At 38.2% G+C, this 72,089-nt stretch overlaps 4 protein-coding genes across 6 annotated transcripts in view; all 4 read right to left on the reverse strand.

Moving 5' to 3' along the window:
• Positions 1–1,007: 1,007 nt before the first annotated feature.
• On the reverse strand, positions 1,008–35,723 carry prkar2aa (protein kinase, cAMP-dependent, regulatory, type II, alpha A). 2 transcript variants are annotated; one of them, XM_079828121.1, is made up of 11 exons: positions 35,036–35,702; positions 34,250–34,510; positions 14,337–14,372; positions 12,283–12,419; positions 10,661–10,767; positions 7,596–7,749; positions 7,052–7,153; positions 6,805–6,879; positions 3,403–3,468; positions 2,604–2,742; positions 1,008–2,512 (listed from the first exon to the last, which is right to left on the reverse strand). In XM_079828121.1, exons 2-11 carry the CDS (start codon positions 34,506–34,508, stop codon positions 2,388–2,390), a joined length of 1,200 nt encoding a protein of 399 aa, XP_079684247.1. In that variant the 5' UTR covers positions 34,509–34,510; positions 35,036–35,702; the 3' UTR covers positions 1,008–2,387. The 2 variants fall into 2 exon arrangements, with proteins under 2 accessions (XP_079684247.1, XP_079684246.1); XM_079828120.1 differs by having other exon boundaries at positions 34,250–35,723.
• Positions 35,724–39,192: 3,469 nt separating this feature from the next.
• Positions 39,193–56,422, reverse strand: mgll (monoglyceride lipase). Of its 2 annotated transcripts, XM_079828123.1 has the most exons (8): positions 56,185–56,422; positions 54,685–54,829; positions 47,880–47,986; positions 46,875–47,011; positions 43,335–43,445; positions 42,382–42,471; positions 41,747–41,962; positions 39,193–39,370 (listed from the first exon to the last, which is right to left on the reverse strand). In XM_079828123.1, the coding sequence occupies exons 2-8, from the start codon at positions 54,807–54,809 to the stop codon at positions 39,254–39,256; spliced, it is 903 nt and encodes a 300-aa protein (XP_079684249.1). In that variant the 5' UTR covers positions 54,810–54,829; positions 56,185–56,422; the 3' UTR covers positions 39,193–39,253. The 2 variants fall into 2 exon arrangements, with proteins under 2 accessions (XP_079684249.1, XP_079684248.1); XM_079828122.1 differs by lacking the exon at positions 56,185–56,422 and having other exon boundaries at positions 54,685–55,351.
• Positions 56,423–56,895: 473 nt separating this feature from the next.
• Positions 56,896–67,828, reverse strand: slc26a6.2 (solute carrier family 26 member 6, tandem duplicate 2). Its single transcript, XM_079828091.1, has 19 exons — positions 67,471–67,828; positions 67,083–67,222; positions 66,860–66,970; positions 66,045–66,220; positions 65,799–65,963; positions 65,423–65,575; positions 63,721–63,803; positions 63,433–63,580; positions 62,492–62,605; positions 61,858–61,935; positions 61,614–61,709; positions 61,331–61,437; positions 60,928–60,997; positions 59,500–59,592; positions 59,125–59,265; positions 58,795–59,025; positions 58,656–58,710; positions 58,016–58,134; positions 56,896–57,871 (listed from the first exon to the last, which is right to left on the reverse strand). Exons 1-19 carry the CDS (start codon positions 67,611–67,613, stop codon positions 57,848–57,850), a joined length of 2,247 nt encoding a protein of 748 aa, XP_079684217.1. The 5' UTR covers positions 67,614–67,828; the 3' UTR covers positions 56,896–57,847.
• Positions 67,829–69,133: 1,305 nt separating this feature from the next.
• Positions 69,134–72,089, reverse strand: part of slc26a6.1 (solute carrier family 26 member 6, tandem duplicate 1) — a gene marked incomplete at its 3' end in the record, with an annotated part of 7,779 nt that continues 4,823 nt past the window's right edge. Inside the window, exons 8-17 of the mRNA XM_079826332.1 lie at positions 72,037–72,089; positions 71,651–71,728; positions 71,466–71,561; positions 71,229–71,335; positions 71,031–71,100; positions 70,252–70,341; positions 70,032–70,172; positions 69,759–69,813; positions 69,482–69,591; positions 69,134–69,163 (exon numbers count right to left, since the gene is read on the reverse strand). The exon at positions 72,037–72,089 is cut by the window's right edge and continues 61 nt beyond it. Coding sequence (XP_079682458.1) covers positions 69,134–69,163; positions 69,482–69,591; positions 69,759–69,813; positions 70,032–70,172; positions 70,252–70,341; positions 71,031–71,100; positions 71,229–71,335; positions 71,466–71,561; positions 71,651–71,728; positions 72,037–72,089 — 830 coding nt within the window. The remainder of the gene's footprint in view (positions 69,164–69,481; positions 69,592–69,758; positions 69,814–70,031; positions 70,173–70,251; positions 70,342–71,030; positions 71,101–71,228; positions 71,336–71,465; positions 71,562–71,650; positions 71,729–72,036) is intronic.

A 72,089-nucleotide genomic window follows, 5' to 3' on the forward strand; every position in this document is an offset into this window, starting at 1 on the left:
AAATCTTACTATAACCACTCTTACTAAAAAAAAATGGGGTAAGCACACTTATATTCTCATTTCAAGAGATGTTCTGAGTAAATGATTTGTTTGTAACACTTTACAATATGGTTTGATTTGTTAACATTACAGTTAATATATTAATTAGACTAAAAACTAACATGAACTAACCATGATCAATACATGTGTTACTGTATTTATTAATCTTTGTTAATAAAAATACAGCTGTTCATTGTTTGTATATGTTACTTCACAGTGCACATTAACTATGTAAACAAATAGAGAGCAATTTGAGCGCAAGACGCTCGAGACGCGCTCTCTCTCTCGCGCGCTCTCGGTCTCTCTCTCGCACACTCGCGCGCGCGCTCTCTCTCTGTCATGCGCGGTATTGTGGGTTTGGAATGGAATGATTCGTAACATTTTTATAATTGTAACGAGTAACGATGCAGCACATAAAAAATATCGGAGTAAAAGTATTAAACTCATCGAAAATATGTACTGAAGTAAAAGTGGAAGTAGGAGAAAAAAATAATAATACTCTAGTAAAGTACAGATACTGCCTTTTAGTACTTAAGTACAGTAGTGAAGTAGTTCTACTTCGTTACTATACATCTCTGAGTATTTGTGCTAAGCTAGGCTACCATGGGTGCGTCAGAGTTAATGCACGCACAGAGATGAAAATGGTATGTATGGACTTATCTAAAGCTGGGGGATAAGGTGAATAAGCTAAAGTCCCAAAAAGTCGGCGTGTTCCTTTAACATGCTATACACAAATTATCTGTGGGGTATTTTGAGCTAAAACTTCACATAGACACTCAGGGGACATCAGAAACTTATTTTACATCTTGTAAAAAGCCCCTTTACGTTTGAACATAGAGCAAAAATGATATAGAAAGAATGGACTTGTGAAAAGGTCCTTGAAATAACCAGGCATTCACTTCAAGCCTTCATTTCGTGATGAGTGAATTTTGCTAAGAAAAGAGCAGGAAAATGCCAGACAAGTGTCTCAGAGCTTTGAGAAGAGCGACTGTTTAATGAGAATCTCACACAGTAAGATGCAATCAGTCTGTTTCCAGGCACATGTAACCTGTGAGAAACTAGATAAAAAAATGGCTCCGTTGCTCAATAGAGCCCATTAGAGTTTCAAACAATAAAGTAACAATCTAATATTTTTCTCTCAGTTAATTGTAGGGAAGAGTAAATGATAATCAATAAATGAACATTTGCATTAACTCTTTTAATGTAGCCTATGTAAGGTATTGTGTTTCAGAACACCCTCTCCCCAAGGAAAAAAATCCCCAAATAAAAGTAGACACCCTGATTTATCCAAAGTTTATTAAAAGTACAATCTGTAAATGCCGAAACTAGCCAACTCTCAATGGTGATAAACTAACAATAGCCAACTAACGCCCTAAAGAAAAAATAACACTCTAAAACACTTGTATGGTGTCTCCAATCAAAAGATTACAAACAAAACTGATTCCTGACATTTAAATGGCACTGTTCCTGTAATTACAGACCGCACCGTCCAACACACACACACACACACACACACACACACACACACACACAAACATTCGCAACATAAGAGTCCCAGCAGGTTACCAAAATGTCTGCTTTATTTATTTTCAGGACGACTCATTCAGAAAGACTAAAGGGAAAAAATTCTCACTAGATTCGGCCTCGCATCCTCCAATTAGGGGGCGGTGTAACAGCGAGTCAACCCTTCAACAAAAATATGTAATAATAGTAATACATTAATAAATCAATACAATGTGGAGTTTAAGTGAGAAAAATCAGTCACTGTGGATACCACCAGCAAAAACTTTTATGCACCAACAGCAGGGAAAGAAACAGGTCATATTTAAACAAGTTTATCAAAGCTTTGCATTGTCATAAAATGCTCTAAAACGTTAAATTTTTGCACTTTTTTGAAGTTTTTTATTGAAAGATATCAACTTTTTTTCTTGTTTAAACATAGATTCTTTTATCTGGTCTCTTTTTCTCTTTTTTGTTTTTGTTGTGACTGCAAGTGACCATGAGAAAGGATGGGTCCTTGGCTGGGAATTTTTGGTGTAAGTGAATGTGTGTGTGTGTGTGTGTGTGTGTGCGCGCGCGTGCGCATATATCCTCTCCAGGCTGTGGTTAGTTCAGGGTCACAGCAGTTGAGCTGGTAATGCTTTTATTTTGTACTGAACAGCTGACGCAAAACAGGCATGTGTGTGTTTGTGAGGTATGATTTGAAAGTGTGAGCGTGTTGGCTGGAGTATGAGTGCACATAAAAAGGAATGTGTGCCTACAAAATGTTTTGGGAGTGTATAGCCTATGTGTCGTGTTGTATAGTGTGTGTGTGTGTGTATGTGTGTGTAAGGCACGGCCAGTCTGTCTCAGTCCCTCAGGTCCACGCTGGATCCAAACAGAGCCACCAACTGCTCCTCATAATGGGCGATATTCCTCTTCATGATCTCCTTGCATGGTCCCAGCAAGCGCTCGAAGGCTTGTACATCAATCACTGAAATGCATAAATATCAGTTGTGTGAGGTTGTTGGAGCACTTGGCACACATTTCATTTCAGTACAAAAATATAAGTCAGAGACACTTACCCAAGCATTTGATGTCCCCTATAGCATAGGCTGAGGCAGCACGTGGTTTATTAGTGACGAGAGCAAGTTCTCCGAAATACTGCCCTCTACTGCAGCGAGCGATCTCGACCTCAGCGTTATCCTGTCTGTCTGCTTTCGTCTGGGAGACACAGAAAAAGAGCTATTTAAAAATTAAATGTTGGCATTACTGTGAATAAATTAAAATTTAATTATTTTTATACATTGCTAACATCGAGAAGAATTGAAAAAATAATTGGTTGGACCCGCCCAAAACCTAAGCCATAGGTTAAAGGGATAGTTCACCCAAAATGTAATATTCTGTCATCATTACCCTCAAGTTGTTCTAAATCTGTATGAATGTATTTGGTCTGCTGACCACAAAAGAAGATATTTTGAAGAATGTTTGAAACCAAACAGTTGTGGGGCACCACTGACTTCCATTTTTTTTTTCTATAGTATGGAAGTCAATGGGGTCCATCAACTGTTTGGTTACCCATATTCTTCAAAATATCTTCTTTTGTGGTCAGCAGACAAAATAAGTTTATACAGGTTTAGAACAACTTGAGGGTGAGTAAATGATGACAATTGTCATTTTTGGGTGAACTGTCCCTTTAAGCAAAAGTCTCCAGCTAGTCAGGATGCTCACATTTTGGGGGCAATCAATCTATGAATGATGTCTCTGCATTTTAACATAAAAAAAATCTAAACTTTTTTTTTTTTTTTTTTTTACAAACTGAGCATAGTATAATACAACAAAATGAAAGGGATAGATGGAAAAAAGAAAGATAAAGGAACTCACTTTACTCTTCATCATAATCTTCACATCTCCAGACTCCACAATGTAAAAGCAATCAGCCGTATCACCCTGGTAATAGAGCAGCCCATAATAATAATAATGATTAATGATACAATAGCATCAGTCAGAGTCCTGATCTTCAGTTCTGCTCTATTATTATAGTGCTATAATTACACCTGCTTTGTGTGTGTGTGTGTGTGTGTGTGTGTGTGTGTGTGTGTGTGTGTGTGTGTGTGTGTGTGTGTGTGTGTGTGTGTGTGTGTGTGTGTGTGTGTGTGTGTGTGTGTGTGTGTGTGTGTTGGTTCTTTCAGACATGCTGTAGCTGTTCGAGTGTGTGAGAGCTGAACAGAGGATATCAGGACTCTTATGGCAAAGCCCACTGACTCAAAATGACAAATGTGAGATGAATAGAGGTAAATGTACAGCATCTTTACACAGCAAAGGTGGCACAGAAACCAAATCTGAAGCGCTATAAAATCACAAAAATTTGCATTTAGACAGACTGTTTAATGCTTCTATGAAGCGGCATAAATTCCTTTAAATAGGAATTAAAATTGCGGGAAACAATGCTTTGAACATTATTTTAAAACGACAGTTTTAACGAAAGTGTTATAAATGTATTATTTATGAAACAAACAATGAAATTAAAACAAAACAAAAAATACAATCTTTAGTACTGATAGACTATTGTACGGTATAGTTATTTTATATTTATTAAAGCAACACTGTAACTTTCGGCTCTCTAGCGGTTAATAAACTAAACTGCATGCTTCTTGCGGAAGAACAATGTAGCCGGAGCTACTTCTCTCTGTTTATGTCTAAGACGAGTCTCACAGGTACTGGGCTACTCCACAGCGGTGTGACCCAAACCGGACTAAAATAGTCAGAATATAAACACTTATTATCAGTGTACCACAGTGATTCAGGATAAGACAAAAACACGGTTTGGAAAATGGATTTATGATGTACTCACTCAAGTAAAATTTGTAAATTTTGAGCACAAGAAAGTTACATAGTGCAGCTTTAATACAATTGTGCCAGCTGGAACAAATGCTATAAATAAATTATGAATTATTACACCTGGTAGATCACCATAGGATTAAAAGTGGTCAAACGTTTTTCAAGAGCCAGAAAGTCACTTTGGAGCAGGCACAGCAAATGAACAATGATACTTAAGTTAGCGTTTCAGGCAGTACAGCAGATGTCACCTGACCATTGTGAAATATGTTCTCAATAAGATGATTTTTGGAATCTAATCTAACAGTGACGCTGATTGGGTTTAGCATACTGTATCTGAGAGAAATGTAGCAGCACGTTGATCTGCCAATCTCGGCTGTGTAAAGATGCCTTTAGATTACCAAACATATGACATAAGTGGCATTTGGAAACAAATGATTATGCCATTTTTAACTGGTCCCAAAGTGATTTTTAGCAGATATACACTGAACAAAATTATATATGCAACACTTATGTTTTTGCCCCGATTTTTCATGAGCTGACCTCAAAGATCTAAGACTTTTTCTATGTGCGCAAAATTTGATTGTGGACTGTTGAATGTTGGTCCACTCCTCTTCAATGGCTGTGTGAAGTTGCTAGATATTGGCAGGAACTGGAATAGGCGGTCGTATTCACAGATCCAGAGCATCCCAAACATGCTCAATGGGTGACATGTCTGGTGAGTATGCTGGCCATGCAAGAACTGGGATGTTTTCAGCTTCCAGGAATTGTGTACAGATGCTTGCAACAGGGGCTGTGCATTATCATGCTGCAACATGAGGTGATGGTTATGGATGAATGGCACAACAATGGGCCTCAGGATCTCGTCACGGTATCTCTGTGCATTCAAAATGCCATCAATAAAATGCACCTGTGTTCGTTGACCATAACATACGCCTGCCCATACCATAACCCCACCGCCATCATGGGCCACTCGATCCACAATGTTGACGTCAGCAAACCGCTCACTCAAACGACGCCATACTGCCCTGTACTATGAAAACCGGGATTCATCCGTGAAGAGAACACCTCTCCAAAGTGCCAGACGCCATCGAATATGAGCATATGCCCACTCAAGTCGGTTACGAAGACGAACTGCAGTCAGGTCGAGACCCCGATGAGGACGACGAGCATGCAGATGAGCTTCCCTGAGACAGTTTGTGCAGAAATTCTTTCCTATGCAAACCGATTTTTGCAGCAGCTGTCCGGTGGCTGGTCTCAAGATGATCTTGGAGGTGAAGATGCTGGATGTGGAGGTCCTGGGCTGGTGTGGTTACACGTGGTCTGCGGTCGTGAGGCCGGTTGGTTGTACTGTCCAATTCTCTGAAACGCCTTTGGAGACGGCTTATGGTAGAGAAATGAAAATGCAACAGCTCCGGTGGACATTCCTGCAGTCAGCATGCCAATTGCACGCTCCCTCAAAAATTGCGACATCTGTGGCATTGTGCTGTGTGATAAAACTGCACATTTCAGAGTGGCCTTTTATTGTGGCCAGCCTAAGGCACACCTGTGCAATAATCATGCTGTCTAATCAGCATCTTGATATGCCACACCGGTGAGTTAGATGGATTATCTCGGCAAAGGAGAAGTGCTCACTAACACAGATTTAGACAGATTTGTCAACAATATTTGTGAGAAATAGGCCTTTTGTGTACATACCCTTACGAAAAATAACTTGTTTTACCATAGTACAAGTGTAGTAACCATGTTTTTTTGGCTAATTGATTACCATTTATATAACCACAGTTTTACCAGATATATAACCACAGTTTTACCAGAAATACCATGGTTAAACTATGGTTAGAGTAGCAAAACCATGGTTAATTTGTGGTTACCATGGTTTAACTACATTATCATTTTCGTAAGGGTAGAAAAAGTCTTAGATCTTTGAGTTCAGCTCATGAAAAATGGGGGCAAAAACAAAAGTGTTGCGTTTATAATTTTGTCTATGAAGTCAGTTCTCCTTAAATTCTTCAGTATAAACCTTTTCACAATGTACACACACTGTTTCATAGCAGATTTAAAGAAATTCAAAATGTTAATACAATGAAAACACTTATATGCCCAATAGTCCATTTAGCAGTTTAGAGCTGGGCGGTTTACATTTACATTATGATTTGAACAATCATTCAGATTAGCTTTGCTGTATTATACATTGCTTTGTGTGAGTTTACTGTATGGAGTTAAATTGGAGTTATTTAGATACAGGTGTCATGGCAACAGATGGAAGTTATCACAATAACAATGAACATTTGACAACCAGAATTTTCGAATAGCATATCTATTGTTTTACATCTAAAACCTAACAAACTTCTTTTAACAAACTCTTTTGCTTGAAATGTGTAGTTTTTAAAATAAATTATACTTATTGTAAAGACTGTTGTTGTCCAATGATATTTCTACACTCACCTGCATAATGATCCTCTCTCCATCGTGAAATGATTTTACACCCAGCACATCAACAATCTTCATCCTCTCAGGTAGCTATGAAACAGAAAGATGGGGTAAGTATTCATAATTTCATTGTGCAACAATGTTCTTCTCTTCTTCAAAGCTTTTCTTTAATGTTCACTTCAGCTATGCAAACCTGATACTCTGTCACCACTAAACAACATGTTTGGCAATGGAATAAATGTTTTTACAATCGCTTTCTCACCTCTAGTGATTTGAGCAGTGGAACAGACTCGATGAAGATTTCATACATCCTTCTCTTCTTTGCATTATTCTTCACTACGAGTCTACGGAAAGTTGCCCGATCCTGAAACAGACATATCGTTCAGCTGAAAACTCTGTAGTATTAGTATCCGGATTTATGCTTATGTCACACATATACAAGCACTGTGAAAGTGAAGCAGCAGTCATTTAGGCCCGGTTTCACAGACAGGGCTTAGACTAAGCCAGGATTAGGCATTAGTTCAATTAGGACATTTAAGTAACTTTTATAAACATGCCCAAGAAAAAAACATTACTGGTGTGTATCTTGAGACAAAACAATGCCACTGACATATTTTAAGATTTGTCAGTGCAAGATTCTTTCAGTTAAAATAGCTAAAACATGCATTTTAGTCTAGGATTAGCTTAAGCATTGTCTGTGAAACCGGGGGTCAGTGTTTCAACCACAAGGTGGTGCTGTTGTAGAGCACTTTGTCAACCGGGTACGCTGTCAGTTCACTTGCTCTCTCACACACACACACACTCACCAGTCCCCAGAGGGCTCCCTTCTCTGTAGCAATGATGGTTGCAGCACGTGGAGTGTTGTACATGAGGGCCAGTTCTCCGAAACTGCCCTTATTGTCATAATGACCCACACAGCAGCCCACACCATCCTTCTGTACCACAATATCATACACACCCCTGCAAGTACACAAAAACATACATTCAGTTAGTGCTGTGGTGGCAGTTATATTGTTGCTACACTTCATTCTGACCGTTGGGTATTGACATTCAAAATGAGGAACATTACTACGGTTTCAGATAAACAATGAATAGGAATGAACACAAACAGCTTCTTTTTTTTTTTTATTCTCTCAGTTTCTTTATCGAATCACAAATTGAGTCTCAACAAGATTAGGGCTGCTGTAATTACACAAAATCACTGCAGAAGTGAAGAGTCCAGTTCAAAAGAAGGTTATAACCATATTTAGAGATTTACATGGCCAGGTTGCCAAGTCAAGTGCAGCTTCAAGTGGCTGAGGGGCTTTTCACCAAGACATAGATATTACATTACTGTAATAATATAATAGTACTGTAAAATTTTAATTCAAAACAATGCAAATGTTGCCATTTTGAATAACAAACTCTCCTAACAGCAACCACGTAATGTTGCTGTTCCTGTTCACGTCAAAAGAGTGTGTGCGTATGTCCACAGACGGAGCTCAATCGTTTTCATCGAAGCATCAAGTTACTGGACATTACATTTATCTTTTCATTTAAACATATGTAATGCATTGTGCATTGTTAATAGTAACAAAGTATCCAGTGGCAGTACATTTTGATATATTTGCTTATTAGAAAAAGAGTGGAATAGCACTTGTTTACCATGAAATACCCTAATTTCTCAAAGAATCTGAAAACAGTTCATTTGAAGATTCAGGAGACTTTCACACGCTCCCGCCCGCAGCATTGGTCTGGTTTCACACTCAACTTGATTCTATCAAACCCCGGTGCACTTGAGTTCATCTTATGTCATAACAAACGTGCACACCGCATGATAGAAAGCAGAATGAGGTCAATATATTGAGTTTTTTATTCATTTGGTGCTATTATGCGAAGCAGAGTAAACAACATTTGGGTTTACTGTATGTGTCGCATGAAGGCTGCTTGCTTGCAAAAGGACTCTTTTGAGGAGACAGCGGATTGCCATTTATTTGCCGCCTTGATAGCACATGCGATGCGCGATTACACTGCAGGCTCACTCTCGCTCACATTTCAGGTAAATCGTCAACACTATCACACCCCTTACATAGTCATCGGCTAAAACTTTTCTTCCTGAATAAGTGTGCACCCGAGTCTATATTACTTTCACATTCACGTGAATTGTGCCACAGTTTGAGTGCAACAGGTTCGGTATCCCGGTGCGCACCCAGGCCTGCATGACAGCTTTCACATTAGCAATTTTTCATGCCAACCATGCCCCGTTTCGAACTAAACTGTCAGGGTGAAAGCACCCTCAGGGCCCTATTTTAACGATCTGAGCACATCAGGTCTGAAGCACATGGCGCAGGTGCACTTAGGGTGTATCCGAATCCACTTTTAACGACGGAAAAAACTGTCAGTGTGCCAGGTGCATGGTTCCAAAAGGGTTGTACCTAGTCTCTTAATGAGTCATGGGTGTGTTTTGGTCCTAACATGCAATGAGTCTCATCTGCCATTCCCTTTAATAGCCAGTTGCGCTTGGAACATGGCGGATTTGCTATTTTCATGGCGGAATTTGCGAGCGAAAAGACTGAACGCTTCTCCAGAGAGTAATCCTTTTATTTTTTATTATTTAAAAATGTTTGTGTGCTGCTGCACGTCCCTGTGTGTAACAAGCTGCATGTACATACTGTATATTTTGTAATACCACAAAAAATACTCCGCTATTGACTTTAAATCAGGTTTTTTTTGGTCAATGGCAGAGTCGTTTTTAGTTGCCTCAAAATAGCATCACGCCAACAATGCGCCTGAACACACCTCGTCAGGCTAAAACTAGCAAAAAACACTTGCATGTATGATAGGGCCCTCAGTCTCTCAAAGGTCCTTTCCGAGAGCTTACTCTGCTCTGATTGGTCAGACGGTACTGCACATCATTTTAATCATTCCCACAGGTCTTGTGCTTATAATGCAGGAAGTTCCCGCAAACATTTATTCACTTTAGCATGTAGGTTGTATAAGTAAATAAATCCATGCAGATTATAAAATCAAATTAGTTATATGCTCTACACGGCTCCGAGGGTTAATAAAGGCCTTATGAAGCGAATCGATGCGTTTGTGTAAGAAATAATATCTATTTATGGACTTCAAAAACGAAGCAACAGTCACTGCCATAATAAAGCTTGGAAGAGCCAGGACATTTTTTTTATATAACTCTGATTGTATTCGTCTGAAAGAAGAATGTCATATACACCTAGGATGGCTTGAGGGTGAGTAAATCATGGACTAATTTTCATTTTTGGGTGAACTAACCCTTTAATAGCCTATGTACTGTATTGTCCAGTGTTATTTTACATTTGATTACTTTTAGTTTCTGTAGTATTTCTGTACCTGAATATTAGTGTTAGACCTACCCAAAAAATGTAATGTGTACTCTTATTCTATTGCATTCATTTGTGCTACTTTTTTTCCAATTTAATTCAAAGATTGAAATCAATCTTCCTTGTGTTGTGTAAACTCTTGAGCAACAAAATTACACTAATGTAAAAACACAAAAACAATGAGTGGGGAGACATTTAGGTGAGATAAAAGTATTATTTTTTTATGTCAAAAAAAGGCCCCTCCCCCCAACTCTCCCCTCAAAATTAAAAAAATCCCCCCATAAGAATCACCTAAGGGGGGAATTCCCCCCCATTTCCCAAAACTAAATTCAGGCCCTGGGTATGTAAACCGAAGTGAGACTGGAATTGCTGATGACTCGTTTTGGCAGTTCAGAATAAAATGTCCTTTCTTTTAGGTGACAATAACTTGTGCACTTTGATCTTTGAAACTGTGCAGACCTTTTCATTCAAAAACAGTTGTATTACACACTATATGAAAGATAATATTTGAAAAAACACTTTAAAATAAATACCTCTCGATTACATAAAAGTTATCCCCATCATCTCCCTGATCAATGACGTGATCTTGTGGCTGCACAAGAACCTCAAACATGGCGTCCAGCACCTCTGAAAACTGCTCCTGTACCAGAGAGAGAGAGAGAGAGAGAGAGAGAGAGAGAGACAAAGCGTCTGATGAAGGAAATGTGTTTGTGTTCTGAATCATATAGTACAGATTTAGGCAAAAAAAATATAATTTTTTAAATAGGCAAGTTTCTTATGGTTCACATAACAGCTAGACAGAGTGCAACAGAAAGGAACAAAGCGTGGTGGTCTCCAGACAACAACTCAACTTTTTGTTACAAAGTTTTTAAGGGGTGAATTTAGAGGCGCATATTTTGAAGCAGGTTTTACTTTTGGCATAAAACTAAACCATAGTCAACATCACGTTTATGTGTGCATGCATGTTACATGACATCAGCAGGAAATAAACCACACTTATCAGTTCAAGTAACAGTATGTTAAATAATTTCCTCCAACAATGACCCGATAGTGGCTGCTTAAAGGAGTACTCCACTTTTTTTGAAAATAGGCTCATTTTACAAGTCCCCTAGAGTTAAATAGTTGAGTTTTACCGCTTTTGAATCCATTCAGCCGATCTTTGTATCTGGCGGTAGCACTTTTAGCATAGCTTAGCATACATCATTGATTCTAATCAGCCCATTAGCATCTCATTCAAAAAATGACTGAAGATACTTTCAATATTTTTCCTATTTAAAACTTGACTCTTCTACAGTTCATTTGTGTGCTAATACCAACTGAAAATGAAAAGTTGCGATTTTCTACACCTATATGGCTAGGAACTACTTTCTCATTCCTGCGTAATAGTCGCAGATCTTCGCGGCCGTACCATGGCTGCAGCGGCGCAATGATTGGTTGGTATTCTGTGAAACATGGTGGTAGTATACACCTTCGACTTACTATCACAGCCCTTTACAACACACAGAACCATGGCTAATCACACAGGTAAATCCACAACACAATTTGTCGGCTGCAAGCCTGAAACTTTCTCTGCAACTACACGAACTTAGTGCCGGTCACATTGAAAGTTACCTAGCTGGGGGCTACTTTTAGGCGCTGTAATATCATTGCGCTGTTGCAGCCATGGTACGGCCGCGAAGATCAGCGACTATTACGCAGGAATGAGAAAGTAGTTCCTAGCCATATAGGTGTAGAAAATCGCAACTTTTCATTTTCAGTTGGTCTTAGCACACAATGTAACTGTAGAAGAGTCAAGTTTTAAATAGGAAAAATATTGAAAGTGTCTTTGGTCATTTTTTGAATGAGATGCTAATGGGCTGATTAGAATCAATGATGTATGCTAAGCTATGCTAAAAGTGCTACCGCCAGATACAAAGATCGGCTGAATGGATTCAAAAACAGTAAAACTCAACTATTTAACTCTAGGGGACTTGTAAAATGAGCCTATTTTCAAAAAAAGTGGAGTGTTCCTTTAAGTAAGGCACGTGTGATCAGTCGCACAAGCAAACCAAACCTGACTCACTGGCCTGCACACATACAACCTGGATGACGTCTGTTAACAGTTTAACAGCCCTCATATCTCTCTGTGTGTGTGTGTGTGTGCGCGTGCGCGTACCTGATCAAGAGCCTTGAACAGCAGAATGTCCTTGCAGGCCTCCTGTAATCTACAACGCTGCTCGTCTGTTTTTGGATGAACAACTCTCGGCTCAGAGTCTTCCTCATCATCATCAGGGTTAAAGGCCTCCGCACACACTATGAAAACAAATAACTATTTAATTACTTGCCAGAAATATTCACCAAAGCCACATGCATGGGAATCAAAAACACTTGAAAAGGAGTTTCAATGCCAAAGTGTATCTATTTATACTGTGCAAAAATAATAAAAACAGCTTGTTGTTTATAATATTAAGTATTTGGCTATTCATAATAAAAAGCAGCTTTAAAGAAAATTATGCCAAATCTACACTACAGTTCAAAAGACAGTAGGATTTTTTTTTTTTTTTGAAGAAATGAATAAATTTAAGGCCCTGATATAATCACGCCGAAGTTCTTTGCTTAGGGGTAAAACGAAGTTCGAAACATGTGACCAGAGATATACTGTAAGCGAACATCTGACGTCGCCCACACTGCTGAGAGCGGTGTTTAGATGAATATGTAAATATGTGCTGCACGCTTTCCTCTCAATAACAAATAAGCACACTAAAAATTGAGAAAACAGCAAGCCTAAGAAAAGCATCTTATCATAACAACTTGGATATGTTTGCACGAGCGCAGCAATTCAGCACTCTAGTAAAGTCATGTCACGTTTATTTATATAGCGCTTTATACAATAGATTGCTTAAAATCAAGCAGCTTTACCGTATTAAACATAAACAACAGCGTCTCGTTTCATCAGAAGACAACTTAATTTTCTACTATAAAGTAGCTCACTCGACGGACTGAAAAGGAGAAAGGAACAAGAAAAGATATGACATGAAAGAAGGCGGAGCCTCCGTGCACACCTGTCTATTACGTAATCGCCATGGACCAATGGTAGTACAAAGGTCTTTACCAGCCGTAGCTAACTTTTCCGGAAAGTTCGCTTTGGCAAGCTGTTTCGAACTCCCAAAATGAACTCCAAACGTAGTTCCTTTTGGCCTGATTTTGTACGAAATGACGTCACATCAGTTAATTCTTCGATTCCGCTTAAAATATATTATGGCCTTTGCTTCCCATTTCAAATAAATGTTGTTTTATAAACTTTCTACTTATCAAAGAATCCTGAAAAAATGCATGTTTACACAAAAACATTTTCAACATTAAAAAAAAAAAAAACTTGAGCAGGGTTGCAAAGGGGCTGTTTCCAGTTTCCAAAATAAAAATTCTGGAAAGTTACTAAAGTTACTTTTCCCTATTCTTGAGGAACAAATAAGCATATTAGAATGATTTTTGAAGGATCATGTGACAAAGAAGACTGGAGTGATGATGACTGCTGAAAATTCAACTTTGACATGACCGGAATAAATTGAATTTTTATATCAAATAGAAAGTTATTTTAAGCTATAGTTAAAGTTATTTTAAATTGTAATAATATTTGTAACTATTTTTTGATCAAATAAATGCAACCTTGGTGAACATGATGTCTTTCAAAAACAAAAAATCTTACCAACCCCAAACTTTTGAACAGTAGTGTAGGAGAAACAACTTACATTTAGTTGTTACAAACAAATAAATAACTAAATATTTAGTTCTCTTAACTATTGGCAACATGTTTATGTTGTATGGCACATTTTACATTTTATTTCCTCTCAAATTTTCCACCTGCAACCCTTTATTGGCTCTAGAAGCGTTGATGACGGAATGGACAATGCTTAACTTCACACGTCACTGGAAAAAAAAGTATTCTTCTCAATGCATTAAACATGTCTTTACAGGTAGCATATCTAGATTCCTTCATATGATGATGTAAGATTTTAAAAATCCCACATCAAAGGAATGTATACGTTGAAAGAGGGATTTTTTTTTTTACTGGAACACTATTGAAAGGGGCAGAATGAGTGGGCATACTGGCGACATAATTACTATAAAACAAACACAAGGGGAAATGACGGAAAGGCAGAACACTTATCTGACACTCACACACACACTTTAAACCACATGATTAGTGCAATGACGTCAAACAGAACTCACCCGACACTCTCCGGTTAAATCTGCTGGGGGGAGGAGCTGTGGAGAGAAAGACAGAGAGAGAGAGTTAATGACTGTTCAAATTCTCCCATGCTCGCTGAGAGCTGCAGACTCAGACAATGTTAACGGTCAAATTTACCCGTCTCCAAATCTCACATGTGCCCTTCAGTAACTGTGGGGGCGTGTTAAATATTCGGTAAGGTCAGTCAAAGGCCTGTCCTACAGGCTGTACCAGTTTCAGGAGATTGCAATTATGTGTGTACGATCACAGCTGAGTGCACTAGCACGACTCTCAGGAGCCCTGCAGGTCTGCACACCCTCCTCCTCTTCTCTTCTCATGGCGCTGTTACAATCCATCAGTCCATTAACTCTTTGGTGTAAAACTAGCAATAATCTTTCAGTCACATACACACTCCCTTGTTAGTGAACTACCCGTCTTAAGACGTTCTGCTCATAACCAATAGCTCTATAACAAACACAGATTTTCACATACCAAAATGTATCATCATGTTTGAACACTTTCTTAAAATAATTAATCTGCAACACAATACTCAACGCATGCTCACGTTAAATGCCACCGTATTTACACATAAGCATTCAGATTTACACCTCTTTGCAAATTACTTAACACCGTGTGCGTGTGTACAATGCCCAGATAAGGCGGCTTAATACACGGACTTGTTGCGAGAGCACTCAAAGAAATGAGTGCGTGCATGAGCGCATGAAGTATTGTGAGATGGGGTGCTTCAACCTCACGTGTAGGGGATATCAAGTGGACAAAGTTGCCATGACAACAAAATACAAGGAAGACCTCCTCATCGCTATAACAACTATCCCCCCCAAATACACACCCACTCACTCTCTCTTGACAACCAGAGAGAGAGAGAGAGAGAGAGAGAGAGAGAGAGAGAGAGAGAGAGAGAGAGAGAGAGAGAGAGAGAGAGAGAGAGAGAGAGAGAGAGAGAGAGAGAGAGAGAGAGAGAGAGAGAGAGAGAGAGAGAGAGAGAGAGAGAGAGAGAGAGAGAGAGAGAGAGAGAGAGAGAGAGAGAGAGAGAGAGAGAGAGAGAGAGAGAGAGAGAGAGGGAAAAAAGAGAAAGAGAAACACAGGGACATAGGAAGGAAGAAAAAGGAAAGAATAATGGGTGAGGGCAATATTTAAAAAAATATACAAAGTTGATCCATTTTGGAATCATCAATGGATAATTTACTCCGAAATGAAAGTTGCGTCATCATTTACTCACCCTCATGTCAGTTTGAGCCCGTATGAATTTGTTTTCACACGCACACATATACGGATGTCACTTTACATTTATTCCCATAATCGATCATTGTTTAAATTAACGATCAATAAATCGATTAATTGTTAACCGCTTAAATCATAAGCACTACTAAGTCATCACATTACTGAACCACTTGAAACAGAGCTTTAAAAAGACATTATTTACTGAAAATCTTTCCCACCACCATCGTTCTCACATTTCATTTGCAGTTGCATTTTTGCAGTGTGGCTTCAGAAGAGATGGAATATAGTCACACTGAAGTCTGATACTTGCATGAGTATCATAGTACTATCATGGATAGCATCACTATCCACTTTTCTTGTATGAAAACAGAGGCTTAGCCATAATGTTTGTTTAAAATTTCTTGTTTTTTTGATGCCATGTTAGCATTCGGGTTATTTACATGGCAAACACAAGGTCAATATCACAATCCATAAAATGTAAATACTTTTTTATATAAAACATTTCAACTTGACGTAAGATTGAAAAACGAATCCTGTTTTATTATACACTATCGTTCAAAAAGTCAGTAATTTAAAAAACAAAGTCATTATTTTATTCAGCAAGGATGCATAAAACCTGCTATATGATTAAAATATACAAAAACCACTAAATCATTTTTAGATATTTTGCTGACTTGCATTATCCCAAATTATTCCAACAATGTTTAAATACAGAGAAATCCACAATTTTAACCAGTGTATTGGCCCTTTTGTGGTCTTTGCGTGCCAGCCAGTGACGTCATATCCACGTCACTGTCAATTTCCGCTTATGTACAATGGAAACACCAAAGACACTTATAGTGTTTCCCATACATTGATTTATTTGTGGCGGCCAGCCACAATATGCGCACATTGACAGCCACAAATAAATGCTTCCTATTCAATAACTAGACTGGCGGCCCGAAAATATAGTTAAACTTCTCATAATAACATAAAAAGTCTCTAAATGTCGTGTTTTGTGGCATTGCTGTCAAACAAACAAAAATCTAAAGATATCGCGGATTTGTGTCCTTGGCCCTGTCCCAAATGGCACATTTCATGTGCACTTTCGGTCTTGTGGACTTACAATGGCTGTAAGTGCGCATGTCCGTTAAGTCATGAGACTGTAGAGTGTCCCATTTGTCATTTTAGGTTTCGGTATGTGCCCTAGATGCGCACTTTTGCCGAGCCCGCAGTGAAGCGAGCGCCACAGCAGACTTCTTCCCAACATAGCGCCGACATAGCACATGTTACATCATGAAAGTGCAGACTCGTAGGAAGTGAGTGTTTAGTGTGGCATTTGGGACAGGGCCCTTATCAAAAGGCCCTTACCCTGTTTGCGCCGGGTAAAGAGAAGTGCGCACTTCATTCAGCACATGATCAGGTTCGGTTCTCAATACCGGTTCACAGTGAATGCAGTCAACTCCATCTGTGCATGTGCTGAGTTTAGGAATGTAGCATTTGGGAATGTAGCGGGCAACAGTTACGGATTATTTTCACATTTGCATAGCATTTTACTAGATTTGTAATGAGACTAAAATAAAAGCTCAAATGCATTTTCTATCAAAATAAAAGCACACAGGTTTCTCTCTTTCATGACTATTTTTCAGTGCGTTTGTTTTACAATATATGGCTATTACTGTCATAGGAATAATATTATAACATTATTATTATTATGTAGTGTAATGTAGACTGAGACACTATATCACACAACTAAAAAGAGTTAGTTTTTTTTGTTTTGTTATGTTTTACTCTCAAAGTGCACCAGATGAATTTAACTTTAAAATGTACGAAATTTTAAAATGTGCGAACCCCCTAGACTAGAGCGACGAGGTCAACCCACCACAGTTTCACAAAATCCAGTGGGAAACACTGAATATATTATGTGTTTTACTAGTCAGGTGAGCAACTGTTTGGATACTTTACAGAAAACTATTCATTGTTATATAGCCCAACACAGTTAGTCTTATTGTTTGAATCTCTTGTTTTCTTGATTGAATCTTCTTGTTTTCTTATTTGTTTGTACCATCATGCCTCAGAGACAACACTATTTTGTCAAGTGGCTAACTCATAAAATCATTTAACACCACAAGTCATTCAGCTTTTATTAATATGATATTCTAATATTGATATAGCTCACTGCAATGAGTCTCATAGCAGCCTCCGAGCAAACGCACAGAATAACTTTATAACATAACTCTCCACATTCAAACGTATTTAGTATGATTGTTTTGACCAAGTAAAACAGTGCTGCGTTACCCCACAATTTTAATTGGTCAAATAAAGTGACCTGTACGAGTAGTAATTCAGCACTTGTGGCCATTTCATTAGAATGAAATAAAATAATGTGAATTTAAGTGATCAAACATAACCGTAACAAAGTTCAGGGAAGAAGGATCTTGGACGTAAAACGTAATTTTAAATCATAACATAAACAAAACAAAAAAGAACAAAAAAAAAAAAAAGAGCGGCACTAGTCACTAAGCATAATAAAAAAGCAGCATAAAATCTCCCAGGCTCTCGGCCTCTGCCCTGCTTCAAACCACAGTAATGTTTATATAAAACTAATACATTATCTCATCCATGAACATGATTTCTGCCTGAGATCCATCGGCTGTGTTGGTGAAAACGCCAACTCCCATGATTCCACATTTGTTCACAGCGTCATCAAGCTACACCTTTGTTATTGCTTAGAAAAAGCAACCAGCAACAAAATGTACATACTACCTGTGATAATAAAGGACAATTATAAATTATTTCTATTTTAAATAAATGCTGTTCTTTTGAACTTTCTATTCATCAAAGAATCAGAAAAATGTATCTCAATTTCCACAAAAATATTTAAGCGCACAACTGTTTTCAACATTGATAATAATAAGAAATGTTTATTGAGTTTATTTAATGTTTAAATCAGCATATTAAAATGATTTCTGGAGGATCATGTGACACTGACTACTGGAGTAGTGATGCTGAAAATGCAGCTTTGCCATCACAGGAATAACATATATTTTAAAATATAATATACAATACTAATATTATTAAATTGTAATAATATTTCACAATATTACTGTTTTTGCTGGGGGTTTTTTCCAAATAAATGCAGCCTTGGTGAGCATAAGAGATTTCTTTCAAAACCATTTAAAAAGTCTTACTGACCACAAACTTTTGAACAGTAGTCTATATACACATCATCTAGATATAGGGAATAATAATATTTTCCATGATTAAAAAAAAAACAAATCTATTGGAAAACTACAGAACTTCTACTTCTATGGGACATTCTTGCCCATTTTCAATCCGACTGCTTAGAAAAGTATATGATTGGAGGTATTACATATTACATATATTACGTAACCCTGCCAGAGTTTAATATATTAGGATTAGGAGTTTGTTCAAATCACTAAGCTTAAGCATGAGCAACACACAACTACAAAGAACAGCAATCAAAAAAAGTACAAAACGTAAGGGTTGTCCTGTCTTCTTATCTCCCTCCATGTCATTCTAGATATCCTCATGCAGTCTTATCACTCTCTCTCTGATTGCTGGCAAATATTAGCCAGAGGGAGAGAGAGAGAGAGAGACACTAGTAATTTTAAAAGTAAACAGAATATGTTTGTGTGTGATCTCTGTGATGGTACAGCTAAAATCACTTATCATGTGAGAGTCAGCAACTAAACTACAAACAGTTGCGTGCCTTCTCTCTCACACAACATGCATAACAACCATACCAAAACATGACAATAAACAAACACATATAAACATCAAATCAAATGGAAAAACTGAATTTTCAGCATAAACACTTTAGTCTTCAGTCACATGATCCCTCAGAAATCATTCTAATATGCTGATTTGCTGCTCAAGAAACATTTATTATAATAATATTAATTATAATATAATAGTGTAATAATAATAATAATAATAATATTATAATATATAAAATTGTACCCCAAACTTTTGAACGGTAGTGTACATGACATTAAAAATGATTTTTACATTATAATTTTTTTTAAATACAGTATATGAATACAAAAATATATAATATTTACCATTTACATTATTGTACTAAACATATTGTACACAATACTGTACAATTCAGTACAAAATATTTGAAAACAGACTGTGCGTTATACATTGCCAAATTTTAGAGCAGACATGATGGACCCTTTCACAGACTGCGATGATGTGCTTTAACGATCATCAGCATCCTGCAAAGTTTTTTATATTTTCATAAATGTAAATTCCCTTTTAAATATTACATTACAAAAAAAACTACTTAACGCTGCTGTGAGGGTGTTTCTAATACAGCAGCTATGGGACGGTAAAATTGACGTCTGTCTTCTGACCGCTGTTATCAATCTCTCTAGTTTGTTGTGGGGGTTTTCTTTTGCTATTTGAACACCAAAAATATATTTCATGTAGGGCTGGGACAATATATCGATGCATCGTGATTCGTGGATCGATTCTGAGATTTTGCGAATGCATCGCGATTCCCTCTCAAATCGATTCTGAGCTTCGCTTTTAACAGCATGCTCAAATGCTCACAAAGAAGAGTGCTTGTGTGGTCGGCTAAGTCTGTACTTGCACCTTAGAATGTTTTTATGACGTGAGATTAATGTAAACAGCCCACTGCAAACACCCTTATAATTTGCTTCAACCTTTTAAAATTTGATGAATGATTATAGAAAGTTAAAGTGGTGTGTGTAGGGAATTGAAAGAAAGCAGAGTCAATACAGCTGTTTCTAAAGCACGCAGTGCCATCGGCTGTTAAAAACTAAGCTCAGAATCGATTAAAGAGAGAATAGTGATGCATTCATAAAATCTCAGAACCGATCCAGAATCATTTCTTGATTTGCAATGCATCGATTTATTGTCCCAGCCCTAATTTAGATGTCTCTAATTCACTGCTATAGAAGTTTACCCAACTATGACGACTTCTGCTTCTGAGTAACCTGGAAATATGAAAAGGGTCAACTTTATTAGTCGATACTAGGCATTTGCCAGTATCAAATTTTCATGTTGCGTTAATTGCTGAAGCTTTTATCACGGTATACGGTATTATCACGATATTGAAATTTGTTGCAAAAAAAGTGGTCATACTATAACAGGTTTAAAAACTCTCTTATAACAAAAATAACCAAACATACAATAAAGCAATACACAAAAATGTATAAAGTAAACAAATATTTTAACATTAAAGTGCAAAAAAATTATAAAGAACAATAGGTAATACTTTACAATAAGGTCTCACTAGTTAATGCATTAACATTTACAAAGAGCGAATAGCTACATTTTTACAGTTATTATTCTTTGATAATGTTAGTTACAAAAAGCAACTGTTAGTGTTAGCTCAGGTCCATTAAATAATACAGTTACAACTTTTGATTTTAATAATGTGGCATTATTTTGCTGAAATTTACATTGAACTAAGATTAATAAATGCTTTAGAAGTATTTTTCATTGTCAGTTTGTTAATGAATGAACTAATGTTACATAATAGAGCCTTATTGTTTTCATTCAGCCGTTCCATAATGTGCTCGGCTCATGCCCGTTGGGTTTCAGTGGTTGATAGGTAAAGTATTCTTAATATGCATTCTAAAAATCTGAATAATTCGTGAGAAATAATTATTCACGGTATTTTGAAGTGCCCACGACAACAATATTGTGCATGTTCATTATTGCGGTATATCGTATTACCGTATACCGGCACATGTCTAGTCGATACTATAATCTCAAATTAATTGGTCTATGGCCAACTCATAAGACCTGTTTACACCTGGTCACTTTATGCGTTTTTACGGTTTGAATAGCCATTTTTGTTAAAACTTCTATTTACAATTGGCCACATAAATGTGTCTCCGCAAAATGAACACAAATCCGATCTTTTATTACTATGCTATAGAGTTCACATCAAATAAAGAAACAGATATAAGCTGCAATTTATCTATCATCAGATAATTTCAAGATCAAAGACCACAACAGGAGAGAAAGCGGCCTCAGCACTGGTAAGTAGTCTCTCTACTTTGAATGCAGATGACTGTTGAGCTTCAGGATGTGACGCCGAACTTGGTTTCATTTGCGGCAGTTTTGTGCGTCGGCTTGCTGAAGAGACACTTACTCAGCTACTCATTTGCAACGGGCCATATATCTGTGGCGATGCGTGTTGAGATTGCACTGTCATATCTGGTTACCGTGAGCCAGTAGCCTATAACACACTCACACGTTTCCAAAATGTACATAGCTTCAGCAACCAGATGCATTTAAACTTGTCCAGTTTCATTTGTAATAAGTCTCAAACCATCTCCTAAAGTGGTTTGAGTGATCGGATTTAAATTAGGGATGCTCAAAACGGTTAATTTTCCCGACCGACAACCGCCACTCATTATCCGATTATTAACCGTTAACTGATAGATTGTAATATTGAATTGACATTAAATAAATATACAATTGAAGAGTGTCTGTGACCCGTTAAAAAGACACTTTTTCCATGGGTTTATTTTACTGTGCAAACCGCAGTATACAGAACAGATCAACAAAAACATCAGAACCTGGATTCACATCATCAAATGTTCACGCACCTGCAGCGTTTCTGCCAACAGAGAAAAACGGAATAAAATATTTGTAAAAAGCATAAAATAAATAGGCCTACACTAAATATTTTTCACTTAAATAATTAACAAATTAAGATGACAAAACGAAAACACTGATTCCGTTTTAAGCTTTAAAGAACCGGAATAGTTTTTTCCCGTCAAACTAAGTTTTTTTCATCATATAAAAAAACCAGGCCTACCTCAATCCACAACTTGACTGGTTTTACATTTTTTTTAAAGTAGCATGTCTAAGTGGTGCAGGGGCGTGGGAAGTGGGGGTGCGGCAAAGGATTTCAAAGGATTGTAAATGCAATGCAAATTTTTGTTAATTTTATTCATTTTTAAAATTTAATAATTTATTTGTAATAAACATTTTAAGTGGCCCATTAAAAAGTATTATTTATTTGTTGAATTATGTTTTTAAAACGATTCCGTTCATTTCTGAAGCTCATTCTGCTCAGCACTGCACGCTAGGGCTGCTCGATTATGGAAAAAATCATAATCACGATTATTTTGGTCAATATTGAAATCACGATTATGTAACACGATTATTTCACATGACTTTGGGAATGTGTGTTGTATTTATTAAAAATACACCTTTCAACAATTCAATTGAAATTGTAACATTTGTTGTACTTTTTGAACTATTAAAATAAATAATATAACATATATTCAAATCAAAGTATAAAAGTATTCATGTAAAAATGATAATCACAAATAAATAAGATCAACAATATGGTTCGGCTAGATATGCTTTTCAGGTACGTCTAACCTTAGTTTTCAGGTACAGAAATGTCTCAAATGTAAAATAACATTGCATATTTGAGTGCATAAATTAAAGATGAATCCTATTAAACTTACAAAAGCTATTCAATCCGGATCGGATATGCGTCGTCTTTATCGACTGTATAAAGTTCACTTAAGGCATATACAGACTATGTCTGCTAGGATACTCATCAAGATGGACATGTTGACATACGTTTTGTGTGAGTTTGTCCGTTCAAGTGCAAGACTTGAAAGAGAACTCAGTATTTGTGCGCTGAGAGACGTGTGCGCGCTATCGGATGAGCGCACAGAGATACATTTCCTCACAGCGCGCGCGGCTTCTCATTCACGTCTTCTGGCACTAAACCCGGGTGATGACGGTGAAAACGACTGGTCATATTCAAACACACGGCAGCACTCGCATGCATTGAACAAAGTTTACAAAGAGAGAATTATATGAAAAATATGAGGGGAAAAAGGACGTTTACACGGCACCCCTGCTCTCGTCAGTTTTTGTTTCTTTATTAGATTGTCATAGGTCACTCTGTTTAATTTTCAAGTGGTTAAACAAATTCGTGGTGTTCCCTTGCGTTGCAGCCACTACCATGTAGCAAATCTTGCACGTAGCATGTTTCTGCTCGTCGTCTGATTCCTCGAAGCCAAACTGTTCCCAGACAACGGAGTTGGTTTTGCCTTTTTTGCTCACCAAACGCTGCTGTAACTGCCCTCCTTCTGCCATCTTTACTCGCGCAGAGTTTTTAAATTCCAGCGGATGATATGCACACGAGACTCCCGATCTGAGAAAGTTTGTGGCTTCGGGAGGGGCGGATGAGCACATGCGCGTTTCATTCAGAACGCAAGGCAAAATAATCGTTTTTTCTCGATTGTACTATTTTGGTGATCGTTGGGAGGCAAAATCGAAATCGAAATCGAAATTCGATTAATTGCACAGCCCTACTGCACGCTCAACCCAGAACTCAATTTGTGACATGCTGGATAAAACATAGGTCTATCTGAAATAAATAGATTGGGCTGCCCTTGACTAAAGTTTTTTTTCTTTTCTAGTTGTTCATTTAAGCCGTTGTTCACACTGCACCGCTGCCTCCATGTCATTGTCTGCTATAGGCTATACTATTTGCTTATTATTTATTAAATCCGGGCAATTTGGTTGATTAAACATAGATTAAAATTAAGATACAATTTATACAAAACAAAATTCACTTTAAAGAAAGGCTTTCAACAAAACTTTTTGAAGTGTTATTGAACTTAATGAAGACCCCCGTCTTCTGACATTATGCATCTTATGTGTCCTGTTCACTTTTGAGGGGCTGCTGGCAGACGGTCGCCCAGTATTTTGTCGGAATAATAAGGTTTCTTTCTCGCAAAACCTTATAGTATGCCTCCTGAACATTTTTCATATATGGCACGCGTCTCACTGTATTATCACGTGATACTTTTGTATCCTTTTTGTAAAGATTTAGCCTGGTCGCCATTCACTGCCATTACATGGAGAAGCGCGAACAGGACGTTTTTCAAAATTTCTCCTTTTGAGGTCTGAAAAAGATAGGACATAGGGCATTACAACAACAGCAGGGTGAGTAAAAGATGACTTTATTTTCATTTCAGGGTGAACTATCCCTTTTAACAAGTCTTTACTACCTTTCTGAACCTTGAAAGTGTTAATTAAACTGCTGTCTATGGATGGTTCAGAATCAGAAAGCTCTCAGATTTCATCAAAAATATCTTAATTTGTGTTTCAAAGATGAACGAAGGTCTTACAGGTTTGGAACGACAAGTGGGTGAGTAATTAATGACAGAATTTTCATTTTTGGGTGAACTATCCCTGAGTGACCAGGTGTAAAGGGCCCTATACACATGTTTGCAAAAGCTCAAGGGAGTCTGCAACAACAACACAAAGCACTCTCTCACACATGGAGAAAGCTTCTTGGCAGATTAATAAAATCTCAAACAGCTGTACAGCTCGTAAACAAGAGGAAAATGCTCTCTCTCCCCTTCCTGCTGTAAGCAATCAATCTTGATGTCTGCATGTCCCCCTTTTCCTTCACTCTCTAAAAACTTTGTCTATCTTTCTGCAGCGCTCCATTTCTCCCTCTCTCTCTTTAGCCCTTATAAGGTAGTGTGGATCTGTCTAGCACCGTGCCTGAAGCTTTAACCCTTTACTGACAGCCGGAAGATTACTTGGAGTGAGAGAGCATGAATGACAACTACAATACCAGAGATCAACAGAAGCAGAAACATTTTATTCACTTTCTATAAAGTTTACAAAAGAGGATTCGGTGTGCATAATGCGAACATTAGAGGCAAGGTCAGCTCTGCCTCTGATTAGACAAGGCCATCAGTCGGCTTAATCTGCACCCTCACTGGACAAGGCCACAGTCTGTTCTTTTAACCCATCTCTGATTGGTCGATACGGTATTATGTGGTGCTAGCTGAAGGTCAAGGCATGTCCAATCAAAACATACGCCTTGCAATTGGAGTCCTCCCATTGGTTGCACTTCTGTCCCAATGACCTCCACTCCTTGAGCCACCACCACTAATCAGACTGACCTGCAAACATCTTACAAAGGCTGAGGAGTAAACTTGTATGTGTGTGTGTGTGTGTGTGTGTGTGTGTGTGTGTGTGTGTGTTGTTGTCCACTAACATGCAAAAAGGGGCTCAGAACAATGTTTCCCACTCTTTTGAGTGGTTAAGAGAGAGGAAATTAAAGATTAGATTTAATTGGAGACTAAAATAGTGTAACAATGTAGATAATGTGCAGGGTTTCCACATCCTGTCTAACCTTTGGCCTTACCCACGATGCCTTGAGAGGGAACAGCCCTGTTGCACTGTTTGACGGATGGTTTATGCAATAAGTGTAATATAGCAATCTGAACTCTTAAACCGAAATAACTTATTTTCTGCCAGTGCAGGACTCAAATGCAGAAATAATGTGATAACCAGCTGAGATAACACTTCATAAGCTCTTACGACCACACTATAATGATGCTTCTGAAATCAAGGACCAGGGTGGGAAGAACAAACAGGGCCAGGGTAGTTAGTCACTCTCTTGCTGACAGATAGGAGGAAGTACTAAAGTCCAGATTGTTATCGGAAACCTCAAACATGAAGAATAAAAGATATAGACACACCCAGGCATACAAAACACACAAACAATACACACATAGACAGGAAAACAATACCGAAGTATTTTCCCTGACAGACAGCCAGTCGCTGGTGCGTATGTATTCTTAACACGTGACAGGTCCTGTAGTAAAGCCAAAAACATGTAACGTATAATTTCTTCTATCTGAAATCAAGGAAAAAAGATTAAAACTCAAAAAGGTAGTAGAAAAGCAATTAATATTCTTATAATAAACAATGAAAAGTGCAGTGATTTTAAGTTAAATATTTTTTGGTTTCCTGCACCTGAAAAAAATATATAGTGCAATATTTTCCTTTCTGAAAAGGAAGACCTTCATTTAGGTTTAATTCTAACACTAACTGCAAAAACATAATTTTGACTTAGTAAAGGCCATGAAGACCTTCTCAGAAAGACCACATCATGGTTGACAACTCACAAAAAAACCACAGTTCTCTTTTTCAAGGTTTAGTTTCGCATGTCTGCAATGTGAAAAAGGTTCACACTCACTATTGAGTTTCAGATTATTCAAAAACAACATTGCAACTTGTGTCCTATTAAAATACCACTGACAACAGGCAACCCAGCAGTGAGGAGCAGCACAAACAGGTTCTTTGACATGCTGTTAGGGTATTTGAAGGTTGTTGTGCGAGTAGAGAGACTCTGAGTCCTTACAACAGCAGGCTGCTCTGTTCCTCTCTGATTATCCCGCTTAAAACAAAGAGTACACTCTCCTCCAGACAGACGACCTAAAACAAACAAGCTATACACTTGCACTTAGATACTTCTTTTATACTTCAGTTCATTTCATTTTCATTTATTTCTATTAGTAACTAGGGTGTTTTAGTCCTTTTTTTTAGAGATACAAGACATAAAAAGCCTGAAACAGCCTATGGCCAATCAGAAATGTTCGCTGCCTGTATTCAGGCTAGGGGTTTCGTAGAGAGGCCATGTGGTTGAAGGGATGGTGGTGTTCTAATTTAGAGCCAAAGTCTAGTCGAAGTCAATAAAACAGCTAAAACTGCTTACAACACTTAACTAGGGCTGGGCAAAAAAATATATACATTTCTCGATTTTAATCAATTCTCATTTTTACGAAACATTGTAGCGCTCCTCCCATCCAATAAATCACAATAAGCTTTGTGCTTTGTTACTATTGATATGAAAAAGTCTCAGATTTCAAATTACATCCATTTTATTACGAAATTCAAAAACATAAATACCGTTTTAGCCCAAGAGAAGCGGCAGCACGCAGCTCACGTGAACTCATCCGCTTTAAAACCAGTTACAGCGTGAAATACACATGAATGAGCATCTGAAAGTGTGTTAAAAGATAGAGTAGCCTACATCTTACCGCAATCCGTATCATGTCACATGGAATCACTCGATCAGTGTTTCAACCGTGGAAAGGCATCAGTAAAACTGCTTTTTGTTTTTTTTTGTGCATTTTGATGATATGCCGGTCAAATATCGCCTCTTAATTATTCAAATTGAGGAAAACTGAAAGCAGTTTATGTAACTTAAAAAAAATGACATAATCAGGCCGTATATGCAACATGTTTATTAGCCTAACTTTCAAATAGACAAAAAAAAAACATGAACGTCCGATTGGCGTCAATCAACCAATTTTTTTTACTATGGTTTCACATTTCATAGTTTAACAAACCAACCCCCCTTCCCCACATAAAATATCCGAATATAGCATTGTTTTTACTCAAGCTAATTTAATTATAAACTCAGTATGTCTCATTTAGTTGGTAACATTTAAATTGGCCACCGTGTGAAATGACTCCTTGTCAAATTAACTTGAACAAACAAATGACATTCTCAAATTATTCGACCCTCTTGTGAATCCGTTGCGTCGTCCTGCCTTTTCGCAGCGCGAACAGAACATTTTTTCGTTACCATCAACTACCTCACATCTTAGCCATGGGAACTTGTCACTCCATTCCGACCGATACGCCCTACACTTTGGCTTTTTCTCCGGTGGTGGCGGAGCTGTCTGGCTCTGGACATCTGAGGCTTCAGGCGTTCCTGATTCAGTATCCTCCTTCGCGTCTGGCCTTTGAAAAAAACTTTTAAGGCTAGTCTGCCTGGGCCTGGCCATATTTGAAACGTCTCTCTATAGTTCGTGGTTTAGGTCTATATTATAGCCGTTAGGCGTGCGCTTTATTTGAAATGCAACATGCGATGTTGTTTAAAAACTTTCAAACGGTCGATTCAGATTGTGTTAGGGGCGCGGGGCCGGGATTATTAGGCAGTTTTAATCTGACAATTTGACCGAAAAGATTTAATTTTGTCGGACATTTAATTTTTTTCCCGGCCAATGTCCGGTAATTACCGGACAACGGAAACCCTGATCCAGTGTCCATAAACTCATTAGTCAGCTAGAAAAATTAACTCTAGAGGAGAATTTACAAAATTAATAATTTAGGATTTTTTTTACAAATAAGAAACAAAAAACTTTTTAATGTTCTTCAATATTAATGTATGAATAAATCTGGCATGTTTTTATGCAAGCCACCATTTATATGTTTATATTTCAAAAAACAAATTGGAGTAGAAATATGATTATGTAATTGTAAAGTTAATATTATAATGAATTATTATTATTATTATAAAAAAAAACATCATTGAGTGTAATTTAAGTGTTTGTACTTTGTATACAAATGAGTTAATTTTTACCTTCACTATTTTAGTAGGCTAATGTAGCCTGGTAGGCTACAACTGACTCCCATAGTTTACAGCATTAGTTAAAGGGTTAGTTCACCCAAAAATTAAAATTCTGTCATTAAATTACTTACCCTCATGTCGTTCGACACCCGTAAGACCTCCGTTGATCTTCGGAACACAAATGAAGATATTTTAGTTGAAATCTGATGGCTCTGAAAGGCCTCCATTGGCACAATGCACAATGATTCATAACGCTTCGAAGGTTCATGAGGCCGTGTTTTGAAATCGTCATCACTATACAAGTCGTTATTTAGGGGTTTTTTGCGCACAAAAACTATTCTCGCCGATTCATAAAGTTATTTTAGAACCACTGTAGTGAGATGGACTTTGTAACGACGTCTTTAGTACCTTTTAAGGGTCTTGAGAGTGAACCGTGCCATTGTGCCAATGGAGGCCTTTCAGAGCCATCAGATTTCAACTAAAATATCTTCATTTGTGTTCTGAAGATCAACGGAGGTCTTACGGGTGTCGAACGACATGAGGGTAAGTAATTAATGACAGAATTTTCATTTTTGGGTGAACTAACCCTTTAAGAGATTTGTTTTCCTTAAGAAAATTTGCCATGTACTGTGCCTGATATATATCCAAAATAATCGAAATAGAATCAAAATCGAATCGTGAAATTTGTGTCAAAACCCAGCCCTACTTTTAACTACTCTAGAGTAAGTCTAAGAACTGTCAAATCCATCCAAACTTCTGCATGACACATTGCCAGTTCTGCAGTGTTATGCAGGTGTTTTCTTGACAGCATGACGCAAAGTAAGAAAGATCAAGGAGGGATGGTCTTATGCTTTAATTGTTCAACCATGCCCCAGCATGCTCTGGATTCCTCAGCTCATTGAAGCTCTGCTGAGGAACAACACCTGTCTCACGCAGAACCCATCATGCCATCATGATTGGATGTGCTGACGACAATCTGAGCTAATTAAATGATCTACCCGAACTGGATGAATACAAACTTGAACTATGTCTGAGAATGCATTCATATTTCATCTGCCATCTTGGCACTGTCCGTTTTCCTAGATGTTTTTTGGCCTATGACGTACTAACAACAACCGTGAAAATAACCTACTTGTATGTTGTTAAATAATAACTAGTGGTGTCAAAAATATTGTATAAATACTGAAATATCTTAAATGATTCCAATATTTTTCTGCAGTATCGATAAACCGATATCATCTGCACTTACTGAATCTCAGTGAACAGTGAATTGACAGTTTGACACACACCTACTTTCGATTACTCACTCATTTCTTTGGCTCTGGTTGAATAGTGTTGGTGTTACGGGGCCTGAATTCCAGTGTGGGTTTGCGGGTATTGCACGCAATTTTACACAACAAAAACGTGCACAGTACACCACTGATCTATACAAGTGCCGCATACATAAAGCTGCCTCTCAAACAGCTCACGAGTAGGGTTGGGTACTGAAACCTATACAACCGATTAATAACCGGACCGGATCAGAAAGCAGATTTCGGTGCCACTTAAATTCAAATGTGCTTTCGCACTTTGGTTGGCGCCGAGCGTCACATATCACAACTATTCAGTGTTTTCAAACACAATGTTTATTTTAGGCTTCAGACATTTAAATGCTCATAAGTACTAGCAAAAAATACACACCGTTGTCTATGGAAGCGGCAATAACGAACTATGTAGGATTTTTGCAGTAAAATATCCAGAAACCACTAGGCCAGTGTTATATATTTTGTTCAGTTGAGTACTTAGAATATCCCAAATGTTTCCAACTATTTGTAAATCGTGAGAAATTGCTATTTTAACCGAGGAACCGGGACGTGTGAGCTATGCGTGTGAGGGAGTCGCCTGTCGATTGCGTCATATCTGCGTCACCCTCGGTTTCCGGTTTTATTCAGTGAAACACTTTACTCTCACTGCAGTGTGAACAAGTGTCATAGCAGCTGCCGAACGAACGTCATAACTTCCTTTTCAACACACTTAGATATATCTAATACGATAAACAGAGTTGCGTTACCTCACTCATGACTGGAAAAGAGGAAGTGGCGCCGGCAACCGTGTCATAATAAAAGTCCCGCCGGCGATTATGCCATAATAACGGTCCCGATCTTCAATATTTGGCTATAATCGTTCTAAAAATACAAAAGTTAAAGTGCCATTCAGTAGCGATCATTATAGATCCGCAGTCTTTACTCTTGAGGACTGAGCAGGTTCTGCTCGATCATCTTCACTCAAATGTTCTGGGTCTGATTCGGGCTCATATGGTTTTATTGACGCCGTTGTTTCTAAAACTGACCAAAGCACAGCCTCCGGTAAGGGGCGTGACGTTTCCGATAAACGTGCACTAGGCGGTTAGCGAATCACAACACACTGGGCCAGCTAACCAATCAGAGCCCACTGCGTATTTTTGAGGGACTGGCTTCATACAACCCGGAAAGCATCAGACCGTTTTACAAGGAGGGACAGAGCAGTGTAGAATAAAGGTCAAATATATGAAAAATAAGGCAATTTTTTTTAAAACGAAGCATGAACACATGTTACAGTGCACCCCACAAACACAGTCAAGCCTTCAAAAGAATGTGTTTTACCACCCCTTTAATAAATATATTAAAGTTATTCAGTCGAGCATGGGGTAATTTTCTATTTTCTTTTGTTGCTTGATTAAGATTATTCACACAGAATATTAGGTCCGGCCCTTTCCAAATTCCGGACCAAATTCATTGTAACATCCAATTTCTCACTCAACTCTGTATACATTGACTCAACACATACCTGACTGTGTTTACCCGAATACTCGCCAGGACGTATATTTTTACATATTTTTTTGACCATTCAAACCCAATAATCTGCGAAACTGACGCCACGATCGCATGCTGTCTGAGTGAAAGGCGTGTGTTTCTCATGCATGCGTTTCTGTTGCTTTCTTTGTCATTCGCTGTGTGTATATATTTAACTGTTCTGCTTCTATTGTTTAGTGAACGGTGGACGCAAATACTGCTTAAGAAATACTGCTCTAATTTGAGCACTGTCATTCTTAAAGTATCGTACCATTTTTAATAGCTATAAAAGCTAAAGTTATTATGTGAATATTTTTCTATTTGCCTTTTGTTCGATTCGAATTAATGGCTCGATCGTCAGCAGGTTTATTAGACGCTGCCCCTTTAAAACCGAATGCAGAACTAATAATATCATTCTACTATTTCTCCAAACTATTTACGCCCATTTAAGATATAAACTGTTGAAGTAACTACTCTCCAATCAGGTTATTTTGACACAGGCGCAGATGCGCACACGAAGCCTAAAATATTAAGTGCAAGTCAGTCTATTTCGCAGCACACACACATAAGCCGCCTTGAAGTTGGAAACAGCGTCTCTTGCGCGGATTATTGTGCATTTAATAGCTCTTCATTATCAAACACATCCTGCAGTTTAGCAACAGTAGAGACTGCAGTTTACAGTAATCACTGATTCTGACCTTAAATTTAGGTTTAGAGAGAAATGACAGTGCAGCTGTGAAGGGAAGGAATTCGTGCTCAACGGAACACGGCTATAGGAATAGTTTGACCTCATATAATCTTTTTATAATTCTTGGAAGCCGAAATCGTAAATAAAATTAGAATAGGCCTAATATCACAGCACATCCCTAAAGTTTAAGAAGACTAAACTTTTGTTTAGTTCTCTTGGCCATCGTCACTCATTAAGCTGACTGACGTATTGTGTTCGCTGTAGCTCCACGCGAGAGAGCTCGCTCGCTTTCTCTCTCTTCTGGATTGCGAACAAATGGTTTAATATTATCTCATATAGAAACAGCTGGCAAAGATAGAATTTGCCAGATATAACGTCTATCAATTGTGTATTTTCTTAATTTCTCCAGTACCGACAGCAGGCAAATTTACTGGTCGCACATGTGCGACTGGATGTAAAATTCAGTCGCACACTCTCAAATTTTAGCCGCAAAATGTGACCATTTGGTCGAAGTCTGGAGCCCTGTAGCAGGGTATCACAATACTTTTCTAGTACCGGTATATCGTGCAACACTACCCCCCCGTTTTCGACGTGATTGCGCATAAAACTTTCATAAAACTTTATTTACAAAATATGAACCTCCAACGCAACAACGCCTGCTCTCACGGTCCTCCAAGATTCATTTTCAAGGCATCATATCGAAGCTAGAAATTCCACAATCGTGACACTAATAATAACACTTTCTTGGTAACTACAGCACTTGCACTTGAAAAGCTACTAAAAAAAAATTCTTCTTCTTAATTTCATAACCTTTCAAATCTGACAGCTCCTGAGACTGGCTGTGCAGACACACTACAATATCTTAGTGGATGCAGTGTGGGTCATTCACTATTGCTTGCAAATTAAAAGTTGTCTTTAAAATGTCATCTAAAAGTGTGCATTAATCCAACCGAATCCTTCGAACAATCTATTAGATGGAGACTACAGCCAAAGTACTGGTACATATTCAACCATAATATCATTCGACACCCTGCTTTGCATTCTATATAACTGTGAAGTATTCATATTAGGACGTGGGAAGAGAATGATATAACACCTCAAATCCAAACCACTGAAAGTGCACATAAACCTTCACACTCACTGATCTGAGATCAGATTTAACACCCAGATGGACTTCCCCATTCCGTTTTGGAAGAGATGGTGAAAACACTTACATAATGAAATATTAAAACAATCAGCGTAAACAAGGCATAATCCACTCAGACACAAGGAGGCATTTCATATCATGCGGCTTGATGCAATATGATAAGCGCTTTGGGAATGTGTAATAATCCCTGTATCCATTTCCACAGCTCTTCCTCACTGTTCTCAATGGTGCAGAACTGCAGATTTCTCTCAATGACATCTTTAAAGAATGTTTGAATTCACAAACGCGGGCTTAAATGTCTGCCAGTGAAATCTGCTTGGTTTTCCACTATGAAAGTGCAGCTGCTCGCTCTGCACTACATGAAAGGGAAGAGGGGCTGCTTTGATGTGCGCGAGCGCACCTCTCTCCATTATGAAAAATCCGTTAGCATTCTCAATGGCCAAACCGCTTCCATTCATACAAGCAATTCATACAGCACGAATGGGCTAACATCGCTAGACCGATCACACACACACCACATCCGTCTCTATTCAAGAAAACAAATGCATAAATATTAATGCACATCTATTAAGCGTGCATCCCATACTACCTTAATTTTGCATGCATTCTGGGGATGCCTTGTGCAGGCCACTTGTCACTCTGTCAATCAAGCGCTTGGATGGGAGCTCGAGCGAGTGCCATGGAAACAGCCTAGATAAGGCTGTTCCTCGCGTTACCCATCACAAGGGAAATCTGACACCCTTGTTAGCCGTGCAAACACGCTATACGGTAAAGCAAACTCAAGCAGCGATATCTTCACCGTTTACAGGTGGCGTGATAAACGCGTTTAATAAAGAGGCACTCACGCTCGAAATCTGAGTCATCGTCCTCGTCATCTTCGTCGCCGTTCGACTCTGTCTGCATCGGTTCGCCATCAAACATCACTCCCTTCACCCCGGTTTTGGCGGCGGCGGTGGACCCGGACCCGTCCTGGTTCCTAGTGTCCCGCAGGCGGGTGAAATACTGCACGGCAAACTCCACCAGGTCCGGCGGCCTCTGGCGCAGCACCTCCACGGTGTAGCCTTGAAGCAGCTCCGTCAGACCGACTGGAATCTCAATACTCATGTCTAAACAGTAGTAGGAGGTTTGTGCAGATATTGGACCCTGTTCTAATGGCTCCTGAACTATGGTACAAAAATATAAATCAAGTCTTTCCCGTATCAGTGCATGCAGCGGGTTGCAGCGCTAGGAGCTCGTGAGGGGTTTTTGGTAGCAAAGGTCAGCTGAAACCAGCACAACACATAAGATTCTTCGGTTTTTGTTTCCCAAGGTGGGAATTAATCAGGCCGAGTAGTAGAAAATAAAGGCTGACAGCTCTGTTTCCTCCTGTTTTTGCTCAATAGCTCTCTTGGCAAGGATAATGGACTGTGCGTTGAACCAGTAACTATAAATTAAAACCGCTTCGCTGTTGTGTCGCACGGTACAAAATAAGCGATGAATAGGAGTAAAAAAAAAGTGCTGTTAATAAGATTAGAAGCTGATTAAACCCAGGCTGGGAGTTAGCGATGCAGCTATCTGAGTTAGCAGACGAGGCCTTGCCTTTTGCACAAAGCGTGATTAGTTTGTATATTTGACGTTTTGGTGTCTAATACCTTAATAACGGATATGCACGAGAGAACACGCCAATCGCGTGAGAGAATAAACTCAATATATGCAAATTCAGAGAGCTGTAGATATGTTGTATGACAGCTCGGATATCACCAGCGTAACGATCCGCGTCTCTCTTGTCCGTTTTTTCTCCTAGGATCCCGTTTTTTGGTAGTTGTAAACACGGCAGATGTTTTAGAGGAACTGGCTCTACCGGGGAGGTAGCTGTGTCGTCGGCGGGGACTCGACAAGGAGCGAGGCCGCGCCGGGGTGAGTGTGCAGGCGGCCCGGCGCTGACAGGGACACCGGGTGAACCGGACAGGAGGGAGACAAATCAAGCCTTCTAGTCTTCGGAAATCGGACAAGTGTCAGCTGTCACCAGAAAGCACGAAACGGTGCCCACGGAGACGACGACACCGGCACTCGCGCGCCTCCAAGCACGAAACTGCTGTGGAAATCCTCGGTAAACTCCAACCTCTGAAGAGCTGCGGATATTCGCGTCGCCTGTCGCTGTCAGAGCCGCGTTCCGGAATGGATATGTTTCTGGACGTCGAATAGAACTGATTTCGCCATGAATGAGCTGAAATATTCTCGTTTTTTCCCCCTGTAAGAACAGACCGTTGGTGCCTCCTGACAAGGCGCACACTCTCTCCTTCTCGACCGCGAGCCGCTGAGCCTCGGGGGCGCGGTCACAGAGTTCGAGAGCGAGAGCGATAGCGTCAAGCCATGATGGACTGCGAAATTGGCCAATCGCAGAGCAGCGTGAGACAGAAGCTCCACCCCTTTAGAAGCGTGTGTGTGAGATTTAGGAAGTGAGTGAAGATGAGTTGATCTGTGAGGCTGTGCTGTAGTAGTGGGGGGTTCAGGGCCAAATTCTGACCTCAATCTAAGCTGAGCGTTGAGAAATATAAGCACTCTCTCAGTAATAGAAGTGAATGAAAAAGAAAAAAAGTATAGAAAAAGCCCTCACGGTGCATCTGGTTTACACGAATCCTCAATTTGAGTCTTGAATTCTATAAATGCGTTGTATATGCAACCATAAAACATCAACTTTTATTGACTAAAGTAAAAGCTGATTATTTGATTATTCTACTTTGAAAACACAAAGCAAAGCTACAATGTAACTCTTTCGATTCCTAGAAGGGCTCCATGGCAACAACAAAAAAAGATCTCCGATAGATGGACAATTCACGAAACACATCAAGAGAAGGAGTTCCCTGTCAGTAAATATAGAGCAGTCAATCTATTCTCGGGTCTCCATTCAGGTCGCAGGTAAAGCCGTTTCCATGGCCACACAGAACCTACCTTTAAATCCTCCTGTTATTTTCCTCGAGGTACCCCTGCGCCCCCTGCCGGGTAAAAATAGCTCCCCGTGACAGAATGAACAATCCCTTTAAGAAGAGGAAATCCTCATGTCATTTAGCTACTCAGCATCATGGCCTGATTTTTTTTTTTTTTTTTTTTTTTGTCACTGTGGAACACAAAAGGACATGCGACTGTATAAAAGTCAATGGTGACTGACTCTCCTTTTATCATATCTTTTAAACTCAAAAGAAGGAAGGATTAAGGAAAACAGTGTTGTGTTGGGCAGAACTCTACAGAAAAGAAGATTGTTAGTCATTCACAAAAATCTAGACATCCTCTGCTCCTTGCATTTTTGTTTATTCAATATTCACCATGCTTTCAGGTACTTTCAGTTTAGTTTAACATATTTGGCTAAATTATTATTTTAAAAAAACAACGGGGAAAAATTCAGCAAATTCTTCCTGGGCTTTCCTGACAGTCTAAAGACTGGCAGTAAAAGCACAAGCCTGTTTCCTTAGAGGCTTAAAAAAAAACTGGGACAGAGGTGCACCAAGGGGAACATGGAGTAATAGATGCATGACTTCAAATGAGTTTTCTAGAACAAATCGAAGTGGTTACTAAAAAAGATCCTTATAGTCAATTTTCACTGGAGACTATGTCAACTATTTTTCCAGGCATAATTAGTTTTGGCACTCAAATCTGAAAGGCACAACCACAAATCTCAGTTGTACTGGATAAGCGGGCCTTTTCACATGCCAGGGGATTTTTCGTGCCTGAAGGACTGTGAATAAATCATGACCATATGACCCAAGCCATGTCACATCTTTGTATATCCATGAGAAATGAAATGCACTCATGCAATCTCTCAATCAATCAATCAATCGATCAATCGCACGTGCACACACACATGCACACACACGTATACACAATCAACCAACCACTCACTCAATCACTCACTCACTCACTCAATCAAAAATAAAATAAATGAATGTTTAAATTCAGATTGAATTAATTTTTCAGACAATAGAACAAAGCTAGAATCCACAGTGCTGGGATCATTCTGAAAAATAATAAATCCACAGAAGACACTTACCGGTATATCATTTAGCATTTAAAATTTATTATTTTATAGAATTTACAATTCAGAGACTATTAATGGCCATAATGAGTATTATTTCAGTCACATTATATCTTTGATTTCTGTGTTTAATATATTACAACATTTATGCAAGAATTCAGAACACTTTTTATATTAAATGTGCCATTTACTAGGATAGTGCAACTCTAGAGGATTTTAGATGTCATAGTAAAGGCAAGCAACTCAAATGGGCAGTTTTAATCCAAAAGAATAATGCATTATTGCCCAATGTAAATATAATGTCCTTGAGAATATTAGCCGCTCCTCGAATCACAGAGCTCCTAGATTTTTAGAACAGTTATGGAAACAGTCAAAGTCACAAAGGATTATCACTGATAAAGATTTAGTTATTCTACAAATTCTCATAAGATGTGTTACAGACATGTCATGTACATGTGATGAGATCCATTTCAAATGGTTGAGAGACAATACACTTCAGGTGTGAAACAAACATCCAAACTATATAGACTCTCTCTACTTATTCTCCCTCCAAAACCCATACACAAACATTAACACACACTATTTACAATCTTGTGCTGGGCATTCAGTTCTGTTCGTGTCACAGATAGCAGTATTATTACAAACTAAACTTAGTCAGAGCGCTCAATGACAATCTATAAAATTCAACTAGAGAAAGTTTTTTGCGTCTTGCTTCCATTAGAAATGTGCCACATTCAGTAATAAAAAAAACCTTCATTGATAAAATGCCTTTGAGGATAAAAGGCAAATCTCTGTAACAAAACTCCCCTTTGTCAGAATGAAAACAGTCCCGTTAAATCTTAAGCTGGTGCGAACGACTGACCTTTTACAATTTCATGTTGTTTAGAGCTACAAACCCCATGAGAACCCTGAGGCCTACAATGAGGTCAAAAGCTATTGTGAGCATACTATAATCTCAACAGTAACATATTAGTTCAGAAACGTAACATTTGTAAAAACAAAGGAATGAGATATTACAATTCAAGAGCCCATATAAGGAAGTATCAGCCGCTAATAGGTTTCATATTTAGTAAATGCAGCTGTAAAACAGACAGTTTTGCCTTTTCCCAAAGGAATGGAACAGTCTGAGGTGTTTGAAACAGTCAAACCACAAAGAGTAACTCATAAAAGCCACAAGAACTGGTCTAATTCTCCTTATTGTTGGCTATATATAGTGTATATGTGGGAATCTGTGGGATCTCCTGCATAGATGTGTCTGTTAGAGATTGTCTAATTGATCTCTTTGCAGACATTTTGCTCTCTGAATGTCTCGAAGTATTAGCATGTTCTCATTCTGTAGGTTCAGTTTGTTTTTCTGACAAGCCATAGGCAATGGTTGAGTTGCCTTGGTAACTGCGCTCTAAGCAGGATGCAGTACTGCTGTTGTCCGGCGGGGGCAGCACTGCATCTCTAATGAGCAGTGGACACCACAAAGAGCAAAATGCAGCTGTGTTCTATTACTGTGGCAACACAAAAAAGAGCTCAGCACCGAGGGAAACCGGGTGCGTTATGTTCCTCGTGACGATTGCTATGGGAATGCACAAGTCATCCCCTGCAGTGCAGATGCCTTTGAAGTTTGACGGAACATAAACTCCCACAGAACCCTTACTGGCCATATCAAAGCTTAATTGGAACTTACGGTCAAAGATCACTTGCTAATGACGTCTTACATCACCTAGGTAAATTATAATGAGGGTAGTTTTGTTGGCATGTAGTGCAATCAGACATCCCTTTGTCAGAAGAGATGAAAGATTTGATCGAGGGCGGGGCTTAGGCAAGTGTGCATGACGGTGATTGACAGCTAAGACCCATCAGGGGTGGGGAGTCTCTCCAGGATCCAGGTGCTCACCTCTTTTAAGACAGACTCAACTGTGTCAGGCAAGTCATGATGCAGGGCATGGTAGGCTTCTTCATATACCTGTTCGTCATAGAAACACACACACATTTGTGAGTTAGTATGCACTAGGAGAGGCACATGCAGTAATATTGAAACATGGAGTGGGAGGTGTATTTCATGGGTACAGAATGTACATCTGGATCAGGTTATCCTAAGATATCTGAAAAACATCTACTGCCACAACAACAGCTCCGATCATATTCACATGTCAGACCTCTAGTTCTACAGTTTAAAGGGATAGTTCTTGCAAAAATGAAAATTCTGTCATCACCCTCATGTCGTTCCAAACCTGTATGACTTTCTTTTCTACTGTGGCACTCAAAATAATATATTTTGACAAAACAACTGCTTTTGTCCATAAAATGAAAGTGGGGTCCAAATCAACAACAAAACACTGAGACATTTCTCAGTTTTTCAAAGTTTTTGCATTCCATATACATGAAAATTACACTAAATGTATTCTAAAATCCTCTCAGATTTGTAAATGGGGATTTTTAGAACAGGTCAAATGCAGATGGAACCTTCTAACTAAAAAAAAAATCACTTTCCACTTGGAATTATAAGGTTCTATTTTGCAAAACATTTTTGAAGCAACAATTTTCAAGAAACACAAACAGTTTACTTTGTTTTAAAACTTAGTTGTAACAATGTGTCGACATGTATGGGAAAGTTCAATTTAAGGCAGCGGCTATTAACACCAAGTGTAAATAGCAGCTAGATTCTATTTACACTAAATGAAAATAACATTTTCTTAGCGATAGATGATATTTACATTAAGTGCAAATAGCTGTAGATGCTATTTACTAAGTATACTAGAATGAAATAGCATACTAAGTGAAAATAGTGATGTATTCTATTTACACCATGTAAAAGTAGCAGTTCTTTGCAATATGTATAAATAGTAATTAGATGGTATTTATACTTTATTTTGACAGATACATACTATTTGCACCTCAGTATTGTTGTAAATGAACAATAACAGAGTGTAAATTATTATATTTATTACAATTATTAAATGGATGCCGCCTTAATGGGACAATAAAAGTCTTCCCTACACCTACCCAATAAATACTTTTATTATTATTAAACATTTCTTTAGGCACTTTATTTCCACTTTTAGAACATTTTCTTAATTTTTATTGAAAGTAAATGCCTTTCCGATGTGATATGTGATGGGAAAAGGGAGAAGAGCGAGCTCGGCAAAAGGCGGATTCGAACCCGGGTCGATCGCGTCAAAACCTAGATCCTTGAGCTTTAAGCCCAATTTATACTTCTGCGTCGCGTGTACTCCCTAGCTACGTTGTGGGCTGGATGTTGCACACGTAGCCTACAACGTACCCTGACGTGCACCTCTCCAAAAATGTAACACCACGTCAATTCTATGCGGACCGCAAGCCCTGTGATTGGTCTGCCAGAACCCCTCCCTCAGGTGTACAGATGCTCCCTCTGCATGTGTAACTGTGTCGACGTGGACAAGGACGCAGAAGTATAAATGAAAATCGACACATAGCACACAGCGCAGAGGCTACATCGCAGGCCCGACGCAGAAGTATAAATCAGCCTTTACGCTTTACTGACTACGCCACTGGAGAAGTTGAAATATGAGCGTCTATTTTTTATGTTGTTTGGCCCAACCAGGCATTGTTAGGCGGAGCTAGTGCAAATAGCATTTGCCAACAAGGCACGCTATTTGCACTTGGTGTAAATAGACACTCTGTAAATGGCATGCTTTCTATGACATTTATTTCATAATATAGGATGAATAATTATTTTCTAGTTCAAGTTAAACATACAAGGCAGTGCTAAATATTTTGTCCAGTGCAGATGTTAATTTTAGGTAGGAATATGGTGGGCAATTAAACACATTATCGTAGGAACTGTTAGTTTAGGTTTAGATAGATAGATAGACAGACAGATAGATAGATAGACAGACAGACAGACAGACAGACAGACAGACAGACAGACAGACAGACAGACAGACAGACAGACAGACAGACAGACAGACAGACAGACAGACAGACAGACAGACAGACAGACAGACAGACAGACAGACAGACAGATAGATAGATAGATAGATAGATAGATAGATAGATAGATAGATAGATAGATAGATAGATAGATAGATAGATAGATAGATAGATAGATAGATAGATAGATAGATAGATAGATAGATAGATAGATAGATAGATGTTGTCACAGAATAAGAATATGTGAATAAAAATGTCAGATAGAACCTTATAATTCCAAGGTAATGATTTTTCAAAAAAATCATTTTTTTGTTTGTTCTGCAGAAGAAAGAAAGTCATACAGGTTTTGATAGACATGAGGGTGAGCTAATGGTGACAGAATGTTAATTTTTGCATTCTTTTGGCCAATGTTTATGCACGTTTGATTCACCTTCAGTTTTTTATCAGTGCTCTTGACCTCATTATACATTAGCTGAGAGCCTCTGATGTCACAAAGCTTGTCGGCGTCGCCATGGAGAATAAAGAAGGGCCACGTGATGTTGGGTAATTCTCTCTCAATGCGAGCCGTAGCATCCATCAGCTGCATTCCGAACGAGATGCGCATCCCTCCGTGATAATTTAGCTCATCTGTGTCATACGCCTCTGCCTAATGGACAGGTGGAGATAATGTAGGTGTCCAAACATGATCTTAATAGCAGTAATTCATTGCTCAAGATTATACTCACTAAACAGAGAACAATAAACCATACGATAAACTAATTTATTGGACTGTAAGAGGTTTATGTTGTCTACTATGGCTGAATAAATGGCACCAGCTGTTTATTTAAACATAACAGTATTCCAGGGCCAAGCTATGTAGAAAATTACATTCATATGTGTTATCATCACTATGTATGTGCCTCACTCTGAAAGAGTAGGTTTACTGTGTAAATATGGTTTCAAAAGCCAACATAACATAACATAACATAACATAACCTACTTAACCCTATTCAAACACTAACTGTCAGTGTGAAATTTACACACATGCGCACTTCTACAGAAGACCTTTCGCATACATTCCTGTACCTGTTTAGGATCCCGTGAGACCCATTTTGACTCGATCGAGCCGAGAGAGAGTTTGGGAGTCAAACGGCTAAGAATCTTTGCCACGAAAACCTGCAAAGAATTAAAAAGTAGTATTAACATTTCTGCTGCATCAGACACTGAATGACTGAATTGACTAAATATTTACTTATTTAAAATTCTTCATAGAAACATTCTCAGATTTACAAATGAAACGGCAAATAAAAAAGACAATGTTCGCATCATATTGAATAAATGGTAACACTTTAGTTTAGGGTCCAATTCTCACTATAAACTAGCTGCTTATTAGCATGCATATTTCTAAGACATTGCTGTTTATTAGTTCTTATAAAGCACATATACATATACATGCAGTCTTATTCTGCATGACCATATTCTACATCCCTTAATCCTACCAAATACCTAAACGTAACAACTATCATACGAACTATTAATAAGCAGTAATTATGCGTTTATTGAGGCAAAAGTCAAAGTTAATAGTGAGAATTGGACCCTAATTTAAAGTGTGACCGAATAAACATACCGTGGCCCAAAAAGGTATAGACACCTAATTAGGGTTGCAAAGGGGCTGAACATTTCTGGTAAATTTCCAGAAACGTTCCAAAAGTTTCCAAAAATTCTGGAAACTTTGCAACCCTAAGCCTAAGTTTAAATGTGATGGGGACTGATTTCATTCTAAAAAACTTGAATTAAACGCCAATACAGAGAGGCAGAGATTGATTGAATACATGAAAGCACTGAGTTTTACTGCTGTTATTTGACAGCTGACATTTGAAAGCTATTGCTATTTGATTTCATTTAACAGTCTGACTGCAGGGGGCAGCAGATCTAATTTACAGCCTCGTGTTTCAATCAGTTGCGATAGATATTAAATGCAAACAATTGGGAAGAAAGAAGGATTTGCTGTCACTATAGTGTGTTCGGGGACTTTTTACCTTGAAGGGTGTAGCAGATTCAGCGTTCATTTGAACCATGGGGGCAACAAGAATCACACCTGCAAAATCTTGTGGTCTCTCACATGCGGTCAGAATGGAAATGGCCCCTCCCTGTAATAAAACAGACAGTCATGTTATTGAAAACAGCAAACTACACTAGTTACTTCTAAAGTTGGTATAAAATGATACACCATAAAAGCCATATCATGCTTTATTTTTGGTGTCTTGTATAGGCTACATGAAAATATATAGCTTTCTTTATTTTTATGAAGGGGATCCCTCACAAGCTGATCATCATGTTTGGGTGTCCTTGTAATAAAAGGTTTAAACCCCCCTGCATTAAAATTCTGTCGATAATATACAGAATGAAAAAAATATGACAATAAACACGTTTTCCTTCCACACATGGGTAAATCTGAGTGAGAATCCCCTAATTTGTAATTTTCTGATGCTCTGCTCCTCTGCTTTCTTCATCTTGCTTCTATTATGAACCAATCTGTGAATATTCATGAGTAGAGGCCAGGATTCAAAAGAGGTGGAGAGATTAAAGAGCAGTTCCCACCACATTTCTAAGAGACTCCAATAATGGGCTGTTTTAAGTTACGTGCACACACACAAACACTTTCAGTCTAGACATACAGACCCAAACACACACTCAGTTTAGACACACAAAACCACCTGCACACTAACACTAAAGGTCCATCAAGAAAATAGGTGGTCTGCTTTGATTTGATTATATGAGGTAATTGCTTTTTAATGAGAATTTTTGCATCCCTGGGAGTAACTGGGAGTAAAGTTTCAAACACACCCTACACACAGACAATTACACTCACAACAGCCTTCATTCTGTACATGCCTTTCCTTCACACACACACACACACACACACACACACATACACACACACACACACACACACACACACACACACACACACACACACACATACACACACACGTATATGAAAACATTATCATTCTGTAGAGACACGTGTGATAGGAAAGCATTGTTGATTCAGCCAGTAGCTTCAGTTCCTTAGGTCTCAGGAAGGACACAATCCCACGTCTGGATGTAACAAAATTGTAAATGTTTTTATAAGAAGCATTTTGTGAACAATCATTTCATTCTCCATACTTCTTATTAAAGACTTAAGGCTGTGATTATATAAGGACCAAGCAGCCTGGTGTTACATAAGATACTAGATTAGAGAGAGGAAGAGGGGATGAATTAAATAAAACTCAGGGAAAGGGATATGGAGAGCAGCAAAAACATATTTAGATAATGAAGAATCTGCTCTGAAGGAACATGAGAGGGGTGCATTGGGTATTCTCAGTAGATGAAGGATTTCTTACTTTACCAGAATGCCCATGAGATGGGATATTTATACCATATAACTATCCCAGAAACACAAAATAAAAAATACACCATAGATACATCCAGACACATTTCTAGTCTATATGGCTCATGAAGCTTCTTGAGTACGCAGCTGCTCTGTTTTATTAATATGAATTGTTGGGTAAAAACAAAAGTAAAGAGCTTCCAGCTGGATTCTTGTTCATATTCAGTCATCCACACACTGAACATGGGAAATGGAACAAAGCAAAAGCAAACAAGTCTTCCTGTGGCCTCCACCCCATGAGTCACAGACAGTTTAAAATAGTTTACTTTGACTTCATCAACAGTTGTAGTTGGCTTTGAATAGTTATTAAACAGAGGGTTAAATGTTTGCATAGAAATTTCCTGACAAAAAATATTTACATTTTTTGGGATGTCTGCTTCTTGTAAATAATTTTAATATAAACGGAGGAAGCATGTAAATGTTAATGAGACATTTGCACACTTGTGAGAATGCAAACAAATAAATAAGCTGAAAACTTGGCTGTATGAATACAATACAATACACTTATGTAAAATAAAATATTAAAATGCCTAAAATTTCGATAGCATGCCTAACTATGCAAATATCTGCTGGTTAGAGAAATACAAGTGCGGGTTTCTTACTCTTACCTTAATGTATATCACTCTAAAAAATGCTTTGTTAAAAACAACCCAAGTTGGGTTGAAAATGGGCTAACCCAGCGATTGGGTTGTTTTAACCCAGCGGTTGGGTTAAATGTTTGCTTAAAACAACCCAATTGCTGGGTAAGTCCATTTTCAACCCAACTTGGGTTGTTATTAACCAAGCATTTTTAGAGTGTATTCACTCTTATTGTTATTTCTTTGTGTTCTTTGTATGATTATTTATAGAATTTATGCCTCCTTTTTGTTATAGTTTTATTACTTTTCTTGGCGTTGGTCTTGAATTTTTAAGTAAGCTCAGTCACAGCTTGTACGATGAAAATGTAGGATTATTTGTCATGCTAATAAACCACTGCGGCTTGTCAATAGAGGGCGCTGGGGCGCCGCCCCCATCAAAATTCCAGAAATATACATGTATACAAAAACGATATAAAAATGAAATAAAAATAAAATAGTTTACTTATACGACGTGCCGGCTGTTAGTAAGAGCCTCAGCATTTAATAAAAACTGGCTTTGATCGGTTAACTATTTTATATGTTCTTCAACATGTTTCATGCGGTTTCATGGGCGAGGGACGCCGGACAAATGGACGTCTATCTGAGTCCAAAAATCTACGGGCAGCATGTGATCTGAAACTGGTCTCTAATTGGTTTCTTAAAGATCCTCCTCCGGACGCAGGTCGCAGCATCATGGCGAATCAGAATTGGATACATATTATTTTATCCAATCTGATTGGTTCCTGTCACCCGTCATTCAACTTTACTCTCTTGGCCACTAAAGCCAAAGTGCGCGGGCGACACCGTCACTCCGACTCTGCCAAAACCCTGTTAGGATGATCAATTTCGTAGAGATGGCAGCAGTTAAACCAAATTCTTTCACAAGGCGTTCGTTGGAAGAAAAAAAAGGATAAGGGATCCCGAACCGGACCAACGCGATTTACAAATCCAGCAGCAGGTCAGTGACAGAGGACGAAGCAGCACTCGGAGCTTCACGCGCTTGTTATGAGAAACGTAAGTGGCTGGCTGGATGTGTTGTTAGCAATGCCCTTTATTGCTTTCCCTGTCTTTTATTTCAAAGTGTCGGTACTGAAGTTTTGTGGACAACAACGGGGGTAAGAGACCTCAAATATCTGACTGAAAAATGCAAACGTCATGACACTACTGAGATGACTGACTTTAATCATTGAGAAATATGCTGGCCAGAAAGAAAGGAGAGCAAAATTTATATTCAAGTAGTCAACATGCTAGTCTGTTGTTGCTGTTTTCTTTTGTTTTTCCTTTCCTCATTCGATATGTGGGAAATGAGGACGACACTGTGAAAGTGAAGACACTGTTTTCTCTTTAATGCTTGAATTTAGTCAACATGCATCTTGATACTGCTTTGTATTTATTTGATACCCCCCTCCCCCCACCGGAAAAAAAACGCCCCCCCAAAAATAATTATCATTAGCCGCCACTGTAAACAACATAAAAAAAAAGAATAAAGTAGATAGAAAGAGACATAAAACATATAGGGATGTTACCATTGAGTGTCCAATGATGAAGACAGGCAGCTTGGGGTACCGGCCCTTCATGATGTCAATGTGTTGAAGGGAGTCTCTGATGTAAATCTGGAAGTTTTTGATATTCATTCTCTCACCTTCACTTTGCCCATGACCAACTGAGACGGAAAAAGAAGGAGAATTACACTCTAAACATATCTTTCCCCTCACCCGTGTCTTTGTAGTTCTCTTTTTAAACAAGATATAAAAGAGGACTGTCACTCACAAAATTATGCCAACAGCTCACAAAGAAGAGCTCAGGAAATGTGACATGACATTTAGTCAATCAAATTAACATAAAATGAACAATGGAACAACTTGCAAATGAATAGAATAGAATAGAATAGAATAGAATAGAATAGAATAGAATAGAATAGAATAGAATAGAAATGAAATTCAAAAAAGCATGTGACATACAGATATACTGAGAGGTTAAACTGCAGGTTAGAGGAGGAGAGAGACAGAAAGAGAGTAAGAAACAGATAGAGAGAGACTGACTGTAATGGTTTCTGTTTGTTGTATTTCAATAGAACCAATTACTCACACCAAGACACCAGACAGTCAAATCACACACTCGCAGAACCCCAACTGCTCATCACAAGGCGGCTTGCTGTCTCTCTGTGTGATTCATTAGTTACCATGGCACTGCCACAAAACCATTTTAACATTCTGTACACATAGCACCTGCTGTTTCCTATATTCTCTTGTTTCATTTCGTTTCTGTTATTTCTCAACTTCAACCCCCGCTCTAAACCCAGGATGTCCATAAAACCCATGTCCACAACATCTGTTTTAAATGTCAGGAAAACAGGGTGAATCAATTACCAGGAATCAAATGTGGGCGTAGATAAAAATTACACCCCACACACTCTCACGGTCTCATAAAGAGCACGCCCTCCTACACCGCCCAAAACACTGCTGCGTTGTTGCTAACCAACAAATCTGTGTTGGGCATTTCAGCCGTTTGATTAGGAGTCTGCCACTAACCGTGGTCGTGGGCGAACACCAGAATGCCATGCTGGGTCAGACTGTGCGCAATGTCAGCATATCCCCCACAGTGCTCTCCTGCTCCATGGGCAACAAACACCAGCGCCCTGATGGAGGAAAAATGCAAATTATTTCATTGGAGTGGGATTTCGATTCGTAAAGAATTTAACAGTTTCAGTTCTGATTTCTCCTAACAATTCCAGTTCCTTAACAGTTTCTTTAAACATTCAAAATGCTATTTCATTGCAAGATGAGGAGATATATTCAATAATAAATACATTTACAACAAATGTGTTTTATGAACAAATGTGTATTTACACAGACTTACACAGTTAGTTCTATATGTTTGAACTCTCGCTTGACTCTCTTTGAGTCGTTTGTACGGAATCAAACTACACTGGTTTCTCTGAATGTTCCTGATTCACTAAAAAGAACCGACTCATTAAAGTAATTCGCTCTGTAATTGAGCTACAATGGTCACGGTCTGTTTCAGGTTGTAGATTCAGTGGCACTGTTGTGGGGGCTTGTCATGAGAAATCGGGTCCTCCTAAAAATCGTTTTCCAAGTGATCAATTGACTTGAGGAAACCCATTGCCTTAAAAGTAAATAAACTTTATGTAACTGAAAAAATATATATTATGTGAACATGACAATTCAACATCACTTAATTTTTTCGATTACGCATGCAGTTTATTTACTTTGGCAACAGGTTTCCACACTTTTTTAAGTTAAGTCAACTGATCACTTTTTACAGTGTAAGTACACACAAATGACATTGGTTTATAATATACATTTGATTGCTTACTAGCTATACATTTCATAATAAAAATAAAATAAATAAGACATTTCTTTCACTTGATAAACATTAGTAAATAATAAACAAAAAATTGAACATCATTACATTCATCTTGAAATATTGAACTAAAATATTAATGGTAATTATAATGTAGTTATAGCGACATATAACAATTTTGTGGGAATTATAATCAGGCATTAAAGAGAGTACCCATTAAAAGTTCTTTAAGCCAATTAGATCACCTGGGACCTAATTTCGATGTAGGACCCGTTTTCTCACGACATCTTTCAATAAGTAGTGCAGGAAACCTGGAAAATGCTGCCTTCGGAGGACACATTTCAAAGTAGGAAGGCATCAAGGCACGTCCGAATCTAATATTAGCTTCACTTCCTGTCTCCTGAGAGACCTTCATCTGACCTTCAGCTGCCTTTGATAACCCACAATCCTGTGCATTCCATTCTGTGACAGTTGAGCTAGAAAAAAAAGATGGCATCCGAAAGTTGCGTTTGCTGGTCAATTTGTGTGTAAATGTACGTTTTTGACCAACACTTTTGTCATTTGTCGTTTCTAGCGAGAAATATTTGTTTAGTTCTCACCAAAGCTCTCTCTATTTTGCTGTAGATCATTAAACTGTTACGCTCCCTTAGAAGTCAGCTGCCTAGGTTTTTAGACACAGCCTCTGTTAGAGGGTGTTTCCGTCTGCATCGGTGGAAAATGTACGCGCGAGAACCGTTAACGGATGCGAAAGTCATTTCCGGAATTATTCAGAACTGTTTCTCAGTTACCAAACTGTAATAGAGACACATCATAACACATCAGGATATCAAAATACATTCATTAGTAGCTAACACCCTAAAACCCGGAAAAAATAAGGCAGAAAGAGATGAAGGGGGGAAAGAGAATGGGAAGATTTATTAGGCCTAAACCATTGCAGATTTGTTATGACCTCAATGCAGCCTCTAATCAGTAACAAAAAGAGTCTTTGTAAATGTATAATGGGCTCGCATGGTCTCAGAGGACTGAGAGTGCGTAGGTTTACTTCTATTTGCAGAATCTGCTAATCTTTCTATTCATTTCTATGTCATACACAGACATGTATTTAAAGCCTCTCAGTCTAAGAGCTGCTGGTGTAAGATAAAATGGAAACGTTTGTGTGTGTTTGTGGTTATGATCATCTTCAGATTAAAACGTTTTAGTCCTTGAACCTTGGGAATGGAGTTTGCGAGGCAGACAGAGAGACTACTGTGTGCTATGTGTGCGGGTGCACGTCTTTGGAATTCCAAAACAGATCTACAAAGCAACAAAAATCAAGGGAAGAGTAGAAATAAACAGATAATGAAATTCTGAGTGCCTGTACAGTTTTGGCTAAACTTGCGAGGGCCGAAATTGTGTTTGTCTTTTGGCATTGCACTGACATCTGTATAAATATCCATGTTTGGTAAAGGAATTCTTCTCCAAATGCCATTAGACTCTAGAAAATGAAACACGCTGACTGGCATGACCCGATTTATCAGACTTTGCATGGGTTCAATGCCTAGATTATCTATTGAGCGATCTGTCAATCATTACAGGGATCATACAATGAGCTACTGTGGTCTTTTTCAACTTTCACCCACTTCCTATTTCTCTGGTTGCATCTGGCGGCATCAGCACTGGACATGCATGTAAGCGACTGTAAAGGGACAGTGTGAGATGTTGTCTGGACTGTGGGCAAAGGGATTCTTCTAAATGCTAAACCGTCCCCTGAATTTGTTGTAAACAGTTTGTTACTTCCGCTGCTCACATCTTTCATGCCAAGTGGAAGTTCAACTTTCAACAGACAACCTTACTACGTTTATGTTTACTTTCAAAGGTTGATTTGGTGTAGATGTCACCTGGGTGCGAGCGAGTGATAGAAGGTCCACAACATATTTGAGAGGAAAAAAAACTGATTTTATAAAGTTTACTTTTAGGGCTGTCAATGTTAGCATGTTTAACATGATGTTTTCATTTAATCACATTTACCAAATTTGCTGGTATTACAGTTTTTAAAAGATTGAAAGATTTATTTTAATGCATTGACAGCACAACTTTGTTAGCCGTAAGAAAATAATCTGAGCATTTAAAAAGAAAACGTAATCGCATATCCACTGTCAACATAAAAATTAAATATTTTCCAGATTACAATGCTCCAGCCCAATTTTATTTTGGCTTTACATGTTATTTTTTATGACAATTGTATAATTTTGTTGTATTATAATAACACATTTATATTAATAAAACACAAGCGCACACAGAGATGTTGTGCTTTCGTGTTTTATGGGGACTTTTCATACGCATAATGATTTTTATACTGTACAAACTTTATATATTATATCCCCTTCCACTAACCCTACCCCTAAACCTACCCATCACAGAAAACGTTCTGCATTTTTATATTTTCAAAAAAACATTTATAAGCTGTTTTCCTCATGGGGAACAAAAATGTCCCCACATGGTCAAGGATTTTGGATATTACCGTCTATACCTGAGCCACACACACACCCTTCAATATTTTCTCTGCATTTTCCCATATAGACTGTAATAAAAATAGGGACCTAGTGTCTGTGACGTCACCCGTCGGTTTCTGAAGAGCATTTCGGAAGCCTAAAGTCGGCCGTTGCCATCTTGGCATAATCTGAAAACCACGCCCACCGGGGGGGAAAACAATCCAACGACTCCATTGACTTTGTATTACATGAAGCTGCCACCTTGTCATTTCTGACTTATAACAAAAAACAATGTCTAAAAGCTGATATGTGACAAAGTGTACCGCAAACATGCTAAACAAAACCCAGAACCAAAAACCCAGAAGTTTTTATAAGCTGTTGACCCAAAAAACGAGCATTTAAGGACAAAAAAAGTGGATACAGGCAATTGAGACAGAGCGCGACACTGAGAACTACACCCACTAGAGGGGAACGTAATCAGCGACAGGAAATATAATATATAAAACTGACATTTGGATATTTGACTTAACAGTGACAAAATGTTTACTGCACATGTAGGCATACTGAGTGTCAGAATCCCAAAATCTACCCATTCTTCCTGCTGATACTTCACGTCTTATTGCCTGCATCCACTTTTTTGTCCTTAAACGCTTGTTTTTTGGGTCAAAACCTTATAAAAACTTCTTGGTTTTGTTTAACATGTTTGCTGTACACTTTGTCACATATCAGCTTTAAAATATTGTTCTGTTTTTTATTATAAGTCAGAAATGACAAGGAGGCAGCCTCACGCAATGCAAAGTCAATGGAGAGCGTTGGATTGGAGAGCGTTGGGGCAATCCACCTGTCACTCAAGTGGCCACACCCTTAATTATGCAGAACTTTAGGGCTTAATATAATTGAAACGGGTAAGTTTAAAAAAAAATCTAACCCCCTCATAGTTGTCATGAAGGGCAAAATTAGCTGTATAGACCAAAACCACCTTTTGTACCAGGCTGTAAACGTATTTTTTTCTGCTGTAAAGTTGGGCATTTTAACATGGGGAAGCTTTTGGAGCCAGTCTCTAGTGCCCAGTAGATGAATTCCAGTTTAAGTCACTTCCGTGTTGGCTTCAAGAGAGACGGTGGGAGGTTGCCGCTTGATTTTTCCCCTTCTCTAGCTTGCTTCATATGGCATTGTATATTATGAATATTTTTGGCCCTTCGACAAATTGATTTTGTTCTTCTTTTGTAAGTCGCTTTTGGATAAAAGGTCTGATAAATGCATAAATATTATATTAATAATACTTTTACATTATTTTGCTCACAAGGTTATTGGCATCAAAACCACTGATATAGACTATGTCTTCCAACATGTCTATTTTAAGCATTATCTTGTCAGGTGGGATTCAAATTTGGTTTATTTGACCTCATTTGGATGCTGTTACATAAAATAAAAAAAATAAAAAACACATATTGGATCAGATTACTGTTGAATGATCCATTGCATCCAGTAATTTCCATGCTGTACAGCGCTAAGCTGAGACGTTTCTAAACAGCTAGTAAACATACACACTGCACCTTCAAGCTATTAAACAGGCTAAATATTTCACCATAAACAGAATGACAGAGTACAGCACTGGTAACGTACCTTCAGATGTTTCATATAAACATGTCAGATGGCTGCATTAGCTTGACATCATCTGCTCTGAATCGATCACATGGGAAAAGCCACATCCACATTCCAAAACAAAACATTTGGGGTTTTATAATATTTAACTGAGGATCACATGGTTTGTGGTTTACCGATTCACTCTTACGAATATGCACATGAACATGTACAGATACACACACACACACACACACTCTTGTCATACACTCACACAAGCATTAAAGATCAAATTAGTCTGAGAGAAGGAAAGAGATGGTAACTATGGTAACGGCATGCTCCCCTGGGCCACTTCAGGGTGAATACCTGATGGCAAAACAACAGCTCTGTGACAGTAATCATAGAGAGTTTGTCCTGTTTGACATTATCATGACACCCACATAAACATACAACTCCCCGTATGAATGTCCAGTTAGATTTATGGAAGCATCTGACAAACCCACATGCTCAAAATGATGAGCTATTTTATAATTACTCAGAAGATCCACAGCTGACGACACTATAGTAAAGTGTACTGTAGCAGAGCTATACTGTAGAGTGTGTGTGCGTCTATATATGGTCATAAAGGGGCCATCGGCAGGGGCTTTCCACTCAAATTCTGCATGAAAACCAAGACATTTTCTTCAGCATTCACCGCACAGATTTAACAAGGCAGTGTTTATGAGAAACTGGCTTTACATCACTTGAAAACCAGTGTGAGTGAAAGCAGGCACTGCCTGTATGATATAAATTCTCAATTAAATAAACATATTATTATTAACAAGTCTGTCAATTGCATGACATGTTACGTCAACAGGGCAGAGCCCACGAGGAGCCGACTGGATATGTAAAATAAAACAGCTTTTTCTAGAAGACTGATATGTCTGGAGTCTTCTTTCCACGTCAGTTTACATAATTTACAATGTTATTTCTCCAAAGTGCTTTTCATTTTTCAGTGGGATACAAAGCAACCAAAGGAGCCCAATTCATGCGCAAATGACTTGTCGCCGATTCTTGTACTGATTCGTTCAAAAATACTGCTTTCGAAATCACAAACTCTCTGAGTAGGTACTTCTCAGAGAAGTATGTAACCTGGACAAGCTACATTCTTCCATGTTGTCATGTGACCTACAGTGCAGCGTCAGTTGTGTTGCTACACTGTCATTCGCAATCCCTCTTCTGCGGCCTCATGGGATAGTAGCCGAATGTGACCACTGGTTGCGGACACTTTGTCCTTACTTTTTTGTGAATACGGAACATTCTGAACTCACTGATTTAACTCACCAAGACAAGTTATCATTATTTGCACTGTTTGTTAAGGGCGATTTTTTAATGAAACTTAAACCAGAAACATTACCGATTTGTTTATATGACAACGTAGTTAAAGATGCATTTCCAACAGCATTTTTTTTTGTCATAATCATTTTTCATTTTAATAAAGATTTTAAAAGACACACTGAGTTTTTTTTTTTTTGTGAGTTTATGTGTGAGATATGTTTATCCAGTGTATATATAGGGGGGCACCTACTGCAACTTTAAAAACAGCATGATACTTCCTCAGACTATAGTTCCTCACTCACCAACTTAAACATCACGTGATTGGACCAACAGTTATTTTATCTTATGATAAAAGAGAAGTCCCGCGGATCAAGCACCAACTATTAACGTGTGAACCTGCCCTGTTAAGCCTATTTGTAGAATGTGTGTTGCGTTTTAAAGAAACTGTTGAGGTTCTGGAATTGAAATGCAGGCTCTTGAAAGTGGGTAAAAATTTGCTCCGTAAGGAAACCTCCGTGAACGCTTATCAGCCTCTCGTCCTGCTCTACCGGATACAGTAACGGAGGGATCATTCGCTTTGCCTTTGTCCCTAGAGGCCTGACCTAATCTCTGTGTCTGTTTTGTCAAGTATCGCACTTACTTCGGCGGACTGTCGGGCTCCCAGTAACGGCAGAACAAGTGCAGTCCGTCGGCGTTGACGATGTGTGGCAGGTCGGTGTAAGGGACACCTTGTGGTGACCGACGAGTCCCCTCGGGTTCCGGCATGTCCCCGCCGAGGGCTGAGTCTGAAATAAACAGACGGAGCGCTGTCAAAAGCTCGCTGCTGTACCAGTATGAAACAGCGGCGACTAACAGGCAGGTGGCCAGCATATGCATTCCGGGAATTTCATTCATCTGGTGCAGCGCACCGTGCAGCGACTGGCAGTGTTTTCAGTTACATTCGCTGACGTCAGGACCGGAGAGATAACACGGACTTTCCTGACCCGTTCGCAATAATTCATACGCACACGTGCACGCGCGCGCGCTTTTAAATGGACCGACGGTTCAAAGAAAGTCTATTGTCATCGCGTGGAGCGGTTCCCTACACATAAGCAAAAATAGCACGCGCACTGCGGCGGAAATGTTGTTGACAGCATGACAAGAAAGAAGCTGCCAATGAATCGACCTCATAATTAATTTGAGCCAATGTATTTGGGTCGATGGAGAATCGAGGCCAGCACTAGATCGCCATAGACAAATAGTTCCATTCTCTCAGCTCGGAGAATGACAGGACGCACGTTGATGTTTTAATGCGTTAGCCTACACATAGCCTGTTAAATAGTTCTCAACCAATAAGCTGTTGTCTTTGCTAACGACAGATACAGAATATTGTTAAGTGTTTACATAGGCTAGCTAACTATGTAGAACCTATTATTAATTTAACACAATAATAAATACAACTCCAGGCCTACCACAATAATAAAAACAATGTTGTGAATATTTTATTAATAATAGCTTGTCATATTTACATGTGTTTGCCATCTAAATGGCTTTTTTATTCCAATTTATTTCACACCATCTGTTATCTAAGTTCAAAATGCAACGAGTTTCTCAGCTAATTGAGTGTAAATATCCGTAAAAGTCACCAAACCAAATATGAATTATTAATGTAGCCTATTTATATTTGCACAACATCCCCCCGTAGTTAAAGATCCATTTCCAACAGCATTTTTTGTCATAATTATTTTTTCATTTGAATAAAGACTTTAAAAGACAGCCTACTGACTTAAATATCCGTAAAATGTCACCAAACCGATTATCGTCTACTACAGTGCCTCTACACTTTTTAAGTGTAGCCTAATTTCTTTATGTTTTTGATACTGGTATGCATAACAAAGATCAGGGATCATACATTTAAGCTTGGATAACAATATAATGATACTAAACAAATCTGTTTTTAATCCATAAACACGCAGGTTCTTTAAGGAGTGTGAATTCCCGTGACTCGGTGCGCGCGTCTGGCTCAGATCAAGTCTTTATAACTATTTATAGACTACTTGGCAAAGGTGACTGCCCAGTATTTAATGTAGAAACATAGGCTATATTTACAAGATATCAAACAACAACAACAACGACAACAACAAATCAATCAGGCACTTACCCGAACCTGTTACAGACTGAATGCTGGAGACAGAAATCAAGTTAACTTCTCCGAGTCAGTGGTCCGGTATACCGGAGCCGATGGTTGACAGCGGCGCTCAGCCTGCTGCTGTTTCTCGCACTGGGCTCAACTCTGTTCCGCACAACCACAGATGCTGAGCGGCCGCCTGATGGGTGGAGAAAGAAAGGGGAGCTGTGTGAGAACCCGCCAACACACACACACGCACGCACGCACGCACACACAAACACGAAACTCTCTCTCTCTCTCTCCCGGGCTTCTTTTTCTTTCACTATAGCTAAATGAGATTGATTATACTCGTTCATCTTGGTATGTCGACTGCCTTTCAATAAGTCTAAGAGCTAAATAACGAGGCTAATTAAAGTATGAGAATGCTGTTCACTTTTACTGGAATGTTTTTAAAGGACTTTATGTCTTTTAATACTAATCAATATAGGCTACCACATTCTTTCTTCACCTTTTGTATGCACAGTATGAGTCCATTTCACAACAAAGGTGTCATCTGTTCTTGAAACAATATACTGCTAGTTAGGCAGGTTCCACATGATCTGTCCCTTTTGGGATTATGCTGGAATGTTCAGACCAGTTTCTCTGAAACTTGTAAAGAGAAGACCTATACATAAACACACCATTTTTTAACTCTCTGAATGGGTCTTCATACAAGAAAACAGCACCCATCATATGAAAAATGTTATGTTACAAATGTAATTCTATTTAATCAAATTCTCATCAATCACACATCACTGAACATAAAAATAGAGGACTCCAAATTATTTGATTCAATATTTCCAACAAGTTTTTTAGTCAGAACCAAAGTAACATAGCATAGCAGCTATAATTTCTCAACAAGAATAATAAAGTGACTGTTTATTTAAGTTAAGGTGATTCTAGATACACATGCATACAAAGTTAACACAGCATACATAGCTTATACACACTAAAATACATGAACTGAATTGTATATGGTAATTACTACTGTTCAAATGTTTGGGGTCGGTTGAAAATGGGGTTGGTTGAAAACACGTGAAAATAACTGTTTATTCCTGTGATGGCAAAGCTGACTTTTCATCATCATTACTCCTTCAGTTTCACATGTTCCTTCAGAAGTCATTCTAATATGCTGATTTGGTGCTCAAGAAACATTTCTTATTATTATCAATGTTTAAAACAGTTGTGCTGCTTCATATTTTTGTGGAAACTGCTACATTCTTCGATAAATAGAAAGTTCAAAAGAATATTAATTTAAAATTGAAATGTTAAAATGTACTAACCCAAAGCATTTGAACTTTAGAATATATTGCTAAAATGTGAACTTTACTTTCATGTATTAAAGCTTTCCATGAGTCTGAATATTTTGTAAGAAACTGGGTTTACTGGTGTAATATTTCCGTGTCATAAATGCACCTGTCTGTCAAAAATTGCATTCCATTACAAAAGTTGATTTACAAATAACTTGTACAATACAACTCTATGGCAGATTCTCACATTCTCAGATATTTCACATTCACAAGTAATTATTATTTTAAAAAACAAATTATTCATCAAAACTACTCCTACTTATTCCTTCCCAAGTTGAAATACACAATAAATAACGATCCATCTTTGTGTTCTGGAGTGTTTTCTGTATCATGTTTGGTGTTTGGATTTACAAATGTGTTCCCTGCATAACCTGTAAAAGAAGAAAGGCAAGAAATTTTGTTTATTCATGCATGTTTTTTTTTTCATAACATTACTGTCTTGGCCACCAACACATGTCTAATTAAGATTAGCAAACTTCTGACATTTGTGTATGTGAGATAAGGATGTACTGTACCTCCTTGCTGTTTCCCTGCTGGCAATAAAGAACAGCGTCATGTACTGATGAGAAGAGAATCGATTTAGTTAGTTTCTCATTGAAGAAATCCCCCTTCTCCATGCTCTCTACAACACCTCCTGAAAAAGAGAGAGAGATTATAATCAGTGTTTATAATCAGCTCATCGTTCAGGTGTGATTCCAAACGTCATAAAGAAAACAAAAGAAACACATCCATGGAAACTTTCCATTGAATAAAAGATTCTTTACAGTGGAAAAATGTTCTTTAGATAGGCTAATAAAAATTTCTCACACTAAGAAAAAAATTTAGTTTTAAGAACTGCTCACTAAAAGGTTCTTCTATGGCCCTGTCCCAAACGGTACAGGAGACCAGGGTGTCCCATTTGTCATTTTAGGATTCAGAAGTACGCCACCTTCGCGGTTGATATGCGCCCTCGATTTTGGTGAGCCCGCACTGAAGCGATCTCTGTAGAAGACTTCTTTCAGACAGTCAAAGCGGCGTTACGTCACGAAAGTGCAGACTCGTAAGAAGACTGCTAGTGATAAGGGTGTCATTTGGGACAGGGCCTAAACCCTTTTGAAATCTTTATTCTTAAGAGTGTATTCAGACAAAATTGATTGGTATGTATCGTTCACTCACTCTGGCAGCCACATAAGTACACCTGTACACCAGCCTCTCCATAATCTTTATAGATCTGCCATTAAACAAAGGGTTTCAACAGGGTTAAAACAACGTTACACATTCATTAAGTCTTTAATGAGTACAGATCGTGTCTCACATTGCGTAGAGTTTTCACGGCAACTGTGTCCAGGAAGTTGACTGGGCTCAGGTCAAGAATGATTGCCCGTGGGAGCGTGGTGTCAGTATCGGCGTCAGGCCCTGCCTCCACATTTACTACATCCTTTGGCTCTTTGACTGACATCTCATGCACATCCCCATTCGCCTGTGTGTGTGACAACTCCGGCTCCTCCTCGCTTTCATCTGCGTCTGACAACTGCGGATCCTCCCCCTGGTTAAAAGCAGAGACCACTGGCTCAGTCCGAATACTCAAACATACATATTATCTCACACAGCCACATGCAAACACACACTCTTTTCAAAGGCAGACCTTAGTAGCTTGAACGGCAGCTTCTTTGGCTCTTTTCTTGGCCTCTTTCTTCGCTTTCTTTGCGGCTTTCTTTTCTTTTCGGAGTCTCTTTGCTTCCAGTTTCTTCTTATGTGAGAGCAGTTTAGCCACGTCTACCCCAGTCTGCACAAAAACACACATTTAATTTTTACTGCATGAAAGTCCTGACCTTTGCATTTGTTATATGTAGCTTGTTTGGTCTAATCTCACAGTGCATGTTTTTATTATAGATTGTATGTTTGGGATAATTACCTGTTTAGTAGTGTGTAATGTCTTGTGTAAATGTGCGTGAATGAATATGTATGAGAGTAAATGTGTGTGTGTGTGTGTGTGTGTGTGTTTTACATATGTACCTACCTTATCATAGAGTGCATCGATGTACATTTCAGCGTTGGCAAAGTACAATGTTGCAGATGAACGGAAAATCATTATACCAGGAATCTCCTTCACCTGTAAGGGTGTGAAACATAAATTTTTTTTAAAGTATTATAATAAATTAAAATTAAAAGATTTGATGCACATGATCTTTGTCAAGCAATATTTGCAATCACAAATTTCTCAAATGATCAAAGTTATTTATGTTTGTAAATACAACTAAACCAAATTAAATGTAATATGTGACCCTGGACCACAAAACCAGTCATAAGTGACAATCATTATCTGAAAGCTGAATAAATAAGCTTTCCATTGATGTATGGTTTGTGACAATATTTGGATATTGAGATACAACTATTTGAAAATCTGTAATCTGAGCAAAAAAATCTAAGAATTGAGAAAATCGCCTTTAAATTTGTCCAAATGAAGTCCTTAGCAACGCAGATTACTAATAATAATACATTTATTATATTTTTATGGTAGGACATTTACAAAATATACTTCATTGAACATGATCTTTACTTAATATCCTAATGATTATTTTGACCCATACAATGCATTGTTACCACAAATATACCCGTGCGACTTATGACTGGTTTTGTGGTCCAGGGTCACATGTTCTGACTGAGGCTCTAGGAGACACCAGAAAAGAAAATCCTGAAAACAATTACCAAACTTCACATTTAACAGAAGCAGATGTTGCTATGAAATAGTTGTTTATTGCCTGAATGTTTATCGTTTGAGTCAGCTTCCTGTCTTTAAACTACGGTCTTGATTAAAATGTTTTGATGGTTTGCTAAAGGTCAGACTGTGTAACTTGTGGCCAATTACATTTGACATGGAATTGAAATTTCAAAATAATGGGTAGTTAGTTAAGTATTTCATTTTTAATAGCACTACAACAAATGTACCACTTTATACTCCTGATCACCTGCAACATACACGTTATTGCCATTTTAGATACTTTACAAATACTATATAATAGGTCTCTCTTAAAGCACCTTCATGTTATACAATGAATGAATGAAACTAACACCCACACATTCAAATGCTCCCTGAAAACGGGGAAGGAAATGGTAACTAACACAATGAAAGTCAAACAAACAGACATATGTCATGCCCTTGCAAAATCATGTGGCTTTGATTAATCAGATTACCTAAGAAATGCATAAATGGAAGAACAGGTGTTTCAGGAAGTGTGCTGTAATTCAGTTTTTTTTTAACCAGGAGTGCCAGGTTATTTCATGACGAGGGAAATTTTAGGATGAACTATGCCCTTAATCCAGCTTGACCATTTGACAATTGTGCATTGCCTCTGCTGTTCCAAATATAATTAAAACTAAAGTATCAGATGAATACGGTGAACATAGTTGCATATATTGTGTTTGGTGGTGTCGCGGTCATGTTCACCTGATTGTAGTCCTCTACTGGTCTGTAGATGTCAGTGCCAGGAACCTGGCCAAGGATAGAGTAGTTCGGTCTGTTGTAGGGAGAAAAATGAGGCAAAACAAGGAGGGACAGATGGAGAGTTTATATGCAACTGCTGTCAAGAGTCTTTAATTTCATATGACCAAACTAAGGGAATTCAAAAGGAACCGCAATATGATGTGTGAAAAAGCTTCTCTTGGGATCTTCAACAGAGTAAAGTAAAACAGGAGACTGCATGTAGAACCAGTTTTACATTCTCGTATAATTAACGAAATGGTGCACATGTATGTAGGGTTCGGGATTATGGGAATATGGTGCATTTTCCATGGTTTACCATGTATTTGTGAATTATTTAGGCTTTGTGTATGTGGTTTCTGTCACTCACAGCTGAGTTCTGAAGACGACAGTGAGGATGGAGAAGGCGATTGATGCAGCCAGTCCCATGTCAGGATTGAACAACAGTGTCAAGATCAAAGTCATCACCCACACCACCTGAACACACAAACAACAGAGAGAATAATAGCTAAAGCGTCAATTCAGATCTTTCCATTTTACCTTCATTCTTTCTGTGTCACTTCACTCCCTCTTGCTCAGTCCTATTTTGTTTATATTGGTCTATTTTTAAAGTGTTGCATAAGCTTTGTTTTCTCCTTCTCATTCTCTCTCACCATATCCACTTTGTTGGTCCTCCAGAGAGAGCAGATGTCTCCAAACTGCTTCATCATGCCCTGCAGGTTTACGTAGATTATAGCAGCCAGCACTGCCTGAAGAAACCAGCACACACATGGACAATTTGTCGTTATATATTCCTATGTAAATGGCTACATTTGCATATTCATGACTTCAGCAGAGAGATCTTATATTATGAATATTCACGACAGGCCCACACAAGGGCTGAATCAGGGTACTAACCTTTGGCAGCTCCTCAAAGAGTTCTCCAATCTTTAACAAGATCACCAGAATTACCATAGCAGAAATTGCTCCAGCCACCTGAATGTTTGACAGAGAGAGGATTCAATTTGAACTTTACCTCAACAAAATCAACCAGCAGTTTAACAATCTACTGAATGAACCATACCCTTGTGAAAAAGAAGTACACTTTAAACATACTTTTAAAAACTATACTTATTAGAGAGATACTATACTACATTAATATACTTAAGTGCAAATTGAATGGTTGCGGACACTTGATTGCATGTTATTTGCAATTTAATGAAAATGGATTATAGTAATTAGTTGAACACGATAGTACTTTTTTAACACACCTAAGTAAACTTGTATGTCATGAATTTGTCATGAATGAAGCTGAAATTTTGTGTATTAAAAAAAATTAAAGCCACAATATGTAATTTTTCCGCAGCTAGAGGTGGCTTATTCAAAACAAAGTCGTAGCTTGATGACGCCTTGATTTCGCGGAGCTTTTATTATGCCGCAGACAACCGCTTCCGCTTCTTCTGCTCATGCATATGTGGAGCAACGCAGCGCTGTTCTATCATATTAGATAGGAAGAGAATGATGGAAAAGGAAATTTGGCTGATGTTCTCACCTGTGTCTTCCCCCCTGTGCTGACCTGCACCATGCTGCGAGACATAGAGCAGCTGATAGCAAAGCACTTGAACAAGCCTCCAATGGAGTTAGACAGACCCAATGCTATGAGCTCCTGATTCAGAGAGGACACATTACAAGTAGAACACAAGATGTTCAAACAAAACTGTTTTTCTCAAACGTTTGGAATTCTGTGCAAAAAAAATTGTGGGTTAATCAATGACTTCCAGTAACTTGGCGAAGAACAAAAGACACAAACTGTCAGTTTAACTGGCAACTAGATTTGAATGTAAGCACTAAAGTTCCAGGAAAATATTGTTTAATGCCATTTTGGTAAAATTTTTTGGTTACACTATTTTACAGTGTCCTTGTTACATATGTTACACGTACTTACCATAGTAATAACAATAAATTATGCATAATTACATGGAACTAACCCTAAACCAAATCCTAATCATAACCCTATAGTAAGCACACGTTGTTAATTAATATTACTCAGTAATTAACTGTATAATCACTGTAACAAGGACACCTTAAAATAGTGTAAAAAAGTAAAACAGCCAGTTTTCCAATCTTGCAGTTTTACTATGCTGTTTGCTTATGCTGTCTAAATTTGACATGAAAAGTGAAAAAAAAAAGACTTTTGCCATTACTCCGGTCTTCAGTGGCAAATTATCCTTCAGAATTAAACATTTATTATTATTATAAGAAGTAATAGTTGTGCTGCTTAATTTGTAGATTTTTTTTTAAACATTATACACCCCCCCCCCCTCCCCACAGGATTCAGGAAAAAATCTCTAGAAAAAATTAAGAGACCACTTAACATTGATTTCTCAATGTTAAGTGGTTTCTTAATTTTTTTCCAGAACTCTATATTTTTCCAGAGCTATATATATATATATATATATAAATCATCTATTATAGCCATTTAGAGTCTCTTACCTGGTTACTATCGACTTTGTAAGCATATTTGAGGGCAAAAATTCTTCCCAGTGAGATAGCAATGCCATAACCAACAATAGCCAGTGCAAAAGCATCACCGACCATTGAACCCAGCAGTGAAACATCAGGCGCAACAGGAGCCTGCAGACTGCAATGTGAAGAAGAGATGCAGATATGAGCATGAAGATGTACTATAATGCCATACATGATTTTGTAGCTATAACCATTACAATGCTATACACACAGTACAGTTGTATTTGTGTTTGCATTGTAGTGTGTTGGACTCACCCTGATGGGATTTCTCCAACCACGTCAACATTGTATTTGGTCTTCAAATCCATCAGCCATGACACCAAAGTAGCGATAATAACCTATATACACAAAAAAAGATTAAATCTTTAAGAAACCCTGAAAGCAATATTGTTCATTACCTATAATGAAATGTTATTATGAATAAAATATTTATATAAATATGTAAAAAAAATGTTTTCTTTTAGGTATAGGCTAGGGTAAGTCATGGTTAGTCAGTACTTATCCAATACCTGTCAAAAAGTTTAGAAACATTAACATTTTTTAATGTTTTTGAATGAAGTCTCTTATGTTCACCAAGGCTGCATTTATTTGATCAAAAATACAGTAAAAACAGTAATATTGTGAAATATTATTACAAATGAAAATAACTGGTTTGTATTTGATCATATTTTAAAATGTAATTTATTCCTATGATGGTAAAGCTGAATTTTCAGAATCATTCCTCCAGTCTTCAGTTACATGATCCTTCAGAAATAATTTTAATGCAGATGTGGTGCTCAAGAAACATTTCTTCTTTTAGCATTTATGATGAATTAATGTTTTACGTTCTCTATTTTTTTTTAAACTTACCACAAAGGTTGGAATGGTATTATTGTTTACACAAAAATGACTCTGGTTTGATCTTGAGCCTTTCTGTTGTGTTTGTGTCTTAGGTTGTCAGTTCCACTCACTCTGCCATCACAGCTGCACCTCATTCTAATCAGTGCTCCAGCTCTCCTCACACACACCTGTCTGCATTGATTTTCTCCACTACTTATGGTTCTCTCATTCTTTGCTTCTCTGTCAGTGTGTCTTGGTTACCGTCCGTTTTTGCTACTGCCCAAAAAACTTTCTTGTTCCAGTCGTGCGTAGTTACATGTTTGTTTATTTGATCTGTTTTTTTCTTCTTGGATTTGCCCAGGTCCTGTATGCAGTCCTGTATGCAGTTTTGGATCACTTACCTGGTTACTAATTTTTCTGCTCTTGTTTTGGACTATTGCCTTTGCTATGCACCTGGGACTGTGATTTCCCTCTGGTTTTGACCCTTGCCTGGCCCGTCTTCCTTATCAACTTTCCTTAGGGATTGTTGCATCGGTGAACTGACTTCTGGCTTTACTCCAGACTGCCCCTTGGATTTCGCGTCTGCTCCGCCCTTTGCTCGGCGGCTCGGCTGCCTGTTATATTTGTGTTTTTTTGGGGGGTTTTTTGCACTTTGGTCAATAAATTTAGCAAACTGCTAATCTGCTCTTGGGTTCCTTTTTCATCCCAGCATCCCTAACAAAAACTGTTTTAAACATTGATAATGTTTTTATTGTATTTATAATTTTAAAAAATGCAGCCTTGGAGAGCATAAGAGACTTCTTTCAGAAACATAAATTGTAACGACTTTTGACATGTACTGTAATTATCTGGTAACATTAGGTTCCGTTTGTTAATATTAATTAACTAGTACATTAACATGAACTAATGATACAAATACGTCTAATGTATTTATTAATCTATGTTAATTATAATTTCAACATTTACTAATACATTATAATGTATAATGGACCAATTGCATCTGTTAATATTATTTAATGGAGCTAACATGGACTAACAATGTAATTTATCAACTATTGTTCACAAAGACTAATAAAGTCTCTGTATGTCCTCAGTTAGCTAAGTGCATGTGTGCGTTTAACTTTATGAAGCAACTCACAGTGATCAGCTCAACAGGAATAGGAACAGGAATTTTGCGTGCTGCCAAGGCACTAAGTTGCTTTGCACCGATCAGGCCCAAAATGGTTACAATGCTAACCACCAGAGTACCAATGTTAGTCTGTCCAAGCAATGCACAAATCTCTATGACCGTCTAGAGAGAGAGAGAGAGAAAGAAAAATTGTGAAAAGTTATAACCCCCACCACTTGGAGGCACTAAGCACAAATTACACATAGGTGTGATTATTTGTCCTTGTCTGAGGCCTTTTATGTCCCAGTTCAGCATAGTCCTCAATGAAGTGTTTGGGACTGTGCCATCAGTCAATCAGACTTGATGCTCCAAATCCATTAGTCACATGCCATGTGTTCATACTCACATATATTAGAGACAAAGGTCCGCTGTACCGTTGCGGGCTGATGCCGAAAGAATATTTAAGCTGGGAGACGATAACATGGATGGCTGCCGCTGTCGTGTAAGCTCTCACCAATGGCTCTGAGAGATACGTCACCACAAATCCGAACCGAACCAAACCAAGGAGCAACTACAAACAGACACCACACAAATACTTAGGTCACATACATACCTTCAAAGCTACATACTGTACAATTCCAAGAGAACCTACCTGGAAAATGCCAGATAAGAAAGTCACAGTGGCAGCGATCTTGACCCTCTCCGTATCACGGCCGACAGTGTCTAAGATGGTGATGTTGGTTTCATTGCCAGGCATCATGAAGTCTGAGTCTGGAGCCAAACGCTCCGTCACACTGCCAATCATAACGCTCATAACTGCATACGTACCTGTAGACAGAGAAAAAAGTGTGGGTCATTTTTGCTATGTTTGTGGGGACCAAATGTCTAGCTGGATTTGAAGGGATAGTTATCAATCATTATTTTCTCACTCATACTGTATCAACAAGCTGAACTGCGACAAAAGGCTGTCAAAAAAGCACTATATACAAGCACCATAACAGTAACTATATTGATTGAGCTATATTTCAAGTCCTGAAATAGCTTCAAATCAAATATGGCACCTAAAGCACAGGTTTGAAATCAGTATCAATATCAACCAGTTCTAAAGTGTCCCGCATCCGAACAACATCATACATCATAATAGTCCACCCAAAAATGAAAATTCTGCCATCATTTGCTCACCCTCATGTCGGTCCAAACTTGTATGATTTTCTTTTGTCCATGGAAGACAAAAGAAGATAGTTTGACGAATATTGGTAACCAAATAGATTCAGTTTCCATTGAATTCCCTTGTATTTTTTGTCCACACAGTGAAATTCAATGGGAACTGAAATATTTAGCTTACCAACATTTTTCAAAATATCTTCTTTTGTGTTCCACCGTTAGTCAAATGATGACAGAATTCTCAATTTTGGGTGAGCTGTCCCTTTAAGAACAATATAAATCAAAGAAAGTGTGTGTACTTACCCACAGAGATGTGTTTGGATGTTCCAAAAATGAAGTAAATGAGAATGGGGTAGAAGGAGGAATACAGACCAAAAACAGGAGGGACAGCCGCCAGCAAAGCATATGCCATACCTACACACACAATTACACGTGACATGATTGTTTGTGTTTTTGTTTAGGTCTACGGTATCTAAAGTAATCAGGTGTGCCCTTGGTAATGTGTGTGCATGTGCTTGTGTTGTACCTTGTGGCAGATGCATGATTCCCACACTAATTCCTGATATCAGATCTCCAATAGCATTTTCTCGAAATGGGTATCGTGGCAGCCATGCCAGGATAGGAACAAATGATAGGAAACAGCTCTTAAACCTTGGGCCTGTACACCTGACAAACAAAGAAAATGATAGAGAAAGTTATAAAAAATGAAGAAGAACAACATAAAAGTGTGGTTTGGAAGTTTGAGACTACTCTAAGATGTTGTTGCTTTCATCAAAGCACAATAAGCTCTTTGAATCATTCTCAAAAACTCGATCATTATGCTGATACGAACTGTAATGGAAAGAGTGCAAAACAGAAGCATTTTCACAAGTGGATTATTAAATGTACATTACTAAGTGGACATATTTACGCACCTGACAGCATCTTTGAGTTTTTCTTTCGTTGAAATTTTGAAATCTGATTTCTCAGCAACTTGGTCGACACTGAGCTCATCCAGTACTTCTCTGTGGATGTGATATGGCACCCTCTTCCTGAGTTCTGTGTCTTCTTTTTCCATTTTGAAACTCTATAGAATACTCAATTCTCTATTCTAGAGTGTTCAGATCACCTCCAGTGTATAGATCCCAAAATCATGTCCTCACAATGAAAATGTAATCCTTAATGTCCATGCAAACAGTCCCAGAAAAATTCTAAAGGATGTTCTCCAGTGATTCCAGTAAAAGATCTACACGTCTGCTGCTTGTGCAATGAAGTTCTGGACAGCAATGGAGTGATTAACGTCCCTGGCTCTTCGCTTCTATCACAGGTTGTGTTAATGTGTATCCTGCCCTTTCCGATACCCGTCTGATCCATTCACACACTTACTGATAGAATTCTAATGTGTTCATATGGGGAGCAAAGTCCCAAAAACACAGAGGAGGGGGGGGGGGAGGGGGGGTTCTTTGGAGTCAATGTTGGACACTTTCACACTAGAGACCTACGCCACCTTATCTGAGTCTGATTAGATAGAAAACACCATGTTCATTCTGCCAAACCATGTGGTTTTGTTAACGCTAGATCTTTGAAACAAATCTTTGCCCGTCCTGCCACAAGAACTCTACAGAGTTTTGATCCAGCGTATTAGAGACATTTCTTGTCTTTATTTGAGAATATACAGACTTTTTTATGAAATTGTAATTATGTAATTAATTAATAAAGGGTGTTTTAACTTTATGTGTGTATATACATTAACTATAGTTTGGGGACAAAAGTGAACTGACAAAAACTTTGATTATGATTAGCTTTATACAATATAAGCTTATGCTATGTCCCCAGTAAACATGTGAGCTACATGAACTGCATTAAATATTAATATCGCCTCTCCTCAACATTTGGCCAGAGAACAAAGTCTCTTGTAATGACTTTTATGGTTCAATTCAATGGGGGTACAAGAAGAACATTATAGCAACGTGAACTCTACGTATATATTAACTGAATTGTAATAAGTTTGGGTGTTGTCAGCCGACCCTTTGTATTGACCGGAGTGTTAATAATTATTTAGATCTCATTTTCCATACTATTTGTGTTTCTATATGTTGTTCTTTTGTACTTATTCGATTTATTTTACTTTATACAAACCAAATTGGCCTCTAACATTAACAAAACATATGTTTATAGGAATCTGGGAGATTGCAGATGCACAGACATGCAGTACATAATGTTTTGAGGCCAATTATTTATTTTCAGTATTTTAATTATTTCAAACAGCCATCTAACCTAAATGTAGAATAATGACAAAAACAACAAATGCAGCAACAAGCAAGTAAATAAAAAGCAAAATACAGAAGTAAAACAGCTGACAAACCATAGTCATTTGTACATTTTGGCATTTGAGTTAATTTCATGTTCAATAGCCGATAAACAAAAAGCTGTTGCCACATATTACAATGAATGCAAAAAAAACATTAAATCAAAATGGGATATTCGTCTCCTTTCTTGTTTTGTCTAGAAGTCTCACTTCTAAAGCCCAGTGATGAAGGGTTCTTTCAGGTTTGTAGGTTCATGTATCCGCCATTCATGACGGGAGGTCATTAAAGGTCACAGCTCTGTAACGTCTGTGCCTGTGTTCTGTAAAATGTAGATGCGTAATTGAATTAGAACAGAAAATGCTATTGAATTACAGCGAACTACAACAGACCCATACAAACACATGACTGGTTCGCTATCTTTGTGGGGACTCACAGCCGTAGTGGTTTTTATACTGTACAAACTGTATATTCTATCCCCTTACTGTATCTCCTTAATCTATCCCCTAATTCTGTATGATTTATAAGCTTGTTTTCCTCAATTTAGGTCCTCACAGTGACACAAGTCCCCATGACTCTGTGTGCATTCAGTCCCCACCGGGATAGAAAAACATGTATACACACACACACAGAAACACACCTGTAGCCCCTGGTAGTGTAGGACTGCATGATGCACTGAAGGGAAAAATGAGGAAAGAGACAGACAATCTGGAACTAAACCATGGTTCTTCATCTGAGATAGTAAACCATCTAGAAACAAAAACACAAGAAATACAGTAAATATATAAGTGCGTTAGACAGTTCTTGGATTAACTATTCCTTTAAAGTCACAGTATATATATACACAGTATATATATAAAAATATGTGATCCAATACAATCATGTGAGAGTGTGGCTGTATGTGTAATACGTGCTACCTGGACATGCAGCATAGAAAAACAAGGTCTGCATGTTCTCAAATTCCTGAAGCACCTGTGACCCAGAGAGAGAGAGAGAGAGAGAGAGAGAGAGAGAGAGAGAGAGAGAGAGTATTCGTACACAGAAACAATGACATGCAGAATTTAAACTCCCACTCATTAGTTAGGAGTTAATGAGAGTCAGTAACAGGTCATCTATTTCTGGTCATCTCCGGTAAAATATCAACACTTCTACGTGTGGGTATGTGTGTGAGTGTGTTCTGTGCCACTAACTGATTTAAATGTGCCCATGGCCACTGAGTCCATGAAGGTGACTCCACTGAGCTCCAGAATAACGCAGTGTTGCGCACTCTGAGCCCCTTGCTGGTCTGGATGAATAACTTCAGGATTCTCCTTAATGCCTTTATTAACTGCCTGCATATATACATAAAGAATAATAAAATATAGACAAATTTGAATGAATGGAAACAGGGAGCTGTAATGGAGGTTGTACCTGTCTGAGTGATGTGAAGGTCTGGTCTGCATTGGCGTAGTAAAGTGGATTATAGCAGGAAAACATAGTTACTCCAGGGACGTGGAGTGCCTAAAACCACAAAATTCAGGGAATTATAGAATCTTTCCTGATTTCAAAAAGTATTTTATGGCCACGAAGGGTGCATTTATTTGGTCAAACATACAGAAAAAAACAGTGATATTGTGAAATATTATTGATATATAAAATAGCTGGTTGGATCAAACCGGCTGTTGTCAGACTCCTTGTGCATACAAAAACCTAATTGGATTATTACAATTAATAACAAAATTAATGTATTTCCTACTGACACATTACATCAAAGGATATAAATAACCATTTTTTGTGGTGAAAATACTAACGTGCCTTACTTGCATAGTACTGTATACACACAATCATTAAGATGTTTTAATATTTTAATGTTTTGAAAGAAGTCATGCTCACCAAAGCTGCATTTACATACTCAAAAATACAGTAAGACTGAAGTAATGGCTACTGAAAATAAAGCTTTGCCATCACAGGAATACATTACAAAATATAGTAAAATAGAACACAGAGATCTGATCTCACCATTTTTTTTGTGTGAAAATAATAACGTGCCTAAGACTTTTGCACAGTACTGAAACCAATATTTAGCCAAATTATCAGCCGGAAAAACTCTCTGGTGTGGCTTGAAGATCACTTTGGTTAAGCTGAGAAACTACTTAAAATGATAAATCATTTGATTTAGGCGGGTTTATAGGATTGTGAGTAAATATTACCTTTGCGTATTTCTCCATATCTCTGTAACAGTCTGTACCAGCAATATGCCCAAGAACGGCAGACCTGGCACTGGAAAATTGAGAAAGGAAGAATAAGAGTAAAAAGATGAGAAAAGGGAAAATATAAATGTATCAAACTAACAAATAACAATAGAGAGAGACACTGTAGATAAATATCAGACAATGCATATGGCTCACTGCTGTGTCCTGAAGACGATGGTAAGGATGGAGAACACAATTGCAATGCCAAGCCCCAGGTCCAGGTTAAACACCAGGGCACTGAGCAGTGTCACTACCCACACTACCTGCAGTCTCAGTGGGAAACACACACAGGAAACACCCTGGATGAGAGGCCTACATGGAACAGGATTTTGATCCAGGAGCATGTTGTACTTGAGTCAATTAAGTTAGAATGAATGGATTGGTTGCCCTTACCAGGTCCAAGCGGTCTGTATTCCAAAGTTTAGGCACATCTTTGACTTGGGCAAAAACCCCTTGCAGATTAACTAAAATAATTACAGCCAAAACTGTCTGAAACACACACAAATACACTTTATAAAATCACTTTATTGCACTACATCTGTATATATACACTTTCCAATTGTAGGTGGTACTGGGACCTTTGGAAGCTGCTGGAAAAGGGGGCCGAACTTCAGCAAGATCAATAGAATTACAAGTGCAGACACCAGAGAAGACACCTGAGAAAAAGAGAGAGGCCGTTTTCATCATGGAGTAAAATCCTAACTGCAGTGCTCCACACCTAAAAGTACATTAATATATTGAAAAAATGTTTTTTCTTGTATGCATGTGGTTTGGATTTGATCAGTGAGTCTTTGCTGATAAGAATGGGAGATGTTAATGATCAATGCCTTAATAACAGTCACATGCTGCATTTATTACAGCACAATTAAATGCCTGTACTTCATGTAGCCAGTACCTGAATAACAGGAAGAGAATTGTTGTGCATGTACATTTGACTGTAACAAGAGACAGCTGGTGTTCACACCTGAGTTTGTCCGCCTGTACTCTCCTGCACAGTGCTGCGAGATATGGATCCGC

The sequence above is a fragment of the Gobio gobio genome (assembly GCF_949357685.1).
Source record: "Gobio gobio genome assembly, chromosome: 10".
Classification (NCBI taxonomy): domain Eukaryota; kingdom Metazoa; phylum Chordata; class Actinopteri; order Cypriniformes; family Gobionidae; genus Gobio; species Gobio gobio.

What these genes read in the sequence shown, in the direction of transcription:
- mgll (XM_079828122.1), bottom strand. Translation starts at nt 54,938, where the DNA reads ATGAATGAAATTCCCGGAATGCATATGCTGGCCACCTGCCTGTTAGTC. An exon ending in GAGCCCGACAGTCCGCCGAA is followed by an intron (nt 47,987 to 54,684) that starts GTAAGTGCGATA and finishes TTCCTCCATCAG; the next exon opens with GGCGCTGGTGTTTGTTGCCC. An exon ending in TCATCATTGGACACTCAATG is followed by an intron (nt 43,446 to 46,874) that starts GTAACATCCCTA and finishes GTTTTATTACAG; the next exon opens with GGAGGGGCCATTTCCATTCT.
- prkar2aa (XM_079828120.1), bottom strand. Translation starts at nt 34,508, where the DNA reads ATGAGTATTGAGATTCCAGTCGGTCTGACGGAGCTGCTTCAAGGCTAC. An exon ending in TGTTCAAGGCTCTTGATCAG is followed by an intron (nt 10,768 to 12,282) that starts GTACGCGCACGC and finishes TCTCTGGTACAG; the next exon opens with GAGCAGTTTTCAGAGGTGCT. An exon ending in GAGAGAGGATCATTATGCAG is followed by an intron (nt 3,469 to 6,804) that starts GTGAGTGTAGAA and finishes CTCTATTACCAG; the next exon opens with GGTGATACGGCTGATTGCTT.
- slc26a6.2 (XM_079828091.1), bottom strand. Translation starts at nt 67,613, where the DNA reads ATGGAAAAAGAAGACACAGAACTCAGGAAGAGGGTGCCATATCACATC. An exon ending in GTCGTCTTCAGAACTCAGCT is followed by an intron (nt 60,998 to 61,330) that starts GTGAGTGACAGA and finishes TCCCTACAACAG; the next exon opens with ACCGAACTACTCTATCCTTG. An exon ending in TCGATGCACTCTATGATAAG is followed by an intron (nt 59,266 to 59,499) that starts GTAGGTACATAT and finishes GTTTTTGTGCAG; the next exon opens with ACTGGGGTAGACGTGGCTAA.